Below are 72,089 nucleotides of genomic sequence, written 5' to 3' on the forward strand. Positions count from 1 at the left end.
GTAGACCCCTCTGAGTCTATGACAGGTGGGGCCGGTCTTCTAATCAGTTTAAGATTAGTTTTAACTAATTTTAATTAGTTTAGTCACTGACATGTGGGCCCAGGCCCCACTGACAGTCAATTAGCACTAACATAATTCTGTTAATTAGTTGTGACACTGACAGACAGGGCCCACCAGTCAGGTTTGACCTGGCCGACCCAGTTGACCCGCTGACGTCACACCTATGTCATGCCGACGCATTAATTCAATTACTGGATTTATTCTTTAATAGGAAATTCCAGAAAATAGCCAAAACTTCTAAAAATCATAGAAAATCAACCATAGCTCCAAATGCAAAGATTTATATATGAAAAATGATCAGAAAAATTCAATCTATCCATCTGTAATGGTTCCATGCATGAAAAAACAAGTTAACCTTGCTGTTTCAGCAGAATAAGCTAATGCACTAATAAGGCCATGTTTAATGAGCTAACATTTGAATCTTTGATTCAAATGAGTTCATCCCCTTCTGTTTTAGATTGCATTAGGCCAAGACACTTTCATCTTGCCATGTCATAGCATGCATCATATTGTTGCATATCGCCATGTGTTGATTTTGTTCGGTGTGTCTTTCATGGTAGGTTCTGCCTCCAAGGATAACCCCGAGTATCCATCTGAAGGGCAGTACCCTACTACCTCTACAACAGGCAAGCAACCCATTGATCATTCCGATACAAACCCATGTTCTCGCTTCTAGTCTTGTTTACTACATTAAGACAACGCGATTCAAACTGCTATGTGCTACGGTAGTTGAACCCTTATCCTCTGCATGACCTGTCATTGCCACAGTAACTAGATAAAACCCACTAGCATGTGTACGAGTTGATTGAGCCATGTATGTGATTCCTACCTTGCAATGCCTATTATGCTTAGAGTTGTGTCAGGTCTGGTTCATCTGGGTGATGGGCTAGAGTGAAATGTTTATGTCGGTAATGTGAGGGATGTGTTGAACATGTTTTGGTAAAGGTATCGATGAGAGGCCATGTAGGAGTACATGGTGGGTTGTTTCATTGAGACCGTCCATAAGAACTGAGATCTGTATGTGTGATTTAAGATGCAGTTACTACCGTACATTGGGCCTGAAACCAGTGGACCCTCTCGGCTTCTTAATCACCCTAGTACTCTGTCTAGGAGTTGCAAATAGTTAAAGGTGTTTGTAGGTTATGTTTTGGCGGCCGTGCGTAGCGCTGACCCTAGGGGTGGGCTATGTTGCGGTAGATACACCATGGCCGGGTATGCCGGGCGCACGTTTGGCGTCTCGGGACCCTGTTCACATCGTTCGGGGCCGTATGTGGAAACCTCGGCCGGACTCCCTGCGGATGGAACCTGGATAGGCGATAAACCTGGACTAGAGACTTAAGTGTTTAGGTAGGCCGTGGCCGACACCCTCGCTGGGCTTCCGCTTGAAGGTTGCCGAGTACATGTCGTGTAAATGGCGGTAAGTGGTGAAAGCATGTATGAAGAAGTATACCCCTGCAGGGTTAACATCATCTATTCGAATAGCCACGTCCGCGGTAAAGGACTACTTGGTTGCCTATACAGTTCATACACAAGTTAATGGATACTACTAAAAGACTCAAGATAATTGTGAGTACCGAGGATGGCCCTCTCGTAGGATGATGAGAGAGGATCCCCGATGGAGTATTGTGTTGGTGAGTAGTGGACTCGTGTGCGAAAACTATTTTACTAGTGGAGTTCCGTAGGATAGCTTAGCCAAGAGTCAAAGCTGGCTTGCTGCAATAACCCCATCACCTTCTTGAGAATGAGCATGTATAGTAGGTTCTGTTGTAAGACTTGCTGAGTACCTTTGTACTCATGTTTGCTTAATTACTGTTTTCAGACGACAACACTGCCCCCTCCGATCGGTTCTACGTAGACCTTGACGTCGACGAGTGACTAGCCACCCAGGTGGTGATCCTGGCCATGGAGGGCCCTATTTAGATTGACAGGCTTCGAGAAGCCTTCTTTCTTTCTAGTGTCTGTACTCAGACTAGTTGCTTCCGCTTGTGCTTGTATGATTGTATGACTTGAGTGTCGGGACATGTGACCCCTATCTGTATGAACATGTTATGTATGGCTCTCTGGAGCCTTTAAATAAAGTACTTGAGTTGTAGAGTTTTGTTGTGATGCCATGTTGTATGCTTGAAATGCTTGGTATGAGTGGGATCCGACAATCTAGTTGTTTATCCTTGGCAGCCTTTCTTATGGGGAAATGTAGTCTAGTGTTCCTCGAGCCATAGTAGTCTGCTACAGCCTGGTTCACCGGAGTCCTGCTAGCCCAGCACTACTGCTCAGGGCACTTGACTGGCCGGCATGTGTTTCACGTCGTTCCTATGTCTGTCCCTTCGGGGAAATGTCACGCGGTGACATCCGAAGTCCTGTTAGCCCAGTGCTACAGCCCGGAATCACTCGCTGATGACCGACATGCTCGATGTGATTCATGTATGCCTGTCTCCATAGGTCTGTGCCGCTTTGGGTTCACGACTAGCCATGTCGGCCCGGGTTCTCTGTCATATGGATGCTAGCGACACTATCATATACGTGAGCCAAAAGGCGCAAACGGTCCCGGGCCATGGTAAGGCGATACCCGTGGGATACCGTGCGTGAGGCCACAAAGTGATATGAGGTGTTACCGGCTAGATCGATGTGACTTGGAATCGGGGTCCTGACAGCGCGCGGTCTTGACAAGGCGGCACGGGAAGCGTGGGTGCAGCTCCTCGTGGCCAAGGGATTTCTTGGCAGCTTCTCTCTTCGCGCGCGGGCACCAGGCGTGGTGGATCGCATTGCGGGGCCACGCGCCTTGGTGCCAAGGCATAGTCTTTGGGCTGGGGTGGTGGAGGCGCGCCTCGGGCCTCGTCGCCCGTGACCGGCTGAGGGTGCGGCAGAGAGAGGGACGGCGCCGGGGAGCCCCCTGCGGCGTGGACGAGCTCAGCGACACGATCGATCCATTCCTTGTATAGGTCGTCGACTGGGCGGTAGCATAGGAGTTCGTTTGCGGCGAGGAGTGCGGCCCGCGCCTCCATGGGAGTGCGGCCCGTGCCTCCATGGGAGTGCGGTGCGCATGGAACGAAGAACCGGCCGGGGTCAGTGATGGAGTGGCTGTCGGCGTCCTGGGAATGGGGGTCCCCAGGCTTGCCTGCCTGCGGTTCGCGGTGTGGCTAAGACAGCAGGCTGTACAGCCCATCTTCATCAACAAGGCATCCAAGACCCTCGCAAGGCGGGCGACACAAGACCTCCTCTGGAGTGGCCTAGTCGGGCAGGCTCACGAGGAGCGGAGATGTCAAGGCAAGGCAAACCTCATGAGGCTCTCGTGACATGAGCCATGACGATCGACACCAGGTGGGCGCCAGCACACGCAGCGTCCTTGTTTCCTCTTTGGTGCTAAGGAAACCAGCGCAGGCGAGGAGTACCGAGGCATCAGGAAAAGGTTGCTATTTTGGTGCAACAAGACCAAGACCAGAAGGACGGCAAGACGGAGGTCATAGTGGAGCAAAGGACAGCGTCACCGCCAGAGCCTTTCGCAGGCGGAGACCACCTTTTGTCAGGATGGCTTGTACTAGCTGTCCCCCTTCAAATTTGCCCGCCATTGTTGGCTCCCTTCCCGCTCAGTATTTGGGGAGAGGACCAGGGCCTATATAAAGAGAGTTAGCCACCACCATACAGGGAGAGGAAAGGAGAGACAGAGAGAGAGAGAGAGGGGGGAGAGAAGGAGGATGGATTCGGTCCACTCTCACCCACACAAGTTAGCCAAGCACAAGAACACCTCAACCTCAGGAGGCTGTTCTTCCCCTTGTATTGTTCATCATCAGCCCAAGAGGCAATCCACCACCACCACACTGAAGTAGGGTATTACACCACAACGGTGGCCCAAACCAGTATAAATCTCGTGTCTTTTTGTGTTGCGAGTTCGTCGAGTTCGTCCGCGAGATCTTAGCGAGCTACGGCGTAGATCGGTGGGAGGAAAATACTTCGCGCGCACCCAAGTGTTCGAACCTTAAGGGTTTGCCGGAACCCCACATTCGACATTGGGCACGCCAGTTAGGGGTGCACCGGAGCTTCTTCTCCGACAATCGACTTGCAGACGCTCTGTAGCCGCGATGTCCAACGACCCAAGAGCTGACTCCGACCGCTGGGCAGCCTGGCCAGCCCGGTCGGCGCTGCCCTCCTATGAAGACCTCAACCCCGCGTTCCAGGCGGCACAAGTGCCGTCCAATCCGGCGGGGCGTGGGCGACGCGGCGGGGCGTCATCTACCCTCACTCCACAGCAAGTGCAGGCCGTTGCCAGAGCAGCAAGCCACGTCGCAGCGACGGCGCCGTACTCACGGTGGGAATAGGCAAACACGACGGTAGCACTCACCGTGGCACGGGAGCTGCTGCGGTGCCAGCTGATGGAAAGCAGCCGAGACACACTGCTGGAACGCGTCGCCGAGCTGCTGGATGCGCCGGTCTCGGGAGCCCCGTGCTTCTGCCATCAGCTTCCTCCTCAGGCCGTTACGGGGATTCTCGGCGGGCCACGCCGCCACCATGCACCATCAAGCGCGCCAGGGGGCTTCGTCAACACCAGCATGGCCGGCGGCTCCGGGGGCTCTACCACCCCCTTACCACCCGCGACAAGCATGGGCACAAGCGTCGCCTTCCAAGGCCCAAGTGGGATGCCACGCTATCACCCCTAGGACGTCACGCTGGGCCGGGCGACATGGAGTGTGGGGAACCACGGCGAGGTGTTCAGGGTAACAGCCCCAGAAGCCTACGTGCCCCGCATGACGGACCAGGAGTACACGCTGGAGGATGACCCGGGCTGGTTCGTTGGAGAAGATTGGGAAGAAGGGATGCTAGGAGTCGAAGCCTTCCAGGAGCTATCGGGGAACCACCACGACCGCATGTGCGACAACCACTACATGGTACCCCTAATCCCTCAGGACCAAGCTTACGCTAACCATGAGTCGCAGGAGGAGCAGGTCACTGCAGCGGCAGTCGGCCCCAGCTCGATGGCACCCTGGCAGCGGGAGGATCGCGTTGGGGGCTGCAGGAGAGGGGTCGGTAGCCAGGCCCCTCCCCAAGGCACGCGAAACCAAGGGACACTCCGAGGTAGGCCCTCTGCCGGGGAGGCTTCGATGACCCTTCCCCCGGCAGAGAACCCGTGGTCGCCGAGGGAACCGCTGGAGTCCCCTTTCCCTCTTTTGTGTCGTCCTGGTGACCGGTCGGCTCAAAGGAGGTCAAGGGTGGCGCAAGGCAGGGCCCTCGTCTGGCGATATGAAGCAAGGCCGGTACCTGTGAAGAAGGCCCAATGCCCGTGAAGCTCGCTGCCTGTGACACTCTCACGTAATAATGAGTTGTGCCTGTGAAGCTCACCGCCCTGGAGCCTCAGGAGCACCGGCCTCAAGCCCTGGGGCTCCCTCCCACGCCTAGTGGCAGCACTTAGCTCCGCGCTGGTGATAATACTTGAAGACCCGAAGACTAGATTAGGTGCCGGACACGGCCTTTTGCTTTGGATCTCTCTTTCTGTGGCTTTGCTTTCTGGATCTTTATTTAAGTTGAAGCTGAATTTTTATCGATGCGTGCGGGGGGTGCCTTTTCTCGTTCGAGCCATTTCTCGCCTTCTGGATCTCGTTTGGTTTGGGACTCATGTCCATCGCCCTTCCCTCGCAAGCTCCTCACAAGCCGGACCGCGCAAAGCGCACGCTCAGCAAGCACGCGCCAGCGCTGCGGCTGGCGCTCACCTCTTGAGGGGCCCCCTCAGACGAGGCAATAAGCTCCACAGGATTCTCAGAAGCTCGTCACGACCTAGCCCAAAGCTGCCGCTGACTAAGGTAAACCACGACGGGATGCTCGGCCCCGGCTTCACGAGTTCACGAGGACACATACCCACAGCACATAGAAAAGTAAAAACTACAATTTGCGTACATGAGGGTCTCCCCCTCTCAAAATGCTCTTACAAGTCTTCCAAGGGCCACACCCGAGTTTTGCATGCAGGATGAAACAACAGGAGAACATGGGATCAGCCAGAAATATTACTTGCTGCATCACCCGCGGACGCGTCACTCGCGCCGTCGTCATCTTCCTCGGTATCGTCGCCGCCATCGGTGACGCCCCCATTGCCGTCATCGACCACGTCGCATTTGTCTGGGATGACCACCACCGCATCATCCTCCGAGGTGAAGGCCCTGACCAACGCGTCCACATTGTCCTCTACCCAACGCGCCAGGTCGCCCCAGACAGCCGTGGGTATGGGAGCAATGGCAGCGTCAAAATCGAAGTTGGGGTCGGCATTCAAAAGGTGGCTGAAGACACGAGAGAAGGCGCGCTGAAGCAGGCCACAACCCCTCTCCTCCACAAGCTGAAGCACTCTAGCGGATCGAGCCTCCAGGCGCGTCACCACCTCGGTGAAGAAGGTCAGGTGGCTGGCATAGTCATTCGAGTGAGGGGCCGGGGCGTTCTTGTCGCAGATGTAACCCAGGGATGTGTTGGCCTTGTTCCGGAGGTCTTGAAGCATATGAGCATGCTCGCGCTCTAGCGTCCGACGTTGGAGCACTTCCTCCCTGTTTTGCCGTGCGACGGCCTCGACATCATCAACTCTTTTCCGGAGGGAAAGCAGCTCGGCGTGGGCGGAGGCTATTTCCCCCTGCGCCGTAAATAGTGAGGCGGTTGTGGCCTCCGCACGCCTCTCTGCCTCATCCAACCTAGGCCTGAGGGTGGCGGCCCTACCCGCATCCTCCAGACCCGCGAGCTTCAGCTTCAAGTCGTACCTGCCATCCAGATCTTTGCGAACCTCGGCCACCCGACGATTGATCTCCTCCTCGACTCCGGCCTCGCGGGCCCCGACGGCATCTTCCTCTTGAGCAACTTGACGCTCCCTCGTCTCCAGTTGCTCGAGATCGAGGCTACGCTCCATGGCTTCCAGGGCCAATGCCTCCTCGCACTTCCGGACCACCTCTTCCTCCATGGGCGTCCCCCTCAGCAATGCAAGAGTGGCCCCGCGCGCCTCCAGCTGCTTCTCAAGGGACGCGGTCCATGCTTGGAGCCCCCACGCGCACTCTTCCGCAGCCTGGCGGCGGCGATCGGCCTCGCGAGCCTCTTCCAAGGCTCGCGAGCGGGCTTCATTGGAGATATTAAGGGACGCCTCGGCCTTCACATTCTCGAGGTCGCGTCGATAGCGACCGAGGTTGATGGCCACCCTCAGCTTGTGCCGCTCCTCCACCAGCTGGAGACCTTCAGCTTCAAGACGTGGATCGACACCAGCAAGCTCTTCACCGAGGTGGCTCATCGCGCCCATCGCCTCCTGGAAGATCTCATGACGAACTACGCTCCGCCTGTGCTCGAGCTCGAACGCTCGACCCACCTCATCCTCTACCTCGGTGGCAGAGGGCGGAGCATCAAGTGGCGCGCCACCTCCCGGCGGGGGGCTGGGGGCTGATGTCGCGCCTGACGACAACCCGTCCTCACGAGGAGCTTGAGCTGATCGGGGCTCGCTGCTTGAAGAGGAACCGGAGATCGAAGTCAACTAGCTGCTGTCCATGAGCAAAGGAGGAGCCCTGGGCACGCCCGCCAAGCTCCGCGCCAAACCATGGGGGAGGGGCAGCCAAACCGCGGACTCAACGTGCCACGAAGGCGAGGACGCTCCCCCGACCGACTCTGCTCCAGGGGCGGTAGGCAGGCCAGGAACGCTCAAGGCCGATGGGGGAGTTGATGAAGGAGGAGGCAACCTCTCGGAAGACGCAATAGCTTCAGCAGAAGGATCCCTGAAGGACTGATGTCAGAATAAGAAGACCACACGCAAGAAACCACGTCAATAAGATGCTTATGCGTCAATGGCGATGTACTTCTGTCGCTTCAAGGGCCCGAAGATATTGCTGCCACTGGGGACCCCTTCCTCTTGCGGAGCTCCTCGAAGTCCACACAAAGACGACCGAAGCGCTGTACATGACGGCCGGTGCACGGCGGAGCCGAAGAAGAACTGAGAGGGATGGCTTCAGGGGAGCCCGGTCGTGGCGAACAGCCCGACGCCTTCTCGCTCCAACCTCCCGAGGCTCCTGGAGCCTCAGCCTCGGGAGCCACTTGCCGCATCTCCTTAGCAACCGATGCCTCAGGAGGGGGGTTGCAGGCCCCGAAGGACGACACCCCCGGACCACCGCTCGACATGTGCACCTCGACACTTGAGCTGCTGATAACCCACAGGTATAGGGGATCACAACAGTTTTCGAAGGTAGAGTATTCAACACAAAATTATTGATTCGACAAAACGGGAGCCAAAGAATATTCTCAAGTATTAGCAGTTGAGTTGTCAATTCAACCACACCTAGAAACTTAATATCTACAACAAAGTATTTAGTAACAAAGTAATATGATAGTAGTGGTAACAGTAGCAAAAGGTAATGGTAGCAAAAGTAATGTTTTTAGTATTTTGTAGTGATGATAGCAATAGCAACGGAAAAGAAAATAAGCGAAGAACAATATGTGGTAAACTCGTAGGCAATGGATCAGTGATGGAGAATTATGCCGGATGTGGTTCATCATGTAACAGTCATAACCTAGGGTGACACAGAACTAGCTCCAGTTCATCAATGTAATGTAGGCATGTATACCGAATATAGTCATACGTGCTTATGGAAAAGAACTTGCATGACATCTTTTGTCCTACCCTCCCGTGGCAGCGGGGTCCTTACGGAAACTAAGGGATATTAAGGCCTCCTTTTAATAGAGTACCAGAACAAAGCATTAACACATAGTGACTACATGAACTCCTCAAACTACGGTCATCACCGATAAGTATCCCGATTATTATCACTTCGGGGTTAACGGATCATAACACATAATAGGTGACTATAGACTTGCAAGATAGGATCAAGAACTCTCATATATTGATGAAAACATAATAGGTTCAGATCTGAAATCATGGCACTCGGGCCCTAGTGACAAGCATTAAGCATAGCAAAGTCATAGCAACATCAATCTCAGAACATAGTGGATACTAGGGATCAAACCCAAACAAAACTAACTCGATTACATGATAGATCCCATCCAACCCATCACCGTCCAGCAAGCCTACGATGGAATTACTCACGCACGGCGGTGAGCATCATGAAATTGGTGATGGAGGATGGTTGATGATGACGATGGTGATAGATTCCCCTCTCCGGTGCCCCGAACGGACTCCGGATCAGCCCTCCCGAGAGGTTTTAGGGCTTGGCGGCGGCTCCGTATCGTCAAACGCGATGATTTCTTCTCTCTGATTTTTTTTCTCCCCGAAAGCAAATATATAGAGTTGGTCTTGAGGTCGGAGGAGTTCCAGGGGGCCCGCAAGGCAGGGGGGCGCGCCCCCCGCCCTCGTTGACAGGTGGTGGGCCCCCTGGCCTTCATCTTTTTCAAGGATTTTTTATATTTTCCGAAAAGGTGTTCCGTGAAGTTTCAGGTCATTCCGAGAACTTTCGTTTCTGCACATAAATAACACCATAGCAATTCAGCTGAAAACAGCGTTAGTCCGGGTTAGTTCCATTCAAATCATGCAAGTTAGAGTCCAAAACGAGGGCAAAAGTGTTTGGAAAAGTAGATACGATGGAGATGTATCAACTCCCCCAAGCTCAAACCTTTGCTTGTCCTCAAGCAATTTAGTTGATAAACTGAAAGTGATAAAGAAAAACTTTTACAAACTATGTTTGCTCTTGTTGTTGTAAATATGTAAAGCCAACATTCATGTTTTCAGCAAATATTATAAATAACCACATTCACAATAACGCTTAGGTCTCAAGTTTACTCATATCAATGGCATAATCAACTAGCGAGCAATAATAATAAATCTCGGATGACAACACTTTCTCAGCAAATATTATAAATAACCACATTCACAATAACGCTTAGGTATCTCGCTAGCCCTTTCTGAGACCGCAAAACATAAATGCAGAGCACCTTTAAAGATCAAGGACTGACTAGACATTGTAATTCATGGTAAAAGAGATCCAGTAAAGTCATACCAATGTAAACTAACAATAATGAATGCAAATGACAACGGTGCTCTCCAACTAGTGCTTTTTAATAAGAAGATGATGACTCAGCATAAAAGTAAATAGATAGGACGTTTGTAGAGAGAAGCAGGGATTTGTAGAGGTGCCAGAGCTCGGTTTTGAAATAGAGGTGAATAATATTTGAGTGGTATACTTTCCTTGTCAACATAACAACCAAGAGATGGTGATATCTTCCATGCTACACACATTATAGGCGGTTCCCAAACAGAATGGTAAAGTTTATAGTCCCCCTCCACCAACAAGCATCAATCCATGGCTTGCTCGAAACAACGAGTGCCTCCAACTAACAAGAGTCCCAGGGGGAGTTTTGTTTGCAATTATTTTGATTTGATTTGAATAAAGCATGGGACTAGGCATCCCGGTGACCAGCCACTTTCTCGTGAGTGAGGAGCGGAGTCCACTCCTCTTGAGAATAACCCGCCTAACATGGAAGATATGGACAACCCTAGTTGATACATGAGCTATTCGAGCAAACAAAACAGGATATTTATTTGAAGGTTTAGAGTTTGGCACATACAAATTTACTTGGAACGGCAGGTAGATACCGTATATAGGTAGGTATGGTGGACTCATATGGAAAAACTTTGGGGTTTATGGAGTTGATTGCACAAGCAGTATTCCCGCTTAGTACAAGTGAAGGCTAGCAAAAGACTGGGAAGCGACCAGCTAGAGAGCGACAATAGTCATGAACATGCATTAAAATTAATCAACACCGAATGCAAGCATGAGTAGGATATAATCCAGCATGAACATAAATATCGTGAAGGCTATGTTGATTTTGTTTCAACTACATGCGTGAACATGTGCTAAGTCAAGTCACTTAAATCGTTCAGAGGAGGATACCACACTATCATACCATGTCATAACCATTTTAATAACATGTTAGCACGCAAGGTAAACCATTATAAGCTCCCAGCTAATCAAGCATGGCACAAGAAACTATGATCTCTGGTTGTCATTGCAAACATGTTTATTCATAATAGGCCGAACCAGGAACAATGAACTAATCATATTTACAAAAACAAAAGAGATCGAGTTCATACCAGCCTTTCTCATCTCAGTCAGTCCATCATATATCGTCATAATTGCCTTTTACTTGCACGACCGAGTGCTATGAATAATAATAGTGCGCGTGCATTGGACTAAGCTGGAATCTGCAAGCATTCAATAAACAGGAGAAGAGAAGGCAATATAGGCTCTTTTGTCAGATCAACAATTATGCATATAAGAGCCACTTCAACAATTTAATCATGGTCTTCTCCTATCGACCCCCAAAGAAAATAAAAGAAATAAAACTATTTACACGGGAAAGCTCCCAACAAGCAAAAGAAGAACAGGAAATCTTCTTGGATTTTCTTTTTAATTACTACTACAAGCATGGAAATTAAAAATAGCTAAAAGCTACAACAAATTTTTTTGGTTTTTCTTAAGGTTTATTAAACACACAAGAAGAAAGATTAAAAAGGGAAATAAACTAGCATGGATGATACAATGAAAAAGTATGAGCACCGACATCTAGCAATGAGTGTGTGAACATAAATGTAATGTCGGTGGGAAATACGTACTCCCCCTAAGCTTAGGATTTTGGCCTAAGTTGCTCTATGGCCATGGCTGGCCTGGCGGATATCCATAATAATAGTTGCGGTCATACTGCGAAGCAGAAGACTCCGATTGCCACTGGTTAGCAATCATCTCCGGATCCCAGTGGTAATTAGACTGTCGTGGAGGATCAATTTGTGGTTCTGGCTCTGGCTCTGTGGCTGATGTAGGGTTCCGATAGGCGTGAATAGCCTCTAACGGAACAAGGTACTGGCCTGCAGATAAATCAAACAAGGAAGGAGCAGGCAGGGTAATAGTCTCAGGGTGATGTCTATCAAAGAACAATTTGTATTTAAGGACTCCTTCCCTATTCTTAACAATAAAATCATGTGTCACCATACTCTTATAATCTAAATAAACACGAGGCATCACTTTTTCTTCCTTCTCATAATGCCTAATAGGTATGTTAAAATGTGCAGCTAGGCGTGAAGCATAGATGCCTCCAAAGATGGGGCCCTTTGTATGGTTCAGACTTAACCGTTTAGCAATAATGCCACCCATACTAACAGAGTTATCACTGAATAAATCGTGGAGAAAAATAATAATATCAGGAACACTAAGGTTTCCACAGTTTTCGCGACCAATTAAGCAACGACTAGAAAATAATGCAAAATAGTGTAAAACAGGAAAATGTATGCTAGTCATTCGTGCATCGAAACCTTCCTTGTTTCCCCTACAGTGATGATATCAATAAACCCATCCACATCGCTGCGATGTGGTTCCTCTATCGTGCCCTCGAAAGGGACCAAACAAACCCGACAAAAATCATAAAGTGACATCTCCTTATGCTCATCATATAAATAAAACTCCACCGTAGGTGGTGAGGTCATAGAATGGAAATGAAAGTTTTGCACAAAGATATTTGTGAGTAGGAGATACTAATCGCGTTGGTCGTGGAGGAAAGCGGTGAGGCCTGCATTCTTAGCCAATTCATAAAAATATTCATAAATCCCGGCTGCTCTCAAGAAATCATCGGACGGCCATTCACACGACCGAACATCCGTGGTGCGATGCAGATTATACTTGGGCTTCTGTGCCTTTTCCTTCGAGCTTCGGCTCGATGAGCCCCTCAAAAGTCTCTTCATTATTTTACGAAAAATTCTGAAATTTTTAGTAACTTCAAAATAAAAGTAAACCAAACTCAATAATATTGATAGCAACTACTCCTACAAGTGCCTAGAGCCTATATCATGCATCAAAACTACATGGAACCATATAAATTTGACATGCAAGCTCAAGAACATGGTCTCCTAGGAAGCACAAATTTTCAATGAATAAAGCACTAGAACAAAAACTAATTGGACCAATCGAGGAGTAACATACCAAGGAACAATCTCCCCAAGCAGTTTTGTGAGAGGTGCTTTGAGCAAGGAGATCAAAAATGGCAGCAAAACGAGCTTGGACTCGGGTTTGAGCAGGTTATTCATGTTTGTGGGAGGAAGAAGGAGTGTGTGGGTGAAAGGATAAGTGGAGGAGGGCCACCATGGGCCCACGAGGCAGGCGGCGCGCCCAGGGGGGTAGGGAGCGCCCTCCACCCTTGTGGCCAGGTGGATGACCCCCCTGCTGTGTTCTCAGTGCCAAATATTCTCAAATATTCTAGACAAAATCATATTTAAATTTCAGGGCATTTGGAGAACTTTTATTTTTGGGGTATTTTTATATTGCATGAATAATCAAATAACAGATAGAAAAATACTTATTTTTATTTTATTTAATATAAGTAACAGAAAGTAAAAGTGGGGTATAGAAGGTTGTGCCTTCTAGTTTCATCCATCTCGTGCTCATCAAAAGGAATCCACTAACAAGGTTGATCAGGTCTTGTTAACAAACTCACTCTGAAAAATATTGAACCGGAGAAATTTCGAATAACACTATGTCACCTCAACGGGGATATGCACATCCCCAGTAATAAGAATATCATATTTCTTCTTGATAGTAGGAAGAGGAAATTCAAAACCTCCAAATATAATCGATTTAATTTTTCCAATAGAGTTGATACTATGAACTTGAGGTTGTTTCCTCGGAAGCTATACCGTATGCTCATTACTATTAACATGAAAAGTGACATTGCCTTTAGTGCAATCAATAACAGCCCCTGCAGTATTCAAAAAGGGTCTTCCAAGAATAATAGACATACTATCGTCCTCAGTGTCAGGACCCCGATTCCAAGTCACATTGATCTAGCCGGTAACACCTCATATCACTTTGCGGCCTCACGCACGGTACTCCCACGGGTGTCGCCTTACCATGGCCCGGGACCATTTGCGCCTTTTGGCTCACGTATATGATAGTGTCGCTTGCATCCATATGACAGAGAACCCAGGCCGACATGGCTAGTCGTGAACCCAAAGCGGCACTAACCTATGGGGACAGGCATACATGAATCACATCGAGCATGTCGGTCAGCAGCGTGTGAATCCAGGTTGTAGCACTGGGCTAACAGGACTCCGGGAACCCGGGCTGTAGCAGGCTAGGCAGGACTCCGGATGTCACCGCCTGACATTTCCCCGAAGGGACAGACATAGGAACGAAGTGAAACACATGCCGGCCAGTCAAGTGTCCTGAGCAGTAGTGCTGGGCTAGCAGGACTCCGGTGAACCGGGCTGTAGCAGACTACTATGGCTCATGGAAGCACAAGACTACATTTCCCCATAAGAGAGGCTGCCAAGGATAAACAACTAGATTGTCGGATCCCACACATACCAAGCATTTCAATCATACACACAATATGCTCGATATGTGTAAATACAACATGGCATCACAACATAACTCTACGACTGAAGTATTTATTCGCTAGACTCCGAGGAGCGAGATATTACAAACATGGGTCTCATGACCCAACAATCACAGCATACAAATCAAGCACATGCAGAAGCTGAACATGTCTGAGTACAGACATCTACAAATGGAAAAGGCTAAGAAGCCTGACTATCTACCAGATCCTGCCGAGGGCACAAGATCGTAGCTGAGGTATCAAGCTAACGTCGAAGTCCACACGGAACTACTAGCGAGACTGAAGTCTCTCTCTGCAAAACATAAATTAAGCAAACGTGAGTACAAAGGTACTCAGCAAGACTTACATCAGAACTAGCTACATATGCATCGGTATCAACAAGGGGGGGTGGTGGAGTTTAACTGCAGCAAGCCAGCTTTGACTTAGTGGCTAACCTGAACTACGACTGCAAGCAACTCTTTTGAGGTGGCGCACACGAGTCCACATATTCACCATTCAATACACCACTATGGATCCGCTCTCGTCTCCCTATGAGAAGGCCATCCATAGCACTCACGCTTATCTTCCGAGTTTTAGAGTAACCACTTTCACTTATCTCTGAACTATGCAAGGGGTCCAAGTTTCCATATCCAAGGAATCCGGCTATTCGAATAGATAATGATAACCCTGAAGGGGTGTACTTCTTCACACACGCTCCCACCACTTACCGTCGTTTACACGACATGTACTCGGCAACCTTCAAGCGGAAGCCCAACGAGGGTGTCGGCCATGGCCTACCTAAACACCTAAGTCTCTAGTCCAGGTTTATCGCCTATCCAGGTTCCATCCGCAGGGAGTCCGGCCGAGGTTTCCACATACGGCCCCGAACGATGTGAAAAGGGTTCCCGAGACACCAAACGGGCGCCCGGTACACCGTGCCACGGTGTATCTACCGCAACATAGCCCACCCCTAGGGTCAGCGCTATGCACGGCTGCCAACACATAACCTACAAACACCAGAAACTAGTTGCAACTCCTGGACAGAGTACTAGGGTGATTAAGAAGCCGAGAGTGGTAGTAGCTGTTCATGGATCACAGGCACAGAACTCAGTTCCTGAGGACGGTTTCAATGAGACAACCCACCATGTACTCCTACATGGCCTCTCACTGCTACCTTTACCAAAATGTGTTCACACACTTAGCTCACACATAGTAGGACATGTTCATCACTGTTCCAATTCACCCTCAATGAATCAGACCTGACTCAACTCTAAGCAGTAGCAGGCATGACAAACAAGCATGAATGAGTAGGCACATCAGGGCTCAAACAACTCCTACTCATGCTTGTGGGTTTCAACTATTTACTGTGGCAATGAGAGGTCATGCAGAGGATAAGGGGTTCAACTACCGCAACAAGTAACAGATGAATTGTTGTTGTCCTAATGCAGTAAAAGAGAGCAGGGGCGAGAGAGTGGGCTTGTATCGGAATGAACAAGGGGGTTGTGCTTGCCTGGCACTTCTGAAGATATCATTGGGTCTTCATCAGTGTCAACGATCACAGCGTCAGTACAACGTCTATCGAGAAGGGACAACCACCGGCAACAGAGAATGAACACAATCAATGCAATGCACAATATGATGCATGATGATGACATGTCAATATGCTATGTTTTGAGCTAATGCAACTAGCAACATGTTAAATGGAGTTGGTTTGAACCCTAGGTTCAAATTCAAACTCCATATGTGAGAGTTTTAATTCCATTTATGTGAATTGGCCTAATCAGCAGCCATAAGTTGTTCTAACATGCATGAAAATGCCATAAACAGATTCCTTGAATTTTTCTGATAATTTTTCATATATAATTTATTTCATTTGGAGCTACGGTTGATTTTCTATGATTTTTTTGAAGTTTAGGTAATTTTCTGGAATTTTCTGAATTATTTAACCCAGGAAAAGATTAATTGCGTCAGCATGATGGCAGCTCTGCGTCAGCGAGTCAACAGGCGAGCCAGGGTCAAAACTGACCAGTGGGTCTCACTGGTCAGTGACACGGTGCTGGCCAGGGTCACTTACAAGTGGGCCCGGTCAACGGCCACGTCAGCGTAGTCAAAACTGACAGGTGGCCCCACGGTAATTAGATTATCCTTAAACTATTTGGTTAGCCGGTTAGTAATGTGGTGGGACCCGGCTGTCATTGACTGTAGGGGGGTAATTAGCAGGGTGCTTAGGCCCTAATGGCTGGTTACGCCGGCGGTTAGTCACCGGCGACCACAGCCGACGGCGAAGGTACTCCGGCCGGCCGATTCCGCCAACGAGAGGAGGCGGGGTTGGGCTCGTTGGAACGCCCGTGAGGCGGCGCGTCCAACGGTGGTGGTGGCAGCTGCTGGGGAAGCCGGAGATGATTGCGACAAGCACGTCCGCGGCGGCCGGAGTTCGGACGTCGACCGTTCCGACGCCGCAGGGCACGGCAGGAGCAACGGGTGGTTTCTACGGCCCCATGGTGACGTGCTTGGTTTGGACAGAGGCCGGCCAAAACAACGACGACGACATGGCCGGCGCCGGCGAGGTCTCGGTCTTGACGGAAATGAGAGCTAGAGCTTGAATTCGCGCACGGGAGTAGGGGGAAATGGTTCAGAGGCTCACAGTGCATCGCATGGATGGGTCGGCAGCTCGGGGGAGGCTCTGGAGACGACGGAGTGGCGACGGCGATCGCCGGAGTCCAAGGAAGAAGACGGAGTTGATGGCGGCGTTGTAGGGGCTCCCACGGGGCGTGGCTCGGTGAGGAGGAAGAGGGGGTCGTGGCAGAGCCTCTGAGCGCATCGGTGAGGCAAGGCAGTGGCTGTGGCCACGGCGGTGCGCGTCGGCGGCGACGGCTACGCTCGGCGGTTGCGTGTAAGAGAAACGGAGGAGGGGATGAGAAAGGGAGAGTGCGAGGGGGTTCCAGGGGCGTGCATGGTGGCGTTGGAGATGTCCAGGTGATGAGGGGGAAGCGGCAGGAAGCAGGAGGTGGCCGGGCGCGTGCCGGCGTGCCTCAGCCATGCGCGCTGTCTACTGGCGCGTGGAGGAAGACGACAGGGGAGGGCCAGGTGGGCTGGGCCGGCCACTTGGGCCACCAGGTGGCTGCACAGGTGAGTTGGCCCAGGTAAGCTCTCTCTCTTCTCTGTTTTCTAAATTGTTTCAGTTTTCTATTTTTCTGCAATGGTTTTGGGTTTAGTTTTAACACCAAACCATTTTATAAAATCCTGAAAATAAATATGTGACTAGAACTAAAATATCCTAAGCCACATAAAATGTTCCAGAATTATTGGACATATATTAATTTTATAAAGAATATATATCCAATGCAAATAGTTATTGAATTAATTCAAAGGCCCAAAATAAATGTTTCTGAGATACCAAAAACATTGGTTTGAATTTTACTTCTTGCCAATATTTTCGGAGACTAAGAGGAACATTTTCTTGGATTTCTTTGAAGACATTTAAATGTTGATTAATTTTGAAATGGTTTCTGAGCGTTTCGACAAACCTCAATTCAACTTTCAGAAATTTTAGACATGATGCATGAGTGTAGATGCAACTATTTCACTCAGGTACTCTAGGGCTGTGACACTCAGGAATATCAAGAATAACAAAGTCCGTGAAAATACTAATGTTTGCAACTACAAGAGGCACATCCTCACAAATACCCACATGTATAGCAGTTGATTTATCGGCCATTTGCAAAGATCTTTCAGTAGGTGACAACTTATTCAAATCAAGTCTACGATATAAAGAGAGAGGCATAACACTAACACCGGCTCCAAGATCACATAAAGCAGTTTTAATATGGTTTCTTTTAATAGAGCATGGTATAGTTCGTACACTGGGATCTCCTAGTTTCTTAGGTATTCCACCCTTAAAAGTATAATTAGCAAGCTTGGTGGAAATTTCAGCTTTCGGTATCTTTCTTTTATTAGTAACTATATCTTTCATGTACTTAGCATAAGGATTCATTTTGAGCATATCAGTTAATCGCATACGCAAAAAGATAGGTCTAATAATTTCAGCAAAGCGCTCAAAATCCTCATCATCCTTTTTCTTGGATGGTTTGGGAGGAAAAGGCATGGGTTTCTGAACCCAAGGCTCTCTATCTTTTCCATGTTTCCTAGCAACAAAGTCTTTCTTATCATAATGTTGATTCTTTGATTGTGGGTTATCAAGATCAACACCAAGTTCAATTTCTATATCATTATCATTACTAGGTTGAGCATCATCACGAGCATTATCATTAACATTATCATTAGTTTCAGGTTCATTACCAGATTGTGTTTTAGCATCACAGATAGAAATATCATTTGGATTATCAAGTGGTTCAGCGATAGGTTTACTAGAAGCATGCAAAGTCCTATCATTTTTCTTTGTCTTCCTATTAGAGGGACTAGGTGCATCTACATTATTTCTCTGAGAATCTTTCTCAATTCTTTTAGGGTGGCCTTCAGGATACAAAGGTTCTTGAGTCATTCTACCACCTCTAGTCATAACTCTAACAGCATTATAAGTTTTCTTACTATTCAATTCTTTAAGTACTTTTTCTACTTGAGTGGTAACCATAGAAGCATGTTTACTAATAAGTTTATGTTCACCTTTGACATTAGCCATATAATCCACCAAGTGTTCAAGCATATTTGAATTGTATTTCAATTGTCTACCAAAATAAGCATTAAAATCTTCTTTCTTAGCCATAAATTTATCAAACTCATCTAAGCATGGGCTAGCAAACTTAGTAAATGGGATTTCATCTTTATCATATCTATAGAGAGAATTTACCTTTACTACCTGTGTTGGGTTATCAAGACCATGAGTTTCCTCAATAGGTAATGGATTAGGATCATATGTTTCTTCAACAGGAGGTAAATTAAGACCATGTATTTCTTCAATAGGAGGTAATTTCTTAACATCTTCAGCTTTAATACCTTTTTCTTTCATAGATTTCTTTGCCTCTTGCATATCTTCACGACTGAGAAATAGAATACCTCTCTTCTTTGGAGTTGGTTTAGGAATAGGCTCAGGAACTGGCTCAGGAGGTGTCCAATTATTTTCCTTTGTCAACATATTATTCAATAGAATTTTAGCTTCATCCGGTGTTCTTTCCCTGAAAACAGAACCAACACAACTATCCAGGTAATCTCTGGAGGCATCGGTTAGTATATTATAAAAGATATCAAGTATTTCATTTTTCTTAAGAGGATGATCAGGCAAACCATTAAGTAACTTGAGAAGCCTCCCCAAGCTTGTGGGAGACTCTCTTCTTCAATTTGCACAAAATTATATATATATATATATCCCTTAAAGCAGCTTGTTTCTTATGAGCAGGGAAATATTTAGCATGGAAGTAATAAATCATATCCTAGGGACTACAAACACGACTAGGATCCAGAGAATTAAACCATATCTTAGCATCACCCTTTAATGAGAACGGAAATATTTTAAGGATATAAAAGTAATGAGTTCTCTCATCATTAGTGAACAGGGTAGCTATATCATTTAATTTAGTAAGATGTGCCACAACAGTTTCAGATTCATAGCCATGAAAAGGATCAGATTCAACCAAAGTAATTATATCAGGATCAACAGAGAATTCATAATCCTTATCGGTAACACAGATAGGTGAAGTAGCAAACGCAGGGTCAGGTTTCATTCTAGCATTTAGAGATTGCTGATTCCATTTAGCTAATAACCTCTTGATTTTGTATCTATATTTGAAAGATAAAATAGCTAAAGATGCTTCTTTATCAAAAACATAACCCTTAGGAATAACAGGCAAGTCTTCATCATCACTTTCATCAGTATTATCAGATTCAACATTTTCACTCTCTCTAACCCTAGCAAGTTGTTCATCAAGAAATTCACTACGTGGCATAGTAGTATCAATCATAGACGTAGTTTCATCATAAGTATCATGCATAGAAGAAGTGGCATCATCAATAATATGCGACTTATCAGAACGAATAACAGAAGCAGGTTTAGGTGTCGCAAGCTTACTCAAAACAGAAGGTGAGTCAAGTGTAGAGCTAGATGGTAGTTCCTTACCTCCGCTCGTAGTTGAGGGACAAATCTTAGTTTTTGGATCTCTCAAGTACTTCATAATGCTAAGAAGATATAAATCCCAAGTGACTCAAAGAATAGAGCTATGCTCCCCGGAAATGGCGCCAGAAAATAGCCTTGATAACACACAAGTATAGGGGATCGCAACAGTTTTCGAGGGTAGAGTATTCAACCACAATTTATTGATTGGACAGAAGGGGAGCCAAAGAATATTCTCAAGTATTAGCAGTTGAGTTGTCAATTAAACCACACCTGGAAACTTAATATTTACAGCAAAGTATTTAGTAACAAAGTAATATGATAGTAGTGGTAACGGTAGCAAAAGGTAACAGTGGCAAAAGTAATTTTTTTGGTATTTTGTAGTGATGATAGCAATAGCAACAGAAAAGTAAATAGCGAAGAACAATATGTGGAAAACTCATAGGCAATGGACTAGTGATGGAGAATTATGCCGGATGCGGTTCATCATGTAACAGTCATAACCTAGGGTGCACAGAACTAGCTCTAGTTCATCAATGTAATGTAGGCATGTATTCCGAATATAGTCATACGTGCTTCTGGAAAAGAACTTGCCTGACATCTTTTGTCCTACCCTCCCGTGGCAGCGGGGTCCTTATGGAAACTAAGGGATATTAAGGCCTCCTTTTAATAGAGTACTAGAACAAAGCATTAACATGTAGTGAATACATGAACTCCTCAAACTACGGTTATCACCTCTAAGTATCCCGATTATTGTCACTTCGGGCTTAACGGATCATAATACATAATAGGTGACTATAGATTTGCAAGATAGGATCAAGAACTCTCATATATTGATGAAAACATAATAGGTTCAGATCTGAAATCTTGGCACTCGGGCCCTAGTGACAAGCATTAAGCATAGCAAAGTCATAGCAACATCAATCTCAGAAGATAGTGGATACTAGGGATGAAACCCTAACAAAACTAACTCGATTACATGATAGATCCCATCCAACCCATCACCGTCCAGCAAGCCTACGATGGAATTACTCATGCACGACGGTGAGCATCATGAAATTGGTGATGGAGGATGGTTGATGATGACGATGGCGACGGATTCCCCTCTCCGGAGCCCCGAACGGACTCCAGATCATCCCTCCCGATAGATTTTAGGGCTTGGCTGCGGCTCATTATCGTAAAACGCGATGATTTCTTCTCTCTAATTTGTTTCTCTCGGAAAGCAAATATATAGAGTTGGTCTCGAGGTCGGAGAAGCTCCAGGAAGCCCTAGGGGGGAAAGCGCGCCCCGCACCCTCGTGGACAGGTGGTGGGCCCCCTGGCCTTCATCTTTTGCAAGGATTTTTTATATTTTCCGAAAAGGTGTTCCGTGAAGTTTCATGTCATTCCGAGAACTTTTGTTTTTGCACATAAATAACACCATAGCAATTCTGCTGAAAACAGTGTCAGTCCGGGTTAGTTCCATTCAAATCATGCAAGTTAGAGTCCAAAACAAGGGCAAAAGTGTTTGGAAAAGTAGATACGACGGAGACGTATCAGCCGCCGGCCCGCGTCGGAGCTCGCCCCTCCACCCCCCCCACCCCGCACAATCACCTGGGGCGAGCTCGGCACCGATGGCAAGGAGGGGGACCACGATGATGGGGTTCTCGCGGGGCCCCGTCAAGCCGATAGGGCGCAGCCCCCACTAATCAAAGGAAGGCATGCTCGCGGCAAATGTGACTTTGGTATCGCAGCGGTACAACAGGCAGCTATTCCTGAGCATCTCATCCGGCAGAGGGACACCTGATAGAACCATGAACACTGTTTGCCGCGCCGCAAGAGGAAGCCCCTCCTCCTGAAACCGCATGTTGTCCTGGCTGCGGAGCAAGTCCCACATCGGGCGGGAGTGGCGCTGAAGTGGAGCGACTCGACGGCTGATGAACTCCCCGACCACCATGGGCGCAGTCACGCCAAGGTCCTTCAACCACCTCAGCCTGGCCCAGACGGGGGCAAGGCAGGGGCTCGTGAGCTACTCATGACCCCAGCCGGAGTTTGGAATAGCAGGCCCGACCGGAGCTTGGAGCAAAGGGTTAAGCACACCGACGTCAACAAACACCCATCGTGTACGGAACTCACTCATGGATGAAGGAAGCTCGAAGTCGATCCCCGCACCTTCCGTCACAGCCACGGCCTGGAAGCTCTCGCACCCCGAGTCTGTCGGGGACTGGTGAGATGCAACGAGAAGAAGTGGCGGAGGAGTGCCACGGAAGGAGCGATGCCCACCATGGCCTCGCACAAGAAGGCAAAGACGACAAGAAGGGCCGCAGATTGAGGGTCGAGATGGAGCATGTGGATCTGATAGTGCTCGAGCACCACGTTGAAGAAGGCAGAGAAGGGAGGAATCAGGCCAGCCCAGACGACCTCAATGAAGATCGGAACCTCGGTGACTGCCCGAGCCATGCGAGTGCGAGACACGGGACAGGTTGCCGTCGCTTCCCACTCATTGAAACTTGAGGCAAGCATGGGGCGCACCATGTCCATGGCCTTGTCGTTGAGCACTCGGGGCCGGTCGAGCGCCGGCTCAAAGGATGGAGGCACAGTTGGCGAGGGCAAAGGTTTCTTCACCTTCTCGGATTGTTTCGGCGTCATGGCGGTGAAGCAGGCAGAGCGCAAATCAGATTGGGAGGACGGAGCAGGGCCTCGAGGAAGCAGGGAGATTGGAAGAGCCAGGCGCGGTGAAGGAAGAATAACTGTGTAAGAGGCGGGGGGCGCATAGCCAGGCGGATTCAAGGGCAGTGTGGGGAAGAGGAAACGCCCACGTCCAATCAACCGCCACACGTCAACCGAGGCCACATGCTTTTGGGGCCCGCGGTGCTCCGTACTTGGACCTTGGCTTCACCGCAAAGCCAAGCCCGAGCGCACCTTGGGCCCGGGGGTTACTGTCGGCTTCCTAGGAACGGGGGTCCCCAGGCTTGCCTGCCTGCGGCCCGCGGCGTGGATAAGCCAGCAGGCCGTACGTCCCATCTTCGTCAACAAGGCATCCAAGACCCTCTCGAGGGGCCAAGCCTTGCAAGGCGGACGACACAAGACCTCCTCTGGAGTGTCCTAGTCGGGCAGGCTCACGAGGAGCAGAGATGTCAAGGCGAGGCAAACTTCACAAGGCTCCCGTGACGTGAGCCATGATGATCGACACCAGGCGGGCGCCAGGCAGGCGCTAGCGCGCGCAGCGTCCTTGTTTCCTCTTTCGGCTAAGGAAACCAGCGCAGGCGAGGAGTACCGAGGCATCACGCGAAGGTTGCTATTTTGGTGCAATAAGACCAAGACTAGAAGGACGACAAGACTCAGGTCATCGTGGAGCCCAAGACGGCATCACCACCAGGGCCTTTCGTAGGCGGAGACCACCTTTTGTCAGGATGGCTTGTACTAGCTATCCCCCTTGAAATTTGCCCCCCATTGTTGGCTCCCTTCCCGCTCAGTATTTGGGAAGAGGACCAGGGCCTATATAAAGAGAGTTAGCCACCACCATAGAGGGAGAGGAAAGGAGAGATAGAGAGAGAGAGATATAGAGAGAGAGGAGGAGAGAAGGAGGATGGATTTGGTCCACTCTCACCCACACAAGTTAGCCAAGCAAAAGAACACCTCAACCTCAGGAGGCTGTTCTTCCCCTTGTATTTTTCATCATCAGCCCAAGAGGCTATCCACCACCACCACACTGGAGTAGGGTATTACACCACATCGGTGGCCCGAACCAGTATAAATCTCGTGTCTTCCTGGGTTGCTAGTTTGTCGAGTTTGTCCGCGAGATCTTAGCGAGCTAGGGCGTAGATCGGTGGGAGGAAAATACTTCACGTGCACCCCAGTGTTCGAACCTTAAGGGTTTGCCGGAACCCCACATCCGACAGTGGCGGTGCGGCCATCCTGCCGTACCGAAGGATGCAATGAAGACGCTTGCTGCTCGTTCCCCACCGGGCCAGTGGCAGCGTTGGCGGCGGGAGATGGAGAACGACACGGTGGCCCGCCGATGGGGGCCGTCTGAGCAACGCAGGCAGTGAGGGTAGCCCGACGCTTAGCTCGAGCACGGTGAGCGTCTGCCATGGAGACGATGGGTCGATGGAGCGACGAACTGATGGAAGGGAAGCTACGGAGCACGCATACCTGGCGCGCCCAATGTCGGATGTGGGGTTCCGGCAAACCCTTAAGGCTCGAACACTGGGGTGCGCGCGAAGTCTTTTCCCTCGCTAAGATATCACGGACAAACTTGATGAACTCGCAACACAGAAAGACACAAGATTTATACTAGTTCGGGCCACCGTTGTGGTGTAATACCCTACTCCAGTGTGGTGGTAGTGGACTGCCTCTTGGACTGATGATGAACAATACAAGGGGAAGAAAATCCTCCTCGTGTTGAGGTGTTCTTGTGCTTGGCTAACTTGTGTGGGTGAGTGCTGGAGGAACTGCTCGATCCTTCTGCTCTCGTCCCCTGCTCTCATCCGTCGTCGTCCTTCCTGCACGGTGGTGGCTAGCTGTACTTATATAGGCCCTGGTCCTCTTCCCAAATATTGAGCGGGACGGGAGCCAACAACGGCGGGCAAATTTTAAGGGGGACAACTAGTACAAGCCATCCTGACAAATGTGGTCTCCGCCTGCGAAAGGCTCTGGTGGTGACGCCGTCTTCGGCTCCACGATGACCTCCATCTTGCCGTCCTTCTGGTCTTGGTCTTGTTGCACCAATATGGAAACCTTTGCCTAATGCCTCGGTACTCGTCGCCTGTGCTCGCCTCCTTAGCACCAAAGAGGAAACAAGGATGCTGCGCGCTCTGGCGCACGCCTGGTGTCGATCGTCACGCTTCACGTCATGAGAGCCTCATGAGGTTTCCCTCGCATTGATATCTCTGCTCCTCGTGAGCCTGCCCGACTAGGCCACTCCATAGGAGGTCTCGTGTCATCCGCCTCGCGACGCTTGGCCCCTCGCGAGGGTCTTGGATGCCTTGTTGATGAAGATGGGCCATACGGCCTGCTGGCTTAGCCACGCCGCGGGCCGTAGGCAGGCAAGTGTGGGGACCCCCGTTCCCAGAACGCCGACAAGGATGCTACCTAACATATTTATCCATGTAATTCTCTTCATTGTGGCAAGCATATTCAGATCCATAAGATTAAAAACAAAAGTTTAATATTGACATAAAAATAATAATACTTGAAGCATACTAACAAGGCAATTATGTCTTCTCAAAATAACATGGCCAAAGAAAGCTTATCCCTACAAAATAATATAGTCTGGCTATGCTCCATCTTCACCACACAAAATATTCAAGTCATGCACAACCCCGATGACAAGCAAAGAAATTGTTTCATACTTTTGATGTTCTCAAAGTTTTTCAACTTTCACGCGATACATGAGCGTGAGCCATGGACATAGCACTATAGGTGGAATAGACGGTGGTTGTGAAGAAAAAAGAAGAAGGAGATAGTCTCACATCAGCTAGGCGTATCGACGGGCTATGGAGATGCCCATCAATAGATATCAATATGAGTAAGTAGGGATTGCTATACAATGGATGCACTAGAGCTATAAGTGTATGAAAGCTCAAAAAGAAACTAAGTGGGTGTGCATCCAACTTGCTTGCTCATGAAGACCTTGGGAATTTGAGGAAGCCCATCATTGGAATATACAAGCCAAGTTCTATGATGGAAAATTCCCACTAGTATATGAAAGTGACAACATAGGAGACTCTCTATCGTGAAGATCATGGTGCTACTCTGATGCACATCTGTGGTAAAAGGATAGTAGCATTGCCCCTTCTCTATTTTTCTCTCATTTTTTGTTTTTGTTTTTGTGGGCCTTCTCTTTTTTTGGCATTTCTCTTTTTTTTCATTTCCTCACATGGGACAATGCTCTAGTAATGAAGATCATCACACTTTTATTTACTTAAAACTCCAGAATTACAACTTGATACTTAGAACAAAATATGACTCTATATGAATGCCTCCGGAGGTGTACCGGGATGTGAAATGAATCAAGAGTGACATGTATGAAAGAATTATGATTGCCATAAATACAATGTCAACTACATGATCATGCAAAGCAATATGACAGTGATAAAGCGTGTCATAATAAACGAAACGGTGGCGAGTTGCATGGCAATATATCTCGGAATGGCTATGGAAATGCCATAATATGTAGGTATGGTGGCCGTTTTAAGGAAGGTATATGGTGGGTCTATGGTACCGGCGAATGTTGCACGGTACTATAGAGGCTAGCAATGGTGGAAGGATGAGAGTGCGTATAATCCATGGACTCAACATTAGTCATAAAGAACACACATACTTATTCGAAAAGTCTATTAGCTATCAAAACAAAGTACTACGGCTTGCTCCTAGGGGATAGATAGGGAGGAAAAGACCATCGCTCCTCTCTGACCGCCACTCATAAGGAAGACAATCAAAAAATATCTCATGCACCAACTTTGTTACATAATGTTTCACCACAAACCTTAAAACAAGTATTTCTCAAATTCACAACTACTCACTAGCATGACTCTAATATCACCATCTTCATATCTCAAAACAATCAGAAAGAATCAAACTTCTCATAGTATTCAATGCACTTTATATGAAAGTTTTTATTACATCCCTCTTGGATGCCCATCGTATTAGGACTAAATTCATAACCAAAGCAATCTAACATGCTATTTAGAGACTCTCAAAATGATATAAGTGAAGCATGAGAGCTCAACAATTTCTTCAAAATAAAACAATCGCCATGGTCTAGAAAGCTATAAGTGAAGCACTAGAGCAAATGACAAACTACTCCAAAAGATATAAGTGAAGATCAATGAGTAGTCGAATAATTAAGTAACTATGTGAAGACTCTCTAACATTTAAGAATTTCAGATCTTGGGATATTATTCAAATAGGCAACAAAAAAATGACATTGCAAGGATAGCACATATCATGTGAAGAAGCAAAAACTTAGGCTCAACCGAGGCTAACCGATAATTGTTGATGAAGAAAGATGGGCTGCCTACCGGGGTATCCCCAAGCTTAGATGCTTGATACTTCTTAGAATATTAACTAGGGATGCCTCGGGCATCCCCAATCTTGAGATTTTGTGTGTCCTTAATTCCTCTCATATCATAGTTTCCCTAATTCTTAAAAACTTCATCCACACAAAACTCAGCAAGAACTCATGAGATAAGTTATTATAAATCCATGCATAAGCTTATTATTCTCTAATGTAGAAAACCATTAAAATTATAATTTGACATACTAAATGCCTCTTCATATTTAAAAGTCCTATCCTCAAATAGAATCATTAAGCAAGCAAACATATGCAAACAATGCAAAGTTAACAGCAATCTGTCTAAACAGGATAGTCTGTAAACAATGAAAGAGGAACCATACTTCTTTAACTTGAAAAATTCTGAAAAATTACCTCACTGTAGATAATTTGTTGGTACTAATTGTGTGAAACTTTCAAGATTTTATCATGTTCTGACAATTTACAAATATTCAAAACATGACAGTAAACTTTCTGTTTTCAAACAACAACATAGAGACTTGCAAAATAAGCATGGTAATGGCTATACTTGACCTTTTTATTGAAGTAAAATATGCAAAATATTACTCTAAATAACAACAAGCAAATCCTAATAAAAGAAAATGACGCTCCAAGCAAAACACATATCATGTGGTGAATAAAAATATAGCTCCAAGTAAGGTTACCGATGAACGAAGATGAAAGAGGGGATGCCTTGGTCATCCCCAAGCTTAGCCTCTTACCACTCCTTATTTCGTAGTCCATCGAATCTTTACCCAAAACATGAAAACTTCACAACACAAAACTTAACAGAAAACTCGTAAGCTCCGTTAGTATAAGAAAGCAAATCACCACTTAGGTAGTTTTAAGAAAAGATTCATAATTTTTCTCACATGATTCCTACTGTACCATATCATTTCTAAAATTTATATTAAGCAATATATGCCATAGAAACTAGAAAAGAAGCGAACTATGCATCAAAAAAAGAATCTGTCAAAAACAGAAGAGTCTGTAGTAATCTGTAACTCGCGAATACTTCTGTAACTCCAAAAATCCGGAGAAATTAGGAAGTTCTAGGAAATTTGTTTACTAATCCTCTCCAAAAAGAATCAGTATTTTATGACGCTTCTATTACAGATGAGAATTGTTTACCTAAGCGCAAAAGTTTCTTCAATTTTCACAAAATTATATATATATCCCTTAAAGCAGCTTGTTTCTTATGAGCAGGAAAATATTTAGCAGAGAAGTAATAAATAATATCCTGGGGACTACGTACACAACCAGGATCAAGAGAATTAAAGCATATCTTAGCATCACCCTTTAATGAGAACATAAATATTTTAAGGATATAAAAGTAATGAGTTCTCTCATCATTAGTGAAGAGGGTAGCTATATCATTTAATTTAGTAAGATGTGCCACAACAGTTTCAGATTCATAGCCATGAAAAGGATCAGATTCAACCAAAGTAATTATATCAGGATCAACAGAGAATTCATAATCCTTATCGGTAACACAGATAGGTGAAGTAGCAAAAGCAGGGTCAGGTTTCATTCTAGCATTTAGAGATTGCTGATTCCATTTAGCTAATAACCTCTTGATTTCGTATCTATCTTTGAAAGCTAAAATAGCTAAAGAAGCTTCTTTATCAAAAACATAACCCTTAGGAATAACGGGAAAGTCTTCATCATGACTTTCATCAGTATTATCAGATTCAATATTTTCACTCTCTCTAACACTAGCAAGTTGTTCATCAAGAAATTCACTAAGTGGCTCAATACTATAAAGCATAGAAGTAGTTTCATCATAAGTATGATGCATAGCAGAAGTGGCATCATCAATAATATGCGACATAACAGAACGAATAACAGAAGCAGGTTTAGGTGTCTCAAGCTTACTCAAAACAGAAGGTGAATCAATTGTAGAGCTAGATGGCAGTTCCTTACCTCCGCTCGTAGTTGAGGGATAAATCTTAGTTTTTGGATCTCTCAAGTACTTCATAATGATAAGCAGATATGAATCCCAAGTGACTCAAAGAATAGAGCTATGCTCCCCGGCAACGGCGCCAGAAAATAGTCTTGATAACCCACAAGTATAGGGGATCGCAATAGTTTTCGAGGGTAGAGTATTCAACCCAAATTTATTGATTGGACACAAGGGGAGCCAAACAATATTCTCAAGTATTAGCAGTTGAGTTGTCAATTCAACCACACCTGGAAACTTAATATTTGTAGCAAAGTATTTAGTAACAAAGTAATATGATAGTAGTGGTAACGGTAGCAAAAGTAATGTTTTTGGTATTTTGTAGTGATGATAGCAATAGCAACAGAAAAGTAAATAAGCGAAGAACAATATGTGGAAAACTCGTAGGCAATGGATCAGTGATGGAGAATTATGCCGGACGAGGTTCATCATGTAATAGTCATAACCTAGGGTGACACAGAACTAGCTCTAGTTCATCAATGTAATGTAGGCATGTATTCCGAATATAGTCATACGTGCTGATGGAAAAGAACTTGCATGACATCTTTTTTCCTACCCTCCCGTCAGCTCCATAAGATTAAAAACAAAAGTTTAATATTGACATAAAAATAATAATACTTGAAGCATACTAACAAGGCAATTATGTCTTCTCAAAATAACATGGCCAAAGAAAGCTTATCCCTACAAAATAATATAGTCTGGCTATGCTCCATCTTCACCACACAAAATATTCAAGTCATGCACAACCCCGATGACAAGCAAAGAAATTGTTTCATACTTTTGATGTTCTCAAAGTTTTTCAACTTTCACGCGATACATGAGCGTGAGCCATGGATATAGCACTATAGGTGGAATAGACGGTCATCGTGAAGAAAAAAGAAGAAGGAGATAGTCTCACATCAGCTAGGCGTATCGACGGGCTATGGAGATGCCCATCAATAGATATCAATATGAGTAAGTAGGGATTGCTATACAATGGATGCACTAGAGCTATAAGTGTATGAAAGCTCAAAAAGAAACTAAGTGGGTGTGCATCCAACTCGCTTGCTCATGAAGACCTAGGGAATTTGAGGAAGCTCATCATTGGAATATACAAGCCAAGTTCTATGATGGAAAATTCCCACTAGTATATGAAAGTGACAACATAGGAGAATCTCTATCATGAAGATCATGGCGCTACTCTGATGCACAAGTGTGGTAAAAGGATAGTAGCATTGCCCCTTCTCTATTTTTCTCTCATTTTTTGTTTTTTTGTTTTTTTGGGTCTTCTCTTTTTTTGTCATTTCTCTTTTTTTCATTTCCTCACATGGGACAATGCTCTAGTAATGAAGATCATCACCCTTTTATTTACTTACAACTCCAGAATTACAACTCGATACTTAGAACAAAATATGACTCTATATGAATGCCTCCGGAGGTGTACCGGGATGTGAAATGAATCAAGAGTGACATGTATGAAAGAATTATGATTGGTGGCTTTGCCACAAATACAATGTCAACTACATGATCATGGAAAGCAATATGACAGTGATGAAGCGTGTCATAATAAACGAAATGGTGGAGAGTTGCATGGCAATATATCTCGGAATGGCTATGGAAATGCCATAATAGGTAGGTATGGTGGCCGTTTTAAGGAAGGTATATGGTGGGTTTATGGTACCGGCGAATGTTGTGCGGTACTAGAGAGGCTAGCAATGGTGGAAGGATGAGATTGCGTATAATCCATGGACACAACATTAGTCATAAAGAACACACATACTAATTGCAAAAGTCTATTATCTATCAAGACAAAGTACTACGCGCATGCTCCTAGGGGATAGATTGGTAGGAAAAGACCATCGCTCGTCTCCGACCGCCACTCATAAGGAAGACAATCAAAAAATATCTCATGCTCCAACTTTGTTACATAACGTTTCACCATACGTACATGCTATGGGACTCACAAACCTTAACACAAGTATTTCTCAAATTCACAACTACTCACTAGCATGACTCTAATATCACCATCTTCATATCTCAAAACAATAAAAAAGAATCAAACTTCTCATAGTATTCAATGCACTTTATATCAAAGTTTTTATTACATCCCTCTTGGATGCCCATCGTATTAGGACTAAATTCATAACCAAAGCAAACTACCATGCTATTTAGAGACTCTCAAAATGATATAAGTGAGGCATGAGAGATCAACAATTTCTTCAAAATAAAACAATCGCCATGGTCTAAAAAGATATAAGTGAAGCACTAGAGGAAATGACAAACTACTCCAAAAGATATAAGTGAAGATCAATGAGTAGTCAAATAATTAAGTAACTATGTGAAGACTCTCTAACATTTAAGAACTTCAGATCTTGGGATATTATTCAAACAGGCAGCAAAAAAATGGCATTGCAAGGATAGCACATATCATGTGAAGAGGCAAAAACTTAGGCTCGACCGAGGCTAATCGATAATTGTTGATGAAGAAAGGTGTAATGCCCTCGATGCGGCTATATCTCCTACGTGTCGAAGCACGACTTAGAGGCATAACCGCATTGAAAGCAATGTCGCAAGCAAGGTAATCTTCACAACATCCCATGAAATATAGATAATAAAAGGGGAAGGTACATAGTTGGCTTACACTCGCCACGTCAAACAAAGTACATAAATAGCATTACATCATCCAATCACTCGTGGCCCGACTACGGTGCCAAAATAAAAGATCAACCCAACATGCGACACAGTCCCGATCGCCCCAACTGGGCACCACTACTGATCATCAGGGAAAGACACATAGTAACGGCGTGAGTCCTCGTCGAACTCCCACTTGAGCTCAAGCGCGTCATCTGGAACGGAGTTGTCAGGCCCTGCATCTGGTTTGGAAGTAATCTGTGAGCCACAGGGACTCAGCAATCTCGCACCCTCGCGATCAAGACTATTTAAGCTTATAGGTAAGGCAAGGTAAAAATATGTGGATCTGCAGCAAGCGACTAGCATATATGGTGGCTAACCTGTTCGCAAAAGAGAGCGAGAAGAGGAGGCAAAGCACAAACGAAGAACTAGAGAACCAACTACGACAAACATTACTCCAACACCGTGTTAACTTTCCGAACTCCGCCGAGAAGAGACCATCACGGTAACACACACAGTTGATTCATTTTAATTAAGTTAAGGTTCAAGTTATCTACAACCGTATATTAACAAATTCCCATCTTCCCATAACCACGGGAACGACTTTCGAAAGTTCAAATCCCTGCAGGGGGTCCCAACTTAGCCCATGACAAGCTCTCACGGTCAACGAAGGATATACCTTCTCCCGAGACATTCCGATCAGACTCGGTATCCCGGTTCTACAAGACACTTTGACAAGTTAAAACAAATCCAGCAACACCGCCCGAATGTGCCGACAAATCCCGATAGGAGCTGCACATATCTCGTTCTCAGGGCACACTCGGATAAGCAATCCGTACAACTAAAACCAGCCCTCGAGTTTCCCCGAGGTGGCGCTATAAGGGGCTCTAGGTTGGACCAACACTCAGAGGAGCACTGGCCCGGGGGGTTTAAATAAGATGACCCTCGGGCTCCGGAAACCCAAGGGAAAAGAGGCTAGGTGGCAAATGGTAAAACCAAGGTTGGGCATTGCTGGAAAAGCTTTATTCAAGGCGAACTGTCAAGGGGTTCCCATTATCACCCAACCGCGTAAGGAACGCAAAATCCGGGAACATAACACCGATATAACGGAAACTAGGGTGGCAAGAGTGGAACAAAACACTAGGCGAGAGGCCGAGCCTTGCTCCCTTTACCAAGTATATAGATGCATTAAGATAACAAGATAATATAGTGATATCCCAACAAGTAAATAATGTTCCAACAAGGAACGGTCTCCAATCCTCACCTGCAACTAGCAACGCTATAAGAGGGGCTGAGCAAAGCGGTAACATAGCCAATCAACGGTTTTCTAGGACATGGTGGGTTAGAGGTTTGACATGGCAATTTGGGAGGCATGATAAGCAAGTGGTAGGCATCATAGCATAGGCATAGCAAAAGATCGAGCTTCTAGCAAAGCAAAGATAGAAGTGATTTCGAGGGTATGATCATCTTGCATGCAAAGTTGTCAGAGTTGACTGGATCCTCGAAAGCAAACTCAACGGGCTCCTCGTTAGCAAACTCGTCTCCCGGCTCTACCCAAACAAGACAAACAAGCAAAAGGAACACAATCAACCACGTGCACAACTCAAACAATATGATGCAAACATGGGATGCTATGCGGGATGCGACATGTGATGCATATGCAAGATTTGACAAGGAATGAATGAACCTGGCCTCAACTTGGAAATACAAGTGTGCCACTGGAAAGGTGAGGTGATTTTGGTTGAAATCGATATAAAGAACGCCGGAATCGGAGACACGGTTTGGAAATGGCAAGCAAAACAAATATGGCACCGGTCTGCGATAAACAGCAAGTAGCCATCTAAATGCAACAAGATAATCCTGCTACAGCACCCAAACATGGAAACACAATACATGGCAGGGATGCATTCATAATGCTTAACAAAATATGAACACTGAGCTACGGCCAATTCATCCATTAACAGGTTCAAACAAGCATGGAAAAAGTGCAATTGGTAAACAGATCTCAGACTTTGTGAAATTAACACTTGTCTGGAATTTCAGATCAGGTAGCGCACTTTGAAGCAATAAAACTATATTCTACAGGGCCTGAACATGGAAAAGTAAAGCATGGCATAGAGCTACTGAAAGAGCTTAACCAAAGTCCCTTAGTGACCTTGAGCCAAAAGGGATCAGAAAATACAATTGCAAGCATGTGAACATGGCAAAAACTTAAAGAGATCACAGACTTAGAGAAAAACTGGAGCATGCAAATTAGATATCAAGTAGGCATGTTTACGAGCTCGATGCACTCACTACAGAGCATGTCATGACAATCTAAGCATACACCCATCAAGAATACACATTATACAAGCTAGACATGGCAAGAACAATAACATAGCATGCACGGATCAACTACAACATCATCGGCAAAATCGCTAACAATTAGACAATCTGCCCAGATTCACGAAATAGCAAAAGTAGAGCTCGATTGACTCAAGCTAGGGTCCTCCATAATTGCAAACAAAGACATGGATGGATATAGAACTATAAGATTAATAAATCATCCTTACTGATCATCCTCAAAAGAGGCACGGATCACTAGGAAACAACATGAACATATGGCATATTGATAAGAACAGATCAAGGACTTAGTGGAATTGCTAAGTCCCTGAAATCAGCATTAACAAATGCACCACTTTGCAAGCTTGTGCTAGTCACCACACACATCACAAAAATACATGGATGGCACCTCTGACAAGATGACAAAGCATATAACAAAACCTATTTAGAGCTCATGGCATATCATGCACACAATAATCATGGCAAAAATAACAAATAGCTATTTGGAGCAGCAGATCTGACAATTATCTCAAATAGCACTCTTCCAACAGCATTTCGGGCATCAAGATGAGCTCAAATGAAAATGATGCAATGAGATGAAATGATGTGCTCTCTGAGACGAACATTTTGATATGCTATATGCCCAAAACGGATCTACGGATGCAAAGTTACGATGCGATGAACATGAGAATTTAATCTGCAGACTTAGGAAAAAATTAGGTCAATCCTAGTTTCCAGATCTGGATCCGGCGCGTGGATCGAGGTTCACCGGTGGCCTCATCGGAGTCCATCGGCGAAGCGGCTGCCGGAGCTCGCCGGAGGAGGGGAAGGGCTCGCCGGACCCCGGGCGAGGACGGTGGCGGCGGTGGCGTCCGCGGCGCGGGTCAGCGATGGCCGTGGCGGCTTGGTGCGACGCCGGCCGGAGGAAGTGCCGGAGCTCACCGGAGAACTGTGCGCGGCGGCGGGGCGTGCCGGAGTTGGAGGCGAGGGCGCGGGGGCGGCGCGCGACTGCCAAGCGGCGGGCGGCGGCTGATGGGCCTCGGGGGCCCGGGATGGGCTCCGCGGGCCGGCGGGATCCGCGATGATGTGGGCGCGGCGGTTTGGCGAATGGGGAGACGCCACGTGGCGCTGGCGGGCTGGTCGGACACGTCCAGCGCCGGCGGACGTTGTCCGACGCGCGGTGGGAGAAGGGGTTAGGGTTTCATCGGGAATTTCGGAGGGGGTACTATATATAGGCATAGGAGGAGCTAGGACAGTCCAAATGAGGTGCGGTTTTCGGCCACGCGATCGTGATCGAACGCTCTATATGATGGAGAGGGTTTAGGTGGGTTTTGGGCCAAATTGGAAGGGTGTTGGGCTGCAACACACACAAGGCCTTCTCGGTCCCTCGGTTAACCGTTGGAGCACCAAACAAGTCCAAATGGTACGAAACTTGACAGGCGGTCTACCGGTAGTAAACCAAGGCCGCTTGGCAAGTCTCGGTCCAATCCGGAAATGTTTAATCCCCACACACGAAAGAAAGGTAGAAATGACCACCGGAGGAGAACGGAACGCCGGAATGCAAAACGGACAACTAGGAAAATGCTCGGATGCATGAGATGAACACGTATGCAAATGCAATGCACATGATGACATGATATGAGATGCATGACAATGACAACAACGCACGGAGACAAAAAACCCGAACCCGAGAAAATAAAATAACTTAACGCCGGAAACGACAAGAGTTGGATTACATATTAGGTAAATCATATCCGGGGTGTTACAAAAGGTGGGATGCCTACTTGGGCATCCCCAAGCTTAGATGCTTGATACTTCTTGGAATATTAACTAGGGATGCCTCGGGCATCCCCAAGCTTCAGATTTTGTGTCTCCTTAATTCCTTTCATATCATAGTTTCCCTAATTCTTAAAAACTTCATCCACACAAAAGTCAACAAGAACTCATGAGATAAGTTAGTATAAATCCATGCATAAGCTTATTATTCTCTAATGTAGAAAACCATTAAAATTATAATTTGTCATACTAAATGCCTCTTCATATTTAAAAGTCCTATCCTCAAATAGAATCATTAAGCAAGCAAACATATGCAAACAATGCAAACATAACAGCAATCTGTCTAAACAGGATAGTCTGTAAACAATGAAACAGGAATCATACTTCTTTAACTCCAAAAATTCTGAAAAATTACCACACTGTAGATAATTTGTTGGTACTAATTGTGTGAAAGTTTCAAGATTTTATCATGTTCCGACAATTTACAAATATTCAAAACATGACAGTAAACTTTCTGTTTTCGAACAGCAACATATAGACTTGCAAAATAAGCATGGTAATGGCTATACTTGACCTTTTTATTGAAGTAAAATATGCAAAATATTACTCTAAATAACAACAAGAAAATACTAATAAAATAAAATGACTCTCCAAGCAAAACACATATCATGTGGTGAATAAAAATATGGCTCCAAGTAAGGTTACCGATGAACAAAGACGAAAGAGGGAATGCCTTCCAGGGCATCCCCAAGCTTAGGCTCTTGGTTGTCATTAAATATTACCTTAGGGTGCCTTGGTCATCCCCAAGCTTAGGCTCTTACCACTCCTTATTACGTAGTCCATCAAATCTTTACCCAAAACTTGAAAACTTCACAACACAATACTTAACAGAAAACTCGTAAGCTCCGTTAGTATAAGAAAGCAAATCACCACTTAGGTATTTTCAAGACAAGATTAATAATTTTTCTCACATGATTCCTACTCTACCATAATATTTTTACAATTTATATTAAGCAATATATGCCGTAGAAACTAGAAAACAAGCAAACTATGCATCAAAAACAGAATCTGTCAAAAACAGAATAGTCTGTAGTAATCTGTAACTCTCGAATACTTCTGTAACTCCAAAAATCCTGAGAAATTAGGAAGTACTAGGAAATTTATTTACTAATCCTCTGCAAAAAGAATCATTATTTTATCACGCTTCTGTTAAAAATGAGAATTGTTTACCTGAGCGCAAAAGTTTCTGTTTTTCAGCAAGATCAAATCAACTATCACCGTAAGCCCTCCCAAAGGACTAACTTGGCACATTATTCTAACAAAAGCTATAAAACATGATTAATAAAGTATCATAATCATGTGAACACGCAAAAACAGTAGGTATAAACATTGGGTTATCTCCCAACAAGCACTTTTCTTTAATGCCTTATTAGCCAGGCATGATAATTTCAATGATGTTCACATAAAAGGTGAGAATTGAAACATAACGGGATCATCATGAAGCATATGACAAGCACATTTATATCTAACCCACTTCCTATGCATAGGGATTTTTTGATCAAACAACTTGTGGGAACAAGAATCAACTTGCATAGGAAGGTAAAACAAGGATAACTTCAAGATTTTCAACACATATAGAGGAAACTTGTTATTATTGCAATATGTAAAAGTATATGTTCCTCTCTCATAATAATTTTCAGTGGCATCATGAATGAATTTAACAATATAACTGTAACATAAAGCATTCTTTTCATGATTCGTAAGCATAGAAAGTTTACTACTCTTCACATAAGAAAAATTCTTCTCATTTGGAATAGTGGGAGCAAATTCGACAAAATAACTATCGTGTGAGGCATAATCCAATTGAAAGTTAAAATCATGATGACAAGTTTCATGGATATCATTATTCTTTATAGCATACGTGCCATCACAATAATCATCATAGATAGGAGGGATGCTTTCATCACAATAAATTTGCTCATGAAAACTTGGGGGACAAAAAGTATCATCTTCATCAAACATAGCATCCCCAAGCTTGTGGCTTTGCATATCATTAGCATCATGGATATTCAAAGAATGCATACTAACAACATTGCAATCATTCTCATCATCCAAATATTTAGTGCCAAACATTTTAATACATTCTTCTTCTAACACTTCGGCACAATTATCGGAATCCTTATTTTCACGAAAGACATTAAAAAGATGAAGCATATGAGCAACCTTAATTCTATTTTTTTTGTATTTTTCTTTTATAGACTAAACTAGTGATAAAACAAGAAACTAAAAGATTCCATTGCAAGATCTAAAGATATATCTTCAAGCGCTAACCGCCCCGGCAACAGTGCCACAAAAGAGCTTGGTGTCTACTACACATCCATCTTCTTGTAGACGTTGTTGGACCTCTAAGTGCAGAGGTTTGTTGGACAGTAGGAAATTTCCCTCAAGTGGATGACCTAAGGTTTATCAATCCGTGGGGAGCTGTAGGATGAAGATGGTAACTCTCAAACAACCCGGCAACCAAATAACAAAGAGTCTCTTGTGTCGCCAACACACACAATACAATGGTAAATTGTATAGGTGCACTACTTCAGCGAAGAGATGGTGATACAAGTGCAATATGGATGGTAGATATATGTTTTTGTAATCTAAAAATATAAAAATAGCAAGGTAACTAATGATAAAAGTGAGCACAAATGGTATTGCAATGCATTGAAACAAGGCCTAGGGTTCATACTTTCACTAGTGCAAGTTCTCTCAACAAGGATAACATAAGTAGATCACATAACAATCTCTCAACATGCAACAAAGAGTCACTCCAAAGACACTTATAGCGGAGAACAAACGAAGAGATTATTGTAGGGTATGAAACCACCTCAATGTTATTCTTTCTGACCAATCCATTGGGCTATTCCTATAAGTGTCACAAACAGCCCTAGAGTTCGTAGTAAAAGAACACCTTAAGACACAAAGCAACCAAAACCCTAATTTCACCTAGATACTCCAATGTCAGCTCAAGTATTTGTGGGTATGATTATACGATATGCATCACACAATCTCAGATTCATCTATTCAACCAACACAAAGAATTTCAAAGAGTGCCCCAAAGTTTCTACCGGAGAGTCAAGACGAAAACGTGTGCCAACCCCTATGCATAAGTTCACAAGGTCACATAACTCGCAAGTTGATCACCAAATCATACATCAAGTGGATCACATGAATATCCCATTGTCACCACAGATAAGCACATGCAAGACATCCATCAAGTGTTCTCAAATCCTTAAAGACTCAATCCGATTAGATTACTTTAAAGGGATAACTCAATTCATCCCAAGGAGATAGAGGGGGAGAACCATCATATGATCCAACTGTAATAGCAAAGCTCGCGGTACATCAAGATCGTGCCATATCAAGAACATGAGAGAGAGAGAGATCGAACACATAGCTACTGGCACATACCCTCAGCCCTGAGCGTGAAATACTCCCTCCTCATCATGGAGAGTGCCGTGATGATGAAGATGGCCACCGGTGATGATTCCCCCCTCCGGCAGGGTGCCGGAACATGGTCCCGATTGGTTTTTGGTGGCTACAGAGGCTTGCGATGGCGAAACTCCTGATCTAAGTTTCTTTTCGGGGGTTCCTGTATTTATAGGAATTTTTGGCGTCAGTCTCATGTCAGGGGGGTTCTCCGAGTCATCCACGAGGAAGGGCGGTAGGGCGCGCCCTCCACCCTCGTGGATGGCTCGGGACTCTTCTAGTCCAACTATTTTACTCCGGGGGCTTCTTTTGCTCCATAATAAATCATCAAAAATTGGCACGTCAATTGGACTCCGTTAGGTATTCCTTTCCTGTAAAACTCAAAAACAAGGAAAAAATAGAAACTAGCACTCGCTCTATGTTAATAAGTTAGTCCCAAAAATCATATAAAATAGCATATAAAACATCCAAGATGGATAATATAATAGCATGGAACAATCAAAAATTATAGATACGTTGGAGATGTATCAGTAGTACGGGGGTGTTCGGAATGGCACCTAGACACACTTGATCCAACCAGCGTGGTCCTTGAAGGAGGTGTTAGTCCGGCGAACCAGGCAATCAGACTATGTGGCTTTTTCGCTCTCACCTAGCCATAGGAGTTTGACAATGTGGTTATAGGTGCAGCCCCTGGTGTTGCTCGATTATCCGAACTTGGGTGTTGTAGATGCCTGACCGGGCATAGACCGGTCCTTCGCATAATGCGGGAAAAATCGCAAGAGATTTGTAGTTAGTCGCCAAATACCTGACCAGCTCTCATCGCACCATGACAGTCAGTTTTCAGCTTTCTATACTAAGGTGTTTATCCGGATGAGCCGAAAACACAATCGCAGTAGTTCTCCCTTTACTGCCATAGTCGAACAAGTAGAACGTAAGGCAATAACCACAGGAGCCGAGCAACCCAACTATTGACCAAAGACATGATTCGGAGCCGATGCATATGATGCCATATTCATGACGCCGAATTTGCACTGTAAAAATGTTTCAGACTTATTTTATTTTTAAGAAATGTACGTGGCCGAATGGAGCCCCTTGCGATTTAGGTCGTACCTAGGTGTACATGGCAATCAGACAAGAAAAAAAGAAGGAATACAGGTTAAGAAATAAGACAGTACCGAATAGGTTGGGCGATAAACTATTTCCCTTATATCTGATTGATATGTCAAAACGTATTTTACATGCCTTGCACCAGGGAAAGCTGTGTCCGGGTCCTAAAAAGGAAGAGGTGATCTTTAAAGATCCTTTAGAAATTATGCCACACGTCTATGTTGTTTTCCTCCTTGGTGTATTATCCTTCAAAAGGATCAATGATCGGGTTCTCATGAGGGACCTAAAAAGGGACCTTGGTACCGTCGGAATGTGTTGTTGGTTGTAAGGAACCTGAAAAAATAAGACAAAAAGAAACATGAGGGTCCAGGTAGGGTCGAGCCGTATTGTGGACTTTCTCTTTACTATGCCTCTGTCTTGGCCCATGGTATCTTTAGTACGTAGTTATCTACGCGTGGCACATATGCCGCAATTCGGCTGGGGCTGAGATGGAGGCCAAATTGGTAATCAAGGTCCGGACAAGCTGGACCGTCGCTCTTCCGAGTAGTCCGGATGCGTTTAACAGTGTCCTGGGGCTTGACTACCGATGTAGTGTTTGGCTTGATAAGGCTGCCCTGGACGTCCCTTGCAAGGGTCGCGGTGTGCTCCTCAATAAGGAGGGAGCGCTCCGTGTTTCTATTGACTGTTATAACACCACATGGTCCGGGCATCTTTTGTTTGAGATATGCGTAATGCGGGATCGCATTGAAGCGAGCAAATGCGGTTCGTCCGAGTAATGCATGATAACTGCTACAGAAGGGGATGATGTCGAAGATCAAGTCCTCGCTTATGAAGTTGTCCGGTGAACCGAAGACAACTTGCAATGTGATTGAGCCCGTGCAACGGGCCTCTACACTAGGTATTACTCCTTTAAAGGTAGTTTTGGTGGGTTTAATTCTTGAAGAATCAATACCCATTTGCGGACAGTGTCCTGATAGAGTAGGTTAAGGCTGCTGCCGTCGGCCATGAAGACCCAGGTAAGGTGGAATCCGTCGATAATTTGGTCGAGTACCAATGCGGCCGAGCCTCCGTGACGGATACTAGTTGGATGGTCTCTCCGAGAAATAGTGATCGGACATGCTGACCATGGATTGAATTTTGGGGCGACTGGCTCTATCGCATAGACGTCCCTTAGAGCATGCTTGCGCTCCCGCTTGGGGATGTGAGTAGCGTATATCATATTCACCGTTTTGACCTTGAGGGGAAATTTCTTCTGTTCCCCGGTGTTTGGTGGGTGAGGCTAATCTTCATCGTCCTCACTGGGCGATGCCTTCTCCTTATGTCCAGTGTTTAGCTTACTGACTTGTTTAAAGACCCAACAGCTTCTGTTGGTATGGTTGGCAGGCTTGTGGGGGTGCTGTGAATTTGGCAAGGTTGATAGAGTATTCAGTCCATGCTAGATGAGCCATTGTTATTTCTTTTAAATGGCTTCTTCCATTGACCAGATTTGGATCCACTGCATCCGGCATTGACCAACATGTCTTTGGTATTATCATTGTTACTTCGACGCTTGTGTTTGTTGCGTCGGGGCCTGCCGCTACCGTTTCTGATTTCCGAAGTACCAGGGTCGCTGGTGCCGTTGTTACTACGGGCTAACCAACTATCATCTCCTGTGCAAAAGCGGGTCATGAATGCTGTAAGTGCTGCCATGGACTTTGGCTTCTCTTGGCCAAGGTGTCGGGCGAGCCATTCTTCATGAATGCTGTGTTTAAAGGCCACTAGGGCTTTGGCGTCCGGACAGTCAACGATTTGGTTCTTTTTAATTGATAACCTTGTCCAGAATTTTCGGGCTGACTCTCCGGGTTGTTGGACTATGTGACTAAGGTCATCGGCGTCCGGGGGTCGTACATAGGTACGTTGGAAGTTGTCTCTAAAGGCATCTTCCAAATCTTCCCAGCTGCCAATAGAATTATCTGGGAGGCTATTTAACCAGTGCCGACGTGGTCCCTTAAGCTTTAGGGGGAGGTATTTGATGGCATGTAGATCGTCACCGCGGGCCATGTGAGTGTGGAGAAGGAAATCTTCAATTCATACCGCGGGATCTGTTGTACCATCGTATGATTCAATGTTCATGAGTTTAAACCCTTCTGTGAACTGGTGCTCCATTACCTCATCGGTGAAGCATAGGGGGTGTGCGGCGCCTCTATACCGGGCAGCATCGCAGTGTAATTCAGATAGGGGCCATATGCGCTTTTCGGCCCGTGCGAGATTGTGTTTGTCCCGCCAAGTCTGAAGGCCTCCCTCGCGCATTGGAGCACGCCCCTAGATCTGTAGATTGATCTTGTCAGACCGGATCTATTGTTCAGGTCCTTGCATAAGTCGTAGGTATAGCCCGGGGCTGTTACCTCCTTGCCTCGAGGGCGGGGTGGTGCGGGCTGATGTTCGGCATGAGTAGCTGGTCTGTCCCGTCCCCGTGGGGGTCGGTCGGGCTTGTCAGCAGCTTTATGCTTTGGCGGTATGGGCTCAAGGGCCTCGTCATCGAACTGAGGCAGTAGCTTGCGCTCTGGGTAAATCTTAGTTGGGCGCTCGAGGCCATATTCCTCGGCCGCCAAGACGTTAGTCCATTTGTCATTGAGTAGATCCTGATCAGCTCGAAGCTGCTTCTGCTTCTTTTTCAGGCTTCTTGCAGGGGCGATTAACCGCGTTTGACGCGTTCTTGTTCGAGGGGTTCCTCCGGCACGATGAAATCTTCATCGCCGAGGCTCACATCTTCTTCGGACATTGGTAGGTAATTACTCTCCTCCGAGTCTTTGTTCCCGATAGGATCGTCTGGATTAACTTGCCCATCCTGCCAATTATCCAGTTCTGATGTTGGCTCGATAGGGGCTTCGGGGTCTTCAGCGTTCTTCGGAGTGTTATTCTCTTCGGTGCTGGTATTGATGTCTTTTTAGCGACGCGATTTTGGGCAGTGCCACCGACATCGATGTTTTGGAGGTACTTCGGCAGGCTTGTCCTCAACCGGATTCTCCTTGCTGTCATCGCCATCCTCTTTGGGTGTGCCACCATGTACACGTCGTATGTGGAGGTAGCCGTCCATTGTCCAGTAAATGGAGGGTTTTGGCCTTGTTCATCTCCAGCGTCATCGTCTATACCGTTGATGTCTTCGGAGGCGTAGTCCAGCATGTCAGTTAGATCCTTGACAATGGCTATGAAGTGGGTGGTGGGTGGGACATAAAATTCCCCTCTCTCAGCCCCTAGTCTGGGCTGGGCATAATTCGGAAGCGATCCTTCTGTAATGGTGAGTGATCGCATTAAGTCCAGAGCCTCGTTTAAAGGTGTGGGATGGACAGAGAAGCGAGAGTCCGTGGGGCTGTCCGGAGTTCGAGCCTCCTGGGGGCGCCCGCTTAACACAGACCTTGAGAGTTTGGACTTAGAGTCTGGCGGAGTGTCCGGTGCTTGAGTGACAAGGGGAGTTCGGTTTGTTTTCGGGTTAGGCGATGATGCCATCCCCTCCGGATCTGCGGTAATAATATCCGTAATTGCAGAGGATCCGGGGGGCTCCAAATTCCCGTCTTCGGACCTGACAGCGTACTCCGGATCTAAGGCCGGCGCGGTGATCGGGGTCGTGAACCCTTCGAAGATCAAATCCCCTCGGATATGGGCAACATAGTTTAGGTTCCTGAAACTGATCTGATGACCAGGGGTGTAGCTGTCGATCTGCTTGAGGTGACCAATCGAGTTGGCTCGCAGTGCGAAGCCGCCAAACACAAAAATTTGGCCCAGGGGAAAAATATCCCCCGAAACAGCATCATTGTGGATAATCGAACGAGCCATCGAATCATTTGTCGACAACACAGAGGAACTCTCAATGAAAGCACCAATGTCGGTGTCAAAACCGGCAGATCTCGGGTCGGGGGTCTGATAACCCACAAGTATAGGGGATCAATTGTAGCCTCTTTCGATAAGTAAGAGTGTTGAACCCAACGAGGAGCTAAAGGTAGAACAAATATTCCCTCAAGTTCTATCGACTAGCGATACAACTCTACGCACACTTTACGTTCGCTTTACCTAGAACAAGTGTGAAACTATAAGTACTTTGTAGGTGTTGTTGGATAGTTATGCAAGATAATAAAGAGCAAGTAAGTAACATGTAGGGGTTGATTAGATAAATACACAACTAAGTTAGGTTTAGTAGAGAGTTTGTTGTTACGAGAAAGTTATTTGACCCTAGGCAATCGATAACTAGACCGGTAATCATTATTACAATTTTATTTGAGGGAGAGACATAAGATAACATACATTCTCTACTTGGATCATATGCACCTATGATTGGAACTCTAACAAGCATCTGCAACTACTAAAGATCATTAAGGTAAAACCCAACCATAGCATTAAAGCATGACGTCCTCTTTATCCCATACGCAACAACCCCCTTACTCGGGTATGTCTTTCACTCACTCACACAACCCACTATAAGCGAATCATGAACGTATTTCAACACCCTACAGCGGGGTCCCTCATGCTTGCGCGACACGGAGAGCACCATAGGACAGCACCAATAATAAAACATGCAACTCAAACTAATCTTGATCATCAAATAGCCATTAGGACAAAACAGATCTACTCAAACATCATAGGATAGCCATACATCATAGGGAAATAATATATAGCGTTGAGCACCATGTTTAAGTAGAGATTATAGCGGGTAAGAGAGAGGTTACATCGCTGCATAGAGGGGGGGAGAGTTGGTGGTGAAGGCGGTGAAGTTGTTGGTGAAGATGACGGTGATGATGATGGCCCCCGGTGGCATTCCGGCGCCACCGGAAGCAAGGGGGAGAGGGCCCCCCTTCTTCTTCTTCCTTGAACTCCTCCCTAGGTGGGAGAAGGGTTTCCCCTCTGGTCCTTGGCCTCCATGGCGTGGGAGGGGTGAGAGCCCCTCCGAGATTGGATCTGTCTCTCCGTCTCTCTCTATTTCTGCATTCTGTTCTACTGCCGTTTCACCGTTTCTTTTATATCCGGAGATCCGAAACTCCGATTGGAACGAAACATTCACCGGGATTTCCCCCCCCCCCCGAAAATTAGCTTTCTTGCAGCCGAAGAAGGGCGTCAACCGCCTTACAGGTGGGTCACGAGGGTCAGGGGCGCGCCCTAGGGGGAGGGGGCACCCCCCTACCTCGTGCCCACCTCGGACACTGGTTCGCGTTGATTTTTCTTCCAGATTTTCCAAATATTCCGAAAAGTATCTCCGTCCATTTTTATCCTGTTTGGACTCTGTTTGATATGGATATTCTGCGAAACCAAAAACATGCATCAGACAGGAACTGGCACTGGGCACTGGATCAATATGTTAGTCCCAAAAATAGTATCAAAAGTTGCCAAAAAGTATATGGAAGTTGTAGAATATTGGCATGGAACAATCAAAAATTATGGATATGACGGAGACGTATCAGCATCCCCAAGCTTAATTCCTGCTCGTCCTCGAGTAGGAAAATGGTAAAAAAGATAATTTTTGATGTGGAATGCTACCTAGCATAATCTTGATCACATATCTAGTCATGGCATGAATATTAAGATACTAGTTATTCAAAGCAATAGTCTATCATTTGGCATAAAAACAATAATACTTCAAGACTACCAATAAAGCATTCATGTCTTTTCAAAATAACATGGCCAAAGAAAGCTATCCCTACAAAATCGTATAGTCTGGCTATGCTCCATCTTCACCACACAAAATATTCACATCATGCACAACCCCGATGACAAGCCAAGCAATTGTTTCATACTTTTGACGTTCTCAAACCTTTTCAACTTTCACGCAATACATGAGCGTGAGCCATGGACATAGCACTATAGGTGGAATAGAATGGTGGTTGTGGAGAAGACAAAAAGGAGAAGATAATCTCACATCAACTAGGCATATCAACGGGCTATGGAGATGCCCATCAATAGATATCAATGTGAGTGAGTAGGGATTGCCATGCAACGGATGCACTAGAGCTATAAGTGTATGAAAGATCAAACTGAAACTAAGTGGGTGTGCATCCAACTTTCTTGCTCATGAAGACCTTGGGCATTTGAGGAAGCCCATCATCGGAATATACAAGCCATGTTCTATAATGAAAATTCCCACTAGTATATGAAAGTGATAACTCAAGAGACTCTCTATATGAAGAACATGGTGCTACTCTGAAGCACAAGTGTGGTAAAAGGATAGTAACATTGCCCCTTCTCTCTTTTTCTCTCATTTTTTTTGGTGGGCTTCTTTGGCCTCTTTTTTTTATTTGGGCTTCTTTGGCCTCTTTTATTTATTTTTAAAGTCCGGAGTCTCATCCCAACTTATGGGGGGATCATAGTCTCCATCATCCTTTCCTCACTAGGGCAATGCTCTAATAATGATGATCATCACACTTTTATTTACTTACAACTCAATATTACAACTCGATACTAGAACAAAGATATGACTCTATATGAATGCCTCCGGCGGTCTACCGGGATGTGCAATGATCTAGCGTAGCAATGACATCAAAAAACGGACAAGCCATGAAAACATCATGCTAGCTATCTTACGATCATGCAAATCAATATGACAATGAATGCTCAAGTCATGTGTATGATGATGATGGAAGTTGCATGGCAATATATCTCGGAATGGCTATGGAAATGCCATGATAGGTAGGTATGGTGGCTGTTTTGAGGAAGGTATATGGTGGGTTTAAGGTACCGGCGAAAGTTGCGTGGTACTAGAGAGGCTAGCAATGGTGGAAGGGTGAGAGTGCGTATAATCCATGGACTCAACATTAGTCATAAAGAACACACATACTTATTGCAAAAATCTATTAGTTATCGAAACAAAGTACTACGCGCATGCTCCTAGGGGGATATATTGGTAGGAAAAGACCATCGCTCATCCCCGACCGCCACTCATACGGAAGATAATCAATAAATAAATCATGCTCCGACTTCATCACATAACGGTTCACCATACGTGCATGCTACGGGAATCACAAACTTCAACACAAGTATTTCTACAATCCACAACTACCCACTAGCATGACTCTAATATCGCCATCTTCATATTGCAAAACTATTGCAAGGAATCAAACATATCATATTCAGTGATCTACAAGTTTATGTAAGATTTTATAACTAACCATGTGAATGACCAGTTCCTGTCATCTCTCTAAATAGATATAAGTGAAGCAAGAGAGTTCAATTCTTTCTACAAAAGATATGCCCACGCTCTAACAAGTATAAGTGAAGCAAAACAGCATTCTCCAAATGGCGGTTGTATATGTAAAGAGAAACATGCAATCCAAGCTTCAAATGATATAAGTGAAGCACATGAAGCATTCTATAAAGCCAAACTCAAAAGATATAAGTGAAGTGCAATGAGCATTCTGTAAACCAACTAAGGACTATCTCATACCATCATGGTGCATAAAAGAAAAATGAAAACTAAATGCAAAAGATGCTTCAAGATTGCACATATCGCATGAACGAAACTAATCTGAAAACATACCGATACTTGTTCAAGAAAGAGGGGATGCCTTCCCAGCATCCCCAAGCTTAGACGCTTGAGTCTCCTTGAATATTTACTTTGGGTGCCTCAGGCATCCCCAAGCTTGAGCTCTTGCCTCTCTTCCTTCTTCTCACATCGAGACCTTCTCGATCATCGAACACTTCATCCACACAAAACTTCAACAGAAAACTCGGTAAGATCCGTTAGTATAATAAAACAAATCACTACTCTAAGTACTATTGCAAACCAATTCATATTTTGTTTTTGCATTGTCTCTACTGTAATATAATTTTTCATGGCTTAATCCGCTGATATAAATTGATAGTTTCATCAAAACAAACAAACTATGCATCAAAAACAGAATATGTCAAAAACAGAACAGTCTGTAGAAATCTGAACATTCACCATACTTCTGATACTTGAAACATTATGCCAAAATTAGAAAAAATAAACAATTTGTATAGGAAGATAGTGCAAAAAGAATCAGAACCATTTGATGTTCCAGCAAAAAAATGTAAAATCGCGCAATATAGCCAAAGTTTCTGTCCTGCACCATACAGACCATCAAGAAAATGTCAACATCCTAAAGGCAAACCTTGGCACATTATTTTTATAATACAATGGAATTGTATAAGGGGATAATTATTTTTGTTGAAAGGTTTCTGTAATTAAGATTCACAAAGTTCCCATGGGCATGAACAAAGTTCAAGGACGTCCCCCCACTTTCACAATGCTCGTCTCTCTCACTTTCACTTTTCTTTTAGAAAAAGTTTTGGGTTCCCCCCTTTATTTTTGTTGTTTTCAAACTATATGAAAGCACTCAAAAGAAATAAATGAATCTCTAAAACTTCCGGGTTGTATCCCTGGCAACGCTTTCTTTAAAGCCATTAAGCTAGGCATATAGTGCTCAAGTAGTGAATCCACCCGGATCCCAAGGTATATCAAAGCCAATTTGAATCAACAATGATTTGTAATTTAGTAGTGAGCACAAAGTAATGTATATAAAGCAATGACGAATTTTAAGTCTCTTCCTATGCATCATGCACACATAGTAAAGGCCAATGCATAGTATAAACAGTTTCTTGCAATTTTTTCGTGTTGGAAACATAGAGAGGTGGAGATATAGTTCCTCTCTCATAATAATTGCAAGTAGGAGAAGCAAGCACATGCATATTATATCTATCAAAAACATCATGTGCAACGGTAAAAGTCAACCCATCAATATAATCCTTAATAAAAGGAAACTTCTCCGATATAGTGTAATTGGGAGAATTCAAAAAGATAATATGACTATCATGTGTGGGTGCAATAGCAACAATTTCATGTTTAACATAAAAAACTATAGCAAGTTTATCTCCATAAGCATAATTCATATTGGCATCTTGGCCACAAGCATAGCAAGCATCATCAAAAAGGGATATTTCAAAAGAATCGACGGGATCATAGCAATTATCATGGCATTCATCCTTCGATAAGCACGAAGGGAAATTGAACAATGTATGAGTTGAAGAGTTACTCTCATTAGAAGGTGGGCACGGGTGATCAATCCGCTCTTCCTCCTTTTGTTCTTCGCTCTCCTCCTCATCTTTTTCATCCAATGAGCTCACAGTTTCATCAACTTCTTCTTCCATAGATTCCTGCAAAATATTAGTCTCTTCTTGGACAGCCAAGACTTTCCCAATAAGTGCATTAATGTCGGAATTGTATTCATAATTCTCATTGCAATATCCGAGGATAGCTAAATTTTCAGGTCTATAACAAGCATCATCAAAATCTTCAAACTCTTAAAACATAGATTCAATTTCATAAGCACACATAAAAGCAACAAATTCTTCTATTTGTTCCACATCATAGTAATCATATATACCATTAGCATAAGAAGCTAAGGTTTTATTATCATTAAATTTGCATGAAAAGGGAAGTTGTGGAGCATTCATCCTAGAGCAACAAGTATAATCATATTCCGAGCATAGTTGTCTAGCATACCACTTCAATATATGAATTTGATCCCATAATAGTTTCCCTTTTTGTGTCAAGCGATAATCCCTAAAGTATTCACGTTGATGCAACGTTACTCCCATTACATAATTGAATGGGGTTTTCTCAGGATTATTAAAGTAGTACATAATATTTTTCACATAACTAGCATCGAGGGTTTTAGGAGGTTCCCCATCTCCATGAGTAGCAAGTACACCTAATTTTTTTGGTATTTCGTGTTCCATATCCATAATTAAAGATAAAGAACAACTAAGAACAGAAAATAAAAATTACTTAGTGATAAAGGAAACAAGCACACACGGGAATATTCACCCCACACTATTGCTCCCCAGCAATGGAGCCAGAAAAAGGTCTTGATAACCCATAAGTATAGGGGATCAATTGTAGCCTCTTTTGATAAGTAAGAGTGTCGAACCCAACGAGGAGCTAAAGGTAGAACAAATATTCCCTCAAGTTCTATCGACCACCGATACAACTCTATGCACACTTTACGTTCGCTTTACCTAGAACAAGTATGAAACTAGAAGTACTTTCCAGGTGTTGTTGGATAGGTATGCAAGATAATAAAGAGCAAGTAAATAAAAAGTAGGGGTTGTTTAGATAAAGACACAACTAAGTTAGGTTTAGTAGAGAGTTTGTTGTTACCAGAAATTTATTTAACCCTAGGCAATCGATAACTAGACCGGTAATCATTATTACAATTTTATTTGAGGGAGAGGCATAAGCTAACATACTTTCTGTACTTGGATCATATGCACTTATGATTGGAACTCTAGCAAGCATCCACAACTACTAAAGATCATTAAGGTAAATCCCAACCATAGCATTAAAGCATCAAGTCCTCTTTATCCCATACGCAACAACCCCCTTACTCGGGTTTGCATTTCAGTCACTCACGCAACCCACTATAATCGAATCATGAACGTATTGCAACACCCTACAGCGGGGATCCCTCACGCTTGCGCGACACGGAGAGGACCATAGGACAGCACCAATAATAAAACATGCAACTCAAACCAATCTTGATCATCAAATTGCCATTAGGACAAAACGGATCTACTCAAATATCATAGGATAGCCATACATCATAGGGAAATAATATATAGCGTCGAGCACCATGTTTAAGTAGAGATTACAGCGGGTAAGAGAGAGGTTACATCGCTGCATAGAAGGGAGAAGAGTTGGTGGTGAAGGCGGTGAAGTTGTTGGTGAAGATGACGGTGATGATGATGGCCCCCGGTAGAATTCTGGCGCCACAGGAAGAAAGGGGGAGAGGCCCCCCCTTCTTCTTCTTCTTCTTCCTTGACCTCCTCCCTAGGTGGGAGAAGGGTTTCCCCTCTGGTCATTGGCCTCCATGGCGTGGGAGGGGCGAGAGCCCCTCCGAGATTGGATCTGTCTCTCCGTCTCTCTCTGTTTCTGCGTTCTGTTCTGCTGCCCTTTCACCGTTTCTTTTATATCCTGAGATCCGTAAGTATGATTGGAACAAAACCTTCGCCGTGATTTTTTTCTGAAAATTAGCTTTCTTGCGGCCGAAGAAGGGCGTCAACCCCCTTACAGGTGGGTCACGAGGGTCAGGGGCACGCCCTGGGGGGGGCTACCTCGTGCCCACCTTGGACACTGGTTCACATTGATTTTTCTTCCAGATTTTCCAAATATTCCGAAAAGTATATCCGTCCATTTTTGTCCCGTTTGGACTCTGTTTGATATGGATATTCTGTGAAACCAAAAACATGCAACAGACAAGAACTGGCACAGGGCACTGGATCAATATGTTAGTCCCAAAAATAGTATAAGAAGTTGACAAAAAGTATATGGAAGTTGTATAATATTGGCATGGAACAATCAAAAATTATAGATACGATGGAGACGTATCAGGGTCCCGAACTGTGCGTATAATGCCCAAGATGCAGCTATATCTCCCACGTCTCGAGGCACGACTTAGAGGCATAACCGCATCTTGGTTTTGTCGCAAGAAGGTTCATCTTCACACAATCCCATGTAATGAACAAGAAAGGGATAAATAGATAGTTGGCTTACAATCGCCATGTTACACAAAGATCAAATAATGCATACATCATTCAGAGTACACACATAGTCCGACTACGGACAAATCCAAATGAGAAGAAGATAACACAAAATGCTAGATCCCCGATCGTCCCAACTAGGAATCACTATTGATCATACAGAAAAGACACGTAGTAACAGCCAAGGTCCTCGTCGAGCTCCCACTTGAGTTCGGTAGCATCACCTGCACTAGGATCATCGGCACCTGCAACTGCTTTGGTAGTATCTGTGAGTCACGAGGACTCATCAATCTCAAAACCCGTGAGATCAAGACTATTTAAGCTTATGGGTAGGATGTGGTCATGGGGTGGAGTTGCAGCAAGCGCTAAGCAAATATGGTGGCTAACATACGAGTACAAGAATAACAAGAGAAACTATGCAACGGTCGTGAAATTAGAAGGGATCAAGAAGTGATCTTGAACTACTTACGTTCATACATAACCCAACCGTTTTCACTTCCTGGACTCTGCCGAAAAGAGACCCTCATGGTTACACATGCGATTGTTGCATTTTAATTAAGTTAAATGTCAATTTCTCTACAACTAGATAATAACAAATTCCCATCAGCCACATAACCACGGGCACGGCGCTCTATAGTTTATACCCAGCAGGGGTGTCCCAACTTAGCCCATCACAAGCTCTCATGATCAACGAAGGATATTCCTTCTCCTGTAAAGACCCGATCAGTCTCAGAATCCTGGTTACAAGACATTTCATCAATGGTAAAACGAGACCAGCAAGACCGCCCGATGTGCCGACAAATCCCGATAGGAGTCGCACATATCTTGTTCTCAGGGCACACCGGATGGGCTAGACGTCGGGTTGGCTGAGACTCTGGTTTCCCAGGGGGTGCCGGACATCGCCCAGGTTGGACCAACACTCAGAGGACCACTGCCCCGGGGGGTTGAATAAAGATAATCCTCAGGTTAATTACTCCCTAGGTAAAGTTTCAGTTGTTATTAGGTAAATGTTAAAACCAAGGTTGGGCCTTGCTGGAGGATTTTTATTCAAAGCGAACTGTTAATGGGGTCCCATAACCCCAACCGCGTAAGGAACGCAAAATCAAAGAACATAACACCGGTATGACGGAAACTAGGGCGGCAAGAGTGGAACCAAACACCGAGCAAAAGTCCAAGCCTTCCACACTTTGCCAAGTATATAGATGCATTAATTAAATAAGAGATATTGTGATATCCCAACATGGAACAACCTGCAAGGCACCTGGAAGTAGCAACACTATAAGAGGGGCTGAGCAAAAGCAGTAACATAGCAAAACAATGGTTTGCTAGGAAGGTGGGTTAGAGGCTTGACACTGCAATATGGGAGGCATGATAAACAAGTGGTAGGTAGCACGACATAGCGATAGAACGAACAACTAGCAAGCAAAGATAGAAGTGATATCGAGGGTAATGGTCATCTTGCCTGCAAAGTTCTCAGAGTTGTCGACAGCTTGCTCCTCATTAGCGTACTAAACAGGTTCCTCATTCACGAACTCGTCTCTTGGCTCTACCCAAAGTAAGAACACAAGCAACGGAACAACAATCTATCACAGTGCAACGCACATGCAACATGATGCAAGACATGACATGGGATGCAAGATATGACGTGCAATGCATATGGGTACTCCGAAAGGGAAAGCTGATCAAGGCATCAACTTGGCAAACCAAGCACGCCATTGGAAAGAGTGAGTGATTTTGATCGAAACCGATATAAGGATGCATGGATGCACGGTTTGCAAATGACGAGCAAAACAAGATCGATGCAAAACTGCGCTTAACAGCATCATAACCCTTATGATGCAACAAGAAACTATGCTACCGCACTCCAACATAGTAGCAAAACACATAGCCTTAAAGTACATGTGATGCTCTACAAATCATGAACAGCGAGCTCCTGCTAGAACTCACTAGAACAAGCATAAAATAGCATGGCAAAAATGCAAATAATAACAGCTTCACACACTACATGAACATATCATGGCAAACAAAGGCATTTCTGCTAGTACTAAAGGCAAAGAACAAATATCCCTTACTGAACTTTAGCCAAAGATGCACAGAAAATAAGGTAGCACCCATGCAAACATGGCAAGTGATATGATAGTTTCATACTTAAAAGAAACACATAGCATGGCAGAAACAGATTCATGATAGCAACTCTACAAGCTCATGCCACTCACCACAAAGCATTTCATGGCATCACAAGGTCATCAACAGTAAGAAGACACAATTACGAAGCTAAACATGGCAAGAGCAAGTTCATAGGGTGCATGGATCACTAGCAAAAGACATGGCAAAAATGAACTTCATGTTAACAATCAGCCGGCAATAATATTTAGCAAAAGTAGAGCATGGTAATGACAAGCTAGAGTACTCCATAATTGCAACCAGAGGCATGCATGCATAGAGCATAACCATATGTTCAAAACACTCTTACTGAACTACCTCAAAATGTGCATGGATCTACTTGTGGCAACAAGATAACATAGCAACAAAATGTAACAGGAAAAGACTTAGCAAAATGTAACATAGCAACAAAGTGTCTGAAATCAGCAACATCATACAGCCTACTTTGCATGCTCGTGAGTCACCATAGAGCTCATAAAAATACAAGGCTTCCCCACTATAAAGATGGCATGGAGGAGCTCCTAAAACATGTAGACATGATGCTCATATGATGCACACACAAAATGCAATGAAAGTGACAAATCATCAAGTTATGATGAATTCTAGCAGACAACATCATATAGCACTCTTGCAACGAAGATTAGGGCATCAACATGGATAGTAACATGCATGCAAATGAGACTAACATGAAGAGCATCATGAGACGAACATTTAGATATATCACATGCGCAAATCGGAGCTACAGACATGGAGATATGACATGACAAACATGGGCACATGATATGAGACTTTCAAGACTTAGAGAAACCACCTCACGGATCTAGGGTTTCACACGGTTCCTAAGGCAGCGGCGGATCTCGCCGGAGAGGCGTGTGGAGGTCGCCGACGGCGTCGTGTTGGCTGGATTCGGTCGCGGGGTCCGGTTCTTGGGGAGGGATGGCGACGGCAAGGCAGTGGCCGGCGTCGGCGAACACGGTGTGGGGGCGGCGATCGTGAGGCGACGGCGGGTGGTGCGGCGGCGCAGGTGAGCAAGGGCGGCGGCACGGCGAGCAGGGACGGCAGCGGGGTCGCGCGGCTGCTGGGGCGAGCGAGCGGCGGAGCGCTGACCGGGCGGCAACGGCGCGCGGGCTCGCCATTTGCTCCACGGGCCGTGGCAGTGGGTGGTGGCAATGGGACACGTGTTGGGCCGTGATTGGCGCGGGCGGTGGGGGCGGACGTGTCCGGCCGTCGCAGACGCGTCCGGTGGCGGCGGGAGAGGGTGGACTAAGGTTTCACCTCGATTTGGACGGGGGAAGGCATATATATAGGTAGGGGGAGCTAGGAAAGTCCAAATGAGATGTTGTTTTCGCCGACACGATCGTGATCGAACGGCGGATAGCATGGCCTGGTTTAGATGGCCTAGTGGGCTGTTTTGGAAGGGTGCTTGGCTGCAATGAGAGAGGGGCTTTTATGGTTACCCAGTTAACCGTTGGGGCATCAAACGACCTCCAAATCGAACGACAATTGACAGGCGGCCTACTGGTGATGTACCAAGGCCACTCGACAAATCTCGACCTATTCCGAGAGCATTTTTCTCCCGCTCACGAAACAAGAACTAAGAGGTGCAACGGTTGCATGTGTGAGTGTCGGATTCTGAAACGGACAATGGGGAAAATGACCGGATGCATGAGACGAACACGAATACAAATGAGATGCACATGATGACACGAGATTAAATGTATGACATGAAAAAAACGTAAAACGAAAGACAAAAACCCAACCACGAAGGATATAGCATATCACATAGCCGGAAATGGCAAGAGTTGGAGTTACAATTATGAAAAGTTACATCCGGGGCGTTACGACTCTCCACCACTACAAGAGGATCTCGACCCAAAATCTAGGACTGAAAGAACTCCGGATATTCGGAACAGAGGTGATCCTCGCATTCCCAGGTGGCTTCACGGTCGGAATGGTGCGACCACTTAACTTTCAGGAATTTGATAGACTTTGTCGAGTTTTGCTCTCGGTTTCATCAAGATTGATAATGGGATGCTCATGATAGTGCGTTTGGGTGTCTTGAGGCACTTGCGAAGCTGTGACACGTGAAACACATCATGCACATTTGCGAAGTTGGACGGAAGCTCAAGTTGATAGGCAAGGTCCCCTCTTTTGCCAATGATCTTGAAAGGACCCATGTATCTAGGGGAAAGCTTCCTTTGATACTGAAGCGTCGAGTGCCTTTCATTGGGGAGACGCAGAGGCAGACATGGACTCCGATCTCTAAATCCAAGTCATGGTGCTTTCTATCATAGTAACTCTTCTGGCGCGATTGCATGGCTTTGAGATTTTCACGAATGACTTTACACATTTCATCAGCTTCTATGATCAAGTCGTTGCCAAGAAGTTGGCATTCACCAGTCTCGGACCAATTGAGAGGAGTACGACACTTTCTAGCATATAGAATTTTGAACGGGGCCTTGCCGGAACTTGCTTGGAAGCTGTTGTTGTAGGAGAACTCGGCATAAGGGATACAATCTTCCCACTTCATACCGAAAGAGATGACACAAGCCCTGAGCATGTCTTCGAGGATTTGGTTGACTCACTCGACTTGGCCACTTGTTTGAGGAAGGAAAGCCGTGCTGAAGCGAATGTTGATGCCCGTGTCCTTCTGGAAGGAGTCCTAGAACTTAGAAGTGAAAATATTTCCACAGTCTGAAGGGATCAATTGCGGAATACCGTGCAACAAGACAATTCTGGAGGTGTATAGCTCTGCCAACTGAGTTGCTGTGATAGAATATTTGATTGGAAGGAAATGAACAACTTTTGTAAGATTGTCAATGACAACGAAAATAGCATCATTCCCATGCTTGGACTTAGGAAATCCAGTGACGAAGTCCATTTCGATATGATCAAACTTCCATTCTGTAATAGCAAGAGGTTGGAGGAAACCAACCGGTCGTTGGTGTTCTGCTTTCACCCTTCGAGAAACATCACATTCATTCATGAATTGAGAAATTTTTCGCTTCATTGCAGTCCACCACTATGATTGCTTAAGGTCATGGTACATATTCGAACTGTCTGGATGAATGGAAAGAAGAGAATTGTGCACTTCGCTCATTATGACCTTCCTTAGATCACCTTTAGGAACCACAGTCCTGTCCTTGAAGGTGTCCTTCTCATCAATGCGATAGCACTTGTATTTGGGTAAACCCTTGGCAATACCATGTTTCACCCTCTTCACCATGGTGTCAAGGAGTTGTGCCTCATGAATTTGGTCTTCCAAAGTTGGAGTGACATGAAGGTTGGCAAGAAAACCTCGAGGAACAACTTGGAGGTTGAGCTTGCGGAAAGCTTCACAAAGATCCGGTTGGAATGGATTGAGAATTAAGATGTTGCAATAAGCCTTTCTACTCAAAGCATCTGCAATCACATTCGCCTTGCCTGGAGTATATTCAATACATGGGTTGTACTCTGGAATCATTTCGACCCAACGAGTTTTGCGGAGGTTGAGGTTGGGTTGAGTGAAGATATACTTGAGGCTCTTGTGATATGTGAAAATGTCCACTTTCCTTCCCAACGAGAGATGTCTCCATGTTAATAATACATGGACAACTACCGCCAACTCAAGATCATGCGTGGGGTAGTTCCTTTCATTGGGCTTCAACTGACGAGAGGTATAGGCCACAACTTTCTTCTCTTGCATTAACACAGCGCCGAGACCTTGCAAGGAGGCATCACAGAAAACTTTGAATGGCTTCGATTCATCATGAGGAGTTAGGACAAGAGCTGAGACTAGCTTCTCTTTGAGAGTGTTGAAAGCAACGTCACACTCAGGAGTCCAGACATACTTGACATGCTTCTGGAGGAGGTTGGAAAGAGGCTTTGCAATCTTAGAGAAATTCTAAACGAATCTTCGGCAATAGCTTGCAAGCCCAAGGAAACTGCAGAGCTGCTTGACATTCCGAGGAGGCTCCCAATTCACAATTGCAGAAACCTTCTCTGGATTAACAGCAATGCCCTTAGCGGAGATGATGTGGCCAAGGTAAAGAACTTCATCAAGCCAAAGCTCACATTTGGAAAACTTCGCATAGAATAAATACTCTCTAAGCTTGTCGAGGAGCAATCACAAATGTTTGGCATGATCCTCCTTATTCTTGGAGAATACCAAGATATCATCGAGATACACCAGGATGAATTCATTTGTGTATGGGTTGAAGATGAAGTTTATCATATGAGAGAATGTTGGAGGAGCATTGACAAGACCGAAAGACATGACATTATATTCATAAGAACCAAAGCTTGTTCTAAATGTTGTCTTGGGAATATCTTCTTCACGAATGCGAATCTAATGATAACCGATACAGAGGTCAAGCTTGGAGAACACCTTTTCACCTTTAAGTTGCTCGAATAGCTCATTGATGTTGGGAAGTGGGTACTTGTTCTTGATTGTCTTCTTGTTCAATGAACGGTAATCGATGCAAAGTCGGTCTGTGCCATCCTTCTTTTGGACAAAAGAACACCACAACCCCACGGTGATGAACTTGGTCTGATCAGACCCAGATGCTCTTGTTCATCGAGCTGTTTCTTCAATTCCTTCAGCTCCTTTAGTCCAAGCTTGTATGGACGCTTGCAGACGGGTTCAGTACCAGGCTCAAGATCGATAACGAACTCAACTGGCCGGTGAGGAGGCATACCCGGAAGCTCTTCTGGAAAGACATCTTGGTACTCACAAACAACTGGAATCTGAGAAATAGCGTCTAACTCGCCCTTCCCACTGAGAGAGAACAACCGAATGGTTTCATCACAAGTGGCATATATGATCACATCCTCAGAAGAGTGTGTCAATTTAATCTCCCTAGCAGCACAATCAAGTTGAGCCTTGTGCTTAGAAAGCCAATACATGCTGAGAATTATATCAATATCAGAGTCGCTGAGAACAATTGGGGAAGCCAGGAATTTATAGTTGCCCATCTTGATGGAAACATCCCAAACCACCGAGATCGTGTTCATGAGTAAACCTGGAGAAACAACTGATAACGGTCTAGGCAAATCTTGAAAAACAAACTCATGCTTTGATGCGAAAGATCTTGAGATGAAACAATGCGATGCACCAATATCAAATAAAACTTTTGCAGGAATATAATTAAGTTGGAGATTACCCATGATTACTTCTGAAGAATCCTCTTCTTGAGTTGAGTTCATCAAGTTCCCTCTTGCAGACTTGGGATTATGCTTGACCACTTCATTGCATGAAGACCTCACAGGAGGAGGAGGCGGAAGGCGCCTTTGGTTGACGCACTTGTTTGCATAGTGACTTTTCTGCTAACACTTGTTACAAGTGACTTCTGAGAGCGGGCGGTCATAAGAAGGAGGAGCACCTGTCTTCAGAGCTTGAGTCTAAGACTTGTTCTGATAGCCTGGGTTGGGTGGGTGGGAAGATCCATGGCCACCTTTGTTCTTCTGCTGGTACGACTGACGAAACAGAGGAGGTAGAGGAAGCCAAAACATCTGTTGCTTAGCTGCCACTTGTGAGGAAGAAGAAGGCTGGAATGCATCCCCGATTCTCTTCTTTGAAGCCTCACACTTGAGCTTAGCACCTTCTTGCTTGAGGGCCATGTTATAGAACTGATCTCACTGAGTAGCCACAAGAAGAACGAGAGCTAACTGCAGATCCTCTCTGAGGCCACCCCTAAAGTGATAGATCATGCTCTTTTCATCCGGAACGTCCTGCCTTTCAAAGCGAGCAACTTGCTGAAACTGGATGTTGTATTGGTACGCAGACATGCTTCCTTGCCTGAGATTGCGGAATTCCTCACACTTGCTCTCAACAACACTTGTTGGAATGTGATTAGCTTTAAAATCCTGGCAGAAGTCATCCTAGGTAATCACTCGACCTCCTCTGGAATCTTTGTATTGTTGATACCAATCAGCTGCTTGGTACTTGAGCTGAAAAGAAGCTAACTTGACGTAATCCTCAGGCCTAACATTGCTACATTCAAAATGCTTGCTGATGTCCACGAGCCAATCATCGGTGCCTATGGCCTTGGCATGGTTGCTGAAAGACTTTGGCTGATTTGCAAGGAACTAGTTGAGCGTAGAAAACTGAGGCTGATTATTGAATTACCCTTGACCTTGATTCCATTGGTTTCCTTGACCTTGGTTGTGCTCTTTCAAGAGTTGCAAAAGAATCTGGGTATTGGTGTTGGTGGCTGCCATGACAGCTTGCCATGCCTTCGGAGGCGGAGGAGGTGGCCGAGGTGGAGGGTTCGCCTGATCCCCATCATTGCGTTGCGGATTCAGACGTGCTGGAGGAGCCATCCTGAATAGGGTGACATCCGTTAGAACCATGATAGACAGATAGACAAGCTGAATCAATGGATAGAAATTGCAACATATAGTATTCACAATAAATATTCGAACAAAGATTGAACGAATGAATTCCAAAGTTAACATTACACGACCATTATGGTGAGAAGCCACTTGAAAAGAGATTGATGAATGAAATAACAAGGTACAACTGGACAAATAGATGGTAAGGATCACCCAATCACGTACCAAATATCTGTGGGAAGAATAACTAGAGCTACTTGAATTCCCACCTATTAACTCCCGAAAGTTTCTGGTTATGTAATCTGGTGTTGGGGATACAGGGAGGCACAATATATATATCACATAACAAACAAGCCCTACGCTCCAACTGTATCCATCCATCAACACATAACCAAGAAAACTCCAGAAATCGTGTACCTTAACCTTCGAAATGCATCTGTTATACGAGCTATGGCAATACTCCTGAACTCCCTCCCAGTAATAGGTGGCGCCGATGTTATCTCACCACTAACTGCATAAAAGAGATTTTTGATGTCGGCGAACTCAGGTATTCCAGAACTGCAACGATAAGATTGTGACGACAACACCTTGGAGCTCAACTCCCCGGGACACTACAACAACCCCTAAATGTCAGGAGGCACCAAGAACAATGTTCACGTCACAAGAATATCAGAGCGATTCAAAGATACACGCGTGATCCTAATTTTTTTAGTGATATTGAGGAGATGAAAGTCAAAACATCTACGTTAGGAGGCGTCAACAGAGCGGCGAAGGGGACTGAGCAGTAAAAAGAATCCTACTCTCCGATATATATCATCCTAAGACTCAAAACATTTTTTTGTTCTAGACCCAATGTTGGTGTCAAACCAGGCGGATCTCGGGTAGGGGGTCCCGAATTGTGCGTCTAAGGCGGATGGTAACAAGAAGCAGGGGACAGGATGTTTTACCCAGGTTCGGGCCCTCTTGATGGAGGTAATACCCTATGTCTTGCTTGATTGTTCTTGATGATATGAGTATTACAAGAGTTGATCTACCACAAGATCGTAGAGGCTAAACCCTAGAAGCTAGCCTATGGTATGATTGTCTGTTGTCCTACGGACTAAACCCTCCCGTTTATATAGACACCGGAGGGGGCTAGGGTTACACAAGGTCGGTTACAAGGGAGGAGATTTACATATCTGTATTGCCTAGCTTGCCTTCCACGCCAAGGAGAGTCCCATCCGGACATGGCACGAAGTCTTTAATCTGGTATCTTCATAGTCCAACAGTTCGGCCAAAGGATATAGTCCGGCTGTCCGGAGACCCCCTAATCCAAGACTCCCTCAGTAGCCCCTGAACCAGGCTTCAATGACGACGAGTCCGGCGCGCAGTATTGTCTTCGGCATTGCAACGCGGGTTCCTCCTCCAAATACTCCATAGAAAATTTTGAACTCAAGGATAGTGTCCGGCTCTACAAAAAAAGTTCCACACCCCATCGTAGAGAGAATAATATTTCCATAAATCTAATCTGTTGTCACGTTTTGACAGCATGACATCACGTCATGGCCCGGTCTTTATCTAAACCTTTTTTCCTCAACCAGCGCTGCGCATATTGCGAGGCGGTTTTTCTGACACGTCTCGTCAAAGCAGAGATCGTGTCCCCCTTATTACAGGATTCCCATCAATTCGGACGTGGGTAATCCAATCGTGCCTGTTGGTATGACTCCCAGATCTTAGGTAAGTCCCAAATGGCCACAAGGAGGATGCTTGATATTCACCTCTTTTCTAAAGAGGGCGAGGCCTGTCCTTTTTTCCCTCTCGTGCTCAATCGAACCCTTCCCCGCCTCGAGTTCTAACACCCAAAGCTCAAGGTCAGGCACTTTGGACCTTCAACTATGTCCGGATTCAACCTTCAAGGTCGGTGGATGCCTTCCTCTGTCATAGAGGAGGACATCAAGAAGCTGAGAGAGGCCAGATATCTGACCGCCGAAATTTCGCATAGGCTGCCTGCCCGAGGGCATGTCATCCCTACTCCCGAACCCACCGAGAGCGTCGTGTTCATCTCCCACTTCCTCCGAGGACTAGGCCTAGCTCTGGATCCCTTTCTTAGGGGTCTTATGTTCTATTATGGGTTGGATTTCCATGATCTGGCCCCGGATTCCCTTCTTCACACCTCGTCATTTATTGTCGTATGTGAGGCCTTCCTCCGCATTACCCCTCACTTCGGCCTATGGCTCAAGACCTTCGATGTGAAGCCGAAGATGATCGAGGGGCGGCACACAGAGTGCCGGGGTGCCTTAATAAGCAAAATCGTTGATGCTCCATGGCCAGAGGGTTCCTTCCCAGAGGTGTCCAGATTGTGGCAGCGGGAGTGGTTTTACATCACAGCTCCTCGAAGTGCTAAGTGGGTAGCCGCCCCCACCTTTCGCTCAGGCCCCCCATCACAACTGATGTCATGGATCAGCAGGGGACTGAGCTGGGGTCCAGCAAAGGACGTGCCAATATTGCAGAGCCGTATCCGAGATCTCTTTGAGAGAGATTTTAGTCTGGTTATGGTAATGCAAGTTATGCTAGTTCGTCGAGTCCAGCGTTGCAAACGTCGGCCCCTCCGTGTGTGGGAATTCAACCCGGAAGGACCGCGAGCTATTCAGCATTTCCTCGGCATGACACTCAAAGAGATGTACAAATTGTTCTTCAGACACAAAATAGAGTGTCCGGACACCACCGAGGATGTGGGTTTGAGCTGCAACCGCCCTGCTACCCACGTAAGTAATCCCATGGCCGAACCAGCTGTCCTTTTATTTGTCATGGCATCATTCTAAAGAGTCGCCCTTTGACCTGGACTGGATAACAAAGGTGAAGATGATCAGGTGTTCGGCCCCCCTTCCTGAGGGCTTATACAATCCGGTACTGGACAAGATGCTCTCGCCGGCGCCTTATCTAGTGCCCTCAAAGGAAGATGAAGGGGGGAATAAAGAGGGTGAAAGCGGGCCTCACTCGCTACTCATTCCAACCAGGGGAATGAGCGCCTCCGTGAGGGAGGATAACCAGGGGAAGAATCTGACATTCTCTCTCCCCGGGGAAGGAAGAGGACTACCTCTGAAGATCCGGAAACTAAGGTTTCCAAACGGGAGAAGAAATCTTCACCAGAGGGTCCTGCCTCGGAGGGCATTCTAGCCGCACAATGTCCGCGCGGGGATCAGCCCTCTACCGAGCTGTAAGTAATCAAAAAGTACTTAATAGTGAAAATATCCTACCTTACTTCCGAAGACAATAACCGATGCTTATAAATTGTAGTCCAGATTGTAGCCCTTCTCGACAGAGTTGGTCTTCGGGGGATCTTCTTCCGGAGATGATGGAGAGCGAAACGCCTCGCCCTGACATCCCGCCTCATGAGGTGGGCGACCCTAAAGTGTCGTCGCGGAGGGTATCTCCGGATCCACCGAGGCCAGAGGATAATCCTTTGACTACCCGGAATCCCCAGTATCCGGCTCCTGAGGAGGGCGGCGGCAAGAGTCCAGAACTATACAGTGTGCGGTCGGACACACTGAAGGATCTTCTGGGGCAAGCGGCCATCTCGGAAGTGCATCGTACGCTGATGGGTACAGTAATTGAAAGGATTTCATCTGCTTTCAGCGGATTTCACGAAGCCTTTATGAGTCTGCTGAAAGGCTTTGAGGTACGTGAAATAGTGTATGTTTTTGATAGTACCGCACACGTTAGGTGTGCCCTATGCAGATAGTAGCCCCTGAGACTCTGGTTGTCGTCGAGAACGGCGGCAACCCAAGGATCGTATTCCCAGGTAATAACCCGACTGCCTTTATGTGCAGGCGGCTGAGACTTCGGTGGCTAGCCGAAATGATGGATTTACCGAGCTAAAGCAGCAACTTGATGCGGCCGATGCCGATATCGTGCTTGTCAACTAGAGGCTTGACGAGGCACAGGGTCAGTGATTTCTCTGGTGATCGTCACATGATAAGAGGAGCATGATGCCAGTATCTTTAATATGTTGTGACTGCAGATGGAGCTGCCACCGTGGAGACCCTTCAGGCGGGGCTTGCCCGAGCCAAGGAACAAGCAAGGAGTAGCAATGCGGCCGCTCTAAAGGCGGCCGAAGATTTAAGGGCCGAACAGGCCGCGCATTGTGAGAGCAAGGAAAGAATGTCAAAAATGGCTGTAGAGTTAAAAGATGCCACTGACCATTACCTGCTTCTTGAAAAAAGAAGGCCGAATGATGGCGAAGGACCTGGAGAAGGCCCTGGTAGCTGCCAAGGAAGCCCGTTCCAAAATTAGAGCGATGAAGGGGGAGCTGCATCAAGCTGCAGATATCGTGTCTGCGAAGCCCTTCTTGTTGTGGACTAAATTCGGAGATCCGAAGTATGCTCCTCTTGACTGACTATGCAGTTCTACGGACACCTGCATGGATTTGGCTGCAAGTGCCGCTGATGCGGCCGAGTACTTCAAGGATCAAAAAGATCACGAAGTGGAAAAGCTGTTCTGGTCAAAGTTTCGTGCTCCAGCCTGTCCGCTGCTGCTGAATGAGCGAATGGCCGAGTGGGCCGAGCTCCGTAGGTTGTCCGGACTTGCTATGAGGTCCATTGTGGATCATTTGTGGCCGGGAGGGCCAAGGCCGAATAGCTATTTTAGTTTAGTGCAACAATTCCTTGGTGATGTGCTGCTCATCGATGCTATGAAGAGATCGGCATGCATAGAGGGTGCGCGGATGGCCTTTGCCCATGTCAAGACATACTGGGCGGAGATGGAGGCCACCACTGTTGTGACACAGGGTTCGGCCATTGGCCGAGTGGCTGCTGAGCACTACTTTGAAGAAGTTCTTGAAGACGCTCGTTCGATAGAGGCTCAGTGCTCGAAGAATATTATGTTCTAGTGACATGTACTTCCATTGTAAAAACAATGTTTTATTGAGTTATCAAGGTTATATTTATACTTTTGCCCGGAAGTATTATGATGCCTCCTGTGCGGCCATTTATGTATATATGTATATAACCTGAAAGTTTGCAGTCATTGGCTTCCGCCCCCACGCCTATAATGTGGGGGTGTTCGCAGAAAACACGAATCCACACTTGATCCAACGTCTTGTTCCATTAAGGAGGTGGTAGCATGGCGAACGAGGCAATCAGACTATATTGCTTTAACACTTTCACTTCGCCATAGGAGTTTGACGGTGGGGCTACTATATAGCCCCTGGTACTTTTGCGCTCGTCCGAATACGGGGCGCGTACGTACATGACCGAGAAACGGTCCTTCGTTAATGCAGAGGAATCCCGAAGATTCCGCTGAGTCATCGAGTGGTTGACTAGTCTCTCGCTATATCATGACAGTCAGTTTTCGGCTTGCTCTACTGAGGTGCTCATCCGGATGAACCAGGGCACAATCGCAGTAGTTCTCCCAGTGCTACCTTAGCCGATATAATGGAACATAAGTTACCAAAACATGGGAGCAGGGCAAACCCAACATTTGACCAAAGACATGATTCGGAGCTGATGCATATAGGGCCAAACTCACGACGCCGAACACTCCCTAAGGTGTTCGGTCTTTATAACATATACCAGGCTAAACAATGCCCTTAATAATAAACCCCCTGTGTCCAGGTACGTGCAATATCCTGACGTGGCCACATGCTAATAATGTCAGCATCCTTCTCGGTTGTGTGGAGTATCCGGAGGATGTGAGCAACAAGAGACAGTAAAAAAGGTTGACGTAGGGTCTTAATCTAAAAAGAAACCTTTGGGCGGGTCCCTGCTGCACGTCTGCGCCTGTGTCTCCGTTGTGCCGTGTCCTGGACAGGTGTAGCACAATTGTCATCTGTAAAAGGAAAGAACTTAGGTGAAAGTTGCCGTGCCAAAAAAAGAATTGGTTATTATCAATGAACTATCAAAATTCAAGAGAAGTCAAGTTGAACCGGGCTGGCCCTAATTACACGCGGGAAGCCCCTGGTATTGTCTATGAGGGTTTGATCATCAAAACAATCTCATGTATATGTGGTGGAGCGCCGGACTCATCTAACCATGTACGTGGTCTTGACGACCTCTCATTTTTTCTGGTTGGTGAGGCCGTCTAGTTCGCGGTTGTTAGAGCCGCTGCATGCTCTTCCGCACGTAAAAAACGTTCGGTATTTCCGCTAACTGTGATGATGCCACATGGACCCAGCATCTTAAGCTTGAGAAAAGCATAATGCGGTATTGCATTAAAATGAGCGAAGGCCGTTCTTCCAAGTAGTGCTTGATAACCACTTTGGAATGGAGCGACGTGGAAAGTTAACCTTTCGCTTCGGAAGTTATCGGGAGAAAAGAATACAACCTCTAGCAGTAGAGAGCCCATACAGCAGGCCTCTTGGCCTGGTATTACTCCCTTGAAGGTAGTATTGCTGTGGCTTATTTGTGTCAGGTCTATCCCCATTTTGTGGACTGTGTCCTGATATATCAGATTTAGATCACTGCCGCCGTCCATGAGGACTCGTTTGAAATGGTACCCATTTATTGTTGGGTCTAACACCAAAGCTACCAGTCCTTCATGTCGGATACTTTTCGCGTGATCCCTACGATCAAAAGTGATCGGGCAGGCCAACCAGGGGTTGAACCTAGGGGTGACGGGCTCTATGGCGCGTGTGTCTCGGAGTGCATGGCTGCTTCTCCTCTTCGTCACATGGATCACGTTTACCGTTTTAACTTCTGGTGGGACCTTTTTCTGGCCTCCGGTGCTTTGCTGGCGAGGTTCATCCTCGTCTTCGCATGGTGTCTCTTCCCCTGCTTGAAGACCCAACATTCTCTGTGGGTGTGATTTGCAGGTTTGTCGGGGGTGCCGTGAATCTGATAGAGGTTGTCAAGAATCCTGTTTAGGCCAGATGGTCCTTCTCTGCTGCCTTTGAAAGGCTTTTTCCACCGACCTGGTCGAGAGCCCCTGAATCCGGCATTTACCGCCTTATTATCTTGGCTACCTTCTTTATTTCGACGCTTAATTTTATTGCGTCGTGGTTTTACACTGCCATTCCTGACTTCAGATGTGCTTGGGTCGCTGGTGCTGCTACGGGCCAACCAGCTGTCTTCGCCCGTGCAAAAGCGGGTCATGAGGCTTGTTAGGGCTGCCATTGTTCTCGGTTTTTCTTGGCCAAGGTGTCTGGCGAGGCATTCGTCTCGGACATTGTGTTTAAAAGCTGCTAAGGCTTCGGTGTCCCGACAGTCGACGATTTGGTTCTTCTTGGTGAGGAACCTGTTCCAAAGATTTTGGGCAGACTCTCCGGACTGTTGGATTATATGACTTAAATCGTCTGCATCCGAAGGTCGCACATAAGTCACTTGAAAATTAGCCCGAAAAGCATCCTCGAGCTCCTCCCAACTTCCATTTGAGTTTTCGGGGAGGCTTTTCAGCCAGTGCCGAGCTAGCCCTTTAAGCTTGAGGGGCAAGTATTTAATGGCGTGGAGATCGTCTCCGTGAGCCATATGAATATGGAGGATAAAGTCCTCAATCCAGACTCCAGGGTCTGTGGACCCGTCGTACGCCTCTATGTTCACTGGTTTGAATCCTTTTGGGAATTCATGATCCAGCACCTCATCTGTGAAACATAGGGGGTGTGCGGCACCCCTGTATTGGGATATACCATGGTGTTCGGATGGTTGTAGTATTCGGTTTTGATTTGGTGCCGGAGCGCGCTTCCTAGATCCATAGATGGATCTGGTCGTGCCAGATTTTTGGCGCAAGTTCTCACGTAGATCGTGTGTTGACTTATGTGCGACTTTGTTAGCCGCTCTATCGCGGACACAAGGTGGTGGATCCGGCCGGTTGGCCGTATCATTTTTTGGCTGTGTGGGCTCTAAGGCCTCATCGTCGAATTCAGGTAATAGCTTGCGCTTTGGATAGCTATTTGTGTGGTAACTTCCACCATACTTTGTTTCATTGTCGAGCACTTTGTTCCACCTGCTATTGAGCGTATCTTGTGCGGCCTTAAGCCTTTGCTTCTGCTTCTTCAGGCTCCTCGCTGTGGCAATAAGCCTTCTGTGGAGGTTCTCTTGCTCCAAGTGCGTGTCCGGGATGATGTGTGCATCTTCGTCTGGACTGTTTTCTTCCCCAGACGGGTTTTGATGAGGTTTATCCTTGGCATCACCGTGTTCGGACGTTGGATCCGCACTATGTTCGCCGTTTGCACCGGGGCAGGGCGGCGCAGTCGTCGTTTCTTCTAGATTCGACTGGATTGTTATTTCCTCTTGCGCTGTTATTGCTGTTTTTGCTATGGCGGGATTTAGAGCGGCGCCGCTGACGTCGGCGCTTGGGTTGCTTGGAGGGGCATCCTCCGCTGTCTCTTCGCCATTGCCCTCTTTGGGTGTATCCACCATGTATATGTTATGTGATGAAGTGGTTGTCCGGCTCCCTATGGGCGCTGGTTCCTGTTCGTCTCCTGCATCTTTGTTCATGCCGTCGATGTCTTCGAAGTCGAAGTTAAGCATGTCGGTTAAGTTGTCGACAGTGGCTACCAAGTGGGTGGTGGGTGGGCAGTGAATTTATTCATCGTCTGCATCCCATTCTAGCCGAACATAGTTCGGCCATGGTTCTCCTGACAGGGAGAGAGATCTTAATGAATTCAGCACATCGCTGAAAGGCGAGTGCTGAAAGATATCCGCGGAGGTTAACTCCATGATCGGCGCCCAGTCGGGTTCGACGGGCGCGGATATAAGCGGCTCGGAGTCCATGGCCGGGAGTGAATCCAGTGGTTCAGCAACACGTCTCTCATAAGGGGTGAAGTCAGCGTCTGGCTCTATCGCCGCTAAGAGCGCGACCTCCGTGGCGGGGTCTATCCCTCCGTTCTCGGATGGCACGATTTGCTCCGGATTGATGGCCGGAGTAGTTGCAGATGCGATCTCCCGAATACTGTCCGGCGGCAGAGTTATGTCACGCTCGTCGTGACTGTGCGGCACACCTAACATGGGCTCAAATCCGTCGAAGATCAAGTCTCCGCGCGATATCGATTGTGTAGTTCATGTTTCCGAATCTGACCTGATGGCCAGGGGCGTAACTCTCGATCTGCTCCAGATGGCCAAGTGAATTGGGCCGCAATGCAAAGCCGCCAAATACGAAGATCTGTCCGGGGAGGGAAACCTCACCCTAGACCGCATCACTACCGATGATCGAAGGAGCCATCAAACCTTATGGTGACAACATAGTGGAACTCTCAATGAAAGCACCAATGTCGGTGTCAAAACCGGCGGATCTTGGGTAGGGGGTCCCGAAATGTGCGTCTAAGGCGAATGGTAACAGGAAGCAGGGGACTCGATGTTTTACCTAGGTTCGGGCCCTCTTGATGGAGGTAATACCCTACGTCCTGCTTGATTGTTCTTGACGATATGAGTATTACACGAGTTGATCTACCACGAGATCGTAGAGGCTAAACCCTAGAATCTAGCCTATGGTATGATTGTCTGTTGTCCTACGGACTAAACCCTCCGGTTTATATAGACATCGGAGGGGGCTAGGGTTACACAAGGTTGGTTACAAGGGAGGAGATTTACATATCCGTATTGCCTAGCTTGCCCTCCACGCCAAGGAGAGTCCCATCCGGACACAGGACAAAGTCTTTAATCTTGTATCTTCATAGTCCAACAGTCCGGCCAAAGGATATAGTCCGGCTGTCCGGAGACCCCCTAATCCAGGACTCCCTCAACCAACAACATCAGCGATTCGATCAAGAAGGGGCCTCCTAAGTCGGGGATGGCTCTGATTACCAACTTGTAACGCCCAAGATGCGGCTATATCTCCCATGTGTCGAGGCACAAAATAGAGGCATAACCGCATCTTGGTTTTGTCGCAAGAAGGGTTATCTTCACACAATCCCATGTAATGAACAAGAAAGGGATAAATATATCGTTGGCTTACAATCGCCATGTCACACAATGATCAAGTAATCCATACATCAATTAGAGTACACACATAGTCCGACTACGGACAAATCCAAATGAGAAGAAGATAGCCCCAAATGCTAGATCCCCGATCGTCCAAGGTCCTCATCGAACTCCCACTTGAGTTTGGTAGCATCACCTGCACTGGCATCATTAGCACCTGCAACTGTTTTGGTAGTATCTATGAGTCATGAGGACTCAGTAATCTCAAAACCTGCGACATCCAGACTATTTAAGCTTATGGGTATGATGTGGTTATGGGGTGGAGTTGCAGCAAGGGCTAAGAAAATATGGTGGCTAACATACGAGTACAAGAATAAGAAGATAAACTACGCAACGGTCGTGAAACTAGAAGTGATCAAGAAGTGATCCTGAACTACTTACATTCATACATAACCCAACCGTGTTCACTTCCCGGACTCCGCCGAAAAGAGACCCTCACGGTTACACATGTGATTGATGCATTTTAATCAAGTCAAATGTCAATTTCTCTACAACCGGATATTAACAAATTCCCATCTGCCACATAACTGCGGGCACGGCTCTTGAAAGTTTATACCCTGCAGGGGTGTCCCAACTTAGCCCATCACAAGCTCTCACGGTCAACGAAGGATATTCCTTCTCCCGAAAAGACCCGATCAGCATCGGAATCCCAGTTACAAGATATTTTGACAATGGTAAAACAAGTCAGCAAGACCGCCTGATGTGTCAACAAATCCCGATAGGAGTCGCACGTATCTTGTTCTCACGGCACACCAGATGGGCCAAACGTCGGGTTGGCTGAGACCCTGGTTTCCCAGGGGGCGCCGTACATCGCCAAGGTTGGACCAGCATTCAGAGGAACACTGGCCCGGGGGGTTGAATAAAGATAATCATCGGGTTAATTACTCCTTAGGAAAAGTTTTAGTTGTTATTAGGCAAATGTTAAAACCAAGGCGGGCCTTGCTAGAGGAGTTTTATTTAAAGCGAACCATCAAGGGGGTCCCAGAACCCCAATCGCATAAGGAACACAAAATCATGGAACATAACACCGTTATGACAGAAACTAGGGCAGCAAGAGTGGAACAAAACACCGAGAAAAAGGCCAAGCCTTCCACCCTTTGACAAGTATATAGATGTATTAATTAAATAAGAGATATTGTGATATCCCAACATATCCATGTTCCCAACATGGAACAACCTGTAAGGCACCTGCAACTAGCAACGCTATAAGAGGGGCTGAACAAAAGTGGTAACACAGCCAAACAACGGTTTGCTAGGAAGGTGTGTTAGAGGCTTGACATGGCAATATGGGAGGCATGATAAACAAGTGGTAGGTAGTGCAACATAGCGATAGAACAAACAACTAGCAAGCAAAGATAGAAGTGATATCGAGGGTAATGGTCATCTTGCCTGGAAAGTTCTCAAAGTTGTCGAAAGCTTGCTCCTCGTTAGAGTACTCAACAGGTTCCTCGTTCACGAACTCGTCTCCCAGATCTACCCAAA

The sequence above is a fragment of the Triticum urartu genome, chromosome 1A (assembly GCF_056163025.1).
Source record: "Triticum urartu cultivar PI428250 chromosome 1A, HENAU_Tu73, whole genome shotgun sequence".
NCBI classification, from domain to species: Eukaryota; Viridiplantae; Streptophyta; class Magnoliopsida; order Poales; family Poaceae; genus Triticum; species Triticum urartu.